Below are 72,089 nucleotides of genomic sequence, written 5' to 3' on the forward strand. Positions count from 1 at the left end.
CCCTTTAAGTCTCAGAGAGCTGGCGCGCGCGCGCCCTAGAGAGCGGAGCCGCGCGCGCCAGCACATGACAGCAGGGGACCGGGACGGGTAAGTGACCTGGGATGCGATTCGCGAGCGGGCGCGTCCCGCTGTGCGAATCGCATCCCCGACGGCCATGACAGTGCAGCGCTCCCGGTCAGTGGGACCGACCGGGGCGCTGCGGGGAGAGAGACGCCGTGAGCGCTCCGGGGAGGAGCGGGGACCCGGAGCGCTAGGCGTAACAGTACCCCCCCCCTTAGGTCTCCCCTTTTCTTTGTCCGGTAACTGCCTCCCCTGGGATGAGGACACCGGGAAAGAATGGAGGGTTTCCTCAACGGCAGGCAGCACAGCAGGAGTGGGAATGGGGAGGGAGGGCAGAGGGCGAAGCCTGGCACGGGGCAGTGTGACACCAGGACGGGGGCCATGAGGAGGCACTGAGGCTTGCCTGACAGGACTGGGAGGGGGGGAGAGGCACTTCCTATGGCAGGCAGAGTCCCAGTTCTTGATCTCCCCGGTGGTCCAATCAAGGGTGGGAGAATGAAGCCGGAGACATGGCAAACCGAGGAGGACCTCAGAGGTACAGTTGGGAAGGACGAATAACTCAATCCTTTCGTGGTGGGGTCCAATAGACATCAGGAGGGGTTCTGTGCAATCCAATCTGACTCCGTTGACCGCGGAAATGTAGAGCGGCATCACGAGACGGGTCACCGGGATGCTGAATTTATTCACAAACGACTCCAAAATAAAATTCCCAGAGGCACCAGAGTCCAAGCAGGCCACGGCTGAGAGGGAGGAGTTGGCTGAAGGAGAAATCCGCACGGGCACCGTGAGACGTGGAGAAGCAGACTTAGAACCAAGAGACGCCACACCCACGTGAGCTGGGTGCGTGCGTTTCCCAGACGTGGAGGACGGATAGGGCAATCCACCAAGAAATGCTCGGTACTGGCACAGTAAAGACAGAGATTTTCTTCCCTACGGCGATTCCTCTCTTCCTGGGTCAGGCGAGACCGATCCACTTGCATGGCCTCCTCGGCGGCTACGCCTGGTAGATTGCAACGGATACTGTGGGAGAGGTGCCCAGAGATCTAAGTCTTTTTCCTGGCGCAGCTCTTGGTGTCGCTCAGAAAAACGCATGTCAATGCGGGTAGCCAAATGGATGAGTTCTTGCAGGTTGGCAGGAATCTCTCGTGCGGCCAGCACATCCTTGATGCGACTGGATAGGCCTTTTTTAAAGGTCGCGCAGAGAGCCTCATTATTCCATGATAACTCGGAAGCAAGAGTACGAAATTGGATGGCGTACTCGCCCACTGAAGAATTACCCTGGACCAGGTTCAACAGGGCAGTCTCGGCAGAAGAAGCTCGGGCTGGCTCCTCGAAGACACTCCGGACTTCAGCGAAGAAGGACTGGACTGTGGCTGTGGCAGGATCATTGCGGTCCCAGAGCGGTGTGGCCCAAGACAAGGCCTTTCCTGAAAGAAGGCTTACTACGAACGCCACCTTAGACCGTTCTGTAGGAAACAAGTCCGACAACATCTCCATATGCAGGGAACACTGAGACAAAAATCCACGGCAGAGTTTAGAGTCCCCATCAAATTTGTCCGGCAGGGACAAGCGGAGGCTAGGAGCGGCCACTCGCTGCGGAGGAGGTGCAGGAGCTGGCGGAGGAGATGGTTGCTGCTGTAGCAGAGGCAGAAGTTGCTGTAACGTGGCGGTCAACTGCGACAGCTGCTGTCCTTGTTGGGCAATTTGCTGCGATTGCTGAGCGACCACCGTGGTAAGGTCAGCGAGACTTGGCAGCGGCACCTCAGCGGGATCCATGGCCGGATCTACTGTCACGATTCGGCTTCCAGGTAGTGGATCCTCTGTGTCAGCGAGGGATTGGCGTGGACCGTGCTAGTGGACCGGTTCTAAGAGGCTACTGGTGTTCACCAGAGCCCGCCGCAAAGCGGGATGGTCTTGCTGCGGCAGTAGCAACCAGGTCGTATCCACCTCGAAACACCTCTGGTGTACTGCTGATGCCTGCTCCGGACTGCTCCTGTGTCTTTCAGGAATTACTTGGCTTACTGATGCTTCTGGTCTTGGGCCTTAAATTTTTGGATGTTTAGTACGAGCTAAATACATGCTTAATAGAAATTTCAACATTGATCTTTCAATGTAAGGGGTTATGAAACCCTCTTGGGTACTGCTGATGCCTGCTCCTGACTATGTGTTTCAGGAACTACTTGGCTTATTGATGCTTCTGGGCTTAGGCCTTACATTTTTGGATGTTTTGCACTAGCTTACATACATGCTTAATTGAGATTTCAACATTGATCTTTCAATCTTAGGAGTTATGAAATCCTCTTGTGTACTGCTGATGCCTTTTCCTGACTGTGTCTTTCAGGAACTACTTGGATTACTGATGCTTCTGGGCTTGTGCCTTAAATTTTTGGATTTTTGGACTAGATACTGTGGCAGTGTGGCAAGGAAAGGGTGTATTTCCCTTGCTATCTCTGCAGAATGCTCCACCTGTGGCCTGATTAATGAGGTATCAGGAAGGGAAAGTGTGTTTAAAAGGAAAAGAAACAGAATAGTTGGGGCTCTCCCTGGGTAACAGCATGTCGCTGTAGGGGGAGACACACGGACCCTGTTGAGGAAACACACAGCGAACTGTGAGCGGTCCAAGAAGTGGTGTGAACTGTGAGTAACAGGTTGCAGGGGCACATGTTTTATGCTGGCTGAGGGTAGCTCACCAGATAGTAGTCAGGGCATGCTGACATGTGTAGTCAGTGACCAGATGGTCTAGGACTTTGGTTTGTTCCTGAGTTATGTTTTGTTTTACCTGCAACCTGTCTAAATAAAGCTGGCAAGGTGCCAGGCTTGCATGAATCACCGTTGTCTGCGGGTTTATTGAGTGGAAACGTGTCCCGTGGCAGTGTCCAGGACGATCCCGGAGCGAATCCCCAAGGAGGAATCCTTACAATACATACATGCTTATTTACCTTTGAAAATTTATAGTGTAATGTATGGGGTTATTAAACCCTCTTTGGTTCTGTTTTTTTTTTTCTTCAAATTTTCTGATAATTTTCTCAGAAGTAAACTTGAATTTTCCAGAGTACCAACCATAACACCATGGAACGCTTGTTGTGTGTGATTTTTTTTAATTAAAATGTTCCCAAAATAACACGGTGAGGGATGAACTCTGCTTCTTTATGTCAGAACACATTACTTTAGAGAAGAATGTCTTTTTGTGGTCCACCATCATGCATTACAGAGTCTTCTGGACTCTTGGATATGCACTTGTTCTAACACAAAGGTATTTTGTCAGACTACATACCTAAAACAACTTTAATATTTTCTTCTGACTGAGAGAACTATTGAATTCTTCTAGTACACATTTTAATAAACACTGAAGTTAGCCTTTTTTTATTCAGTCTATTCTTTATTGTGGGAATCTCAATTTTGTGCAAGCCTTTATTTGATAGAACTGGGCTACAGCTGACTGCTGTGTCATGTGACTCAACACTGTTATCCACTTTTAATGAGAGTGTCTAAAACAGGGGTCTCAAACTCCCGGCCCACGGGCCATTTGTGGCCCGCGGAACGAAAGTTTGTGGCCCGCGCCAGGTATGCAGTGAAGAAAACGGTGTCTTGAAGCAGTTCTGTGCCCTGAGCAGAGCAGAGACTGCACCCCCCCCATCAACCAATTACATTGTCTCAGCACTCAGCACAGTGACTCAGCACTTTCCTCAGCTATTCGGGACACAGAACGCTTCAAGACACAGTTTTCTTCACTACTCCAGAGAAAAGAAGTGCAGTGCAGTACAGGTAAGGTTGTCTGTGTGTGTCTGTCTATGTGTGTGTGCATGTGTGGGTGTCTGTCTGTCTGCGTGTGTGCATGTATGTGTGTCTGTCTGTCTGCTTGTGTGTGTGTGCATGTGTGGGTGTCTGTCTGTCTATTACTGATGAGTGGCATATGCCATATTCGAATTCACGATATTTTGCGAATATGAGGACGAATATTCATCCCATATTCGTGAAATTCGAATATTCGTTATATTCGTGACATTTTTTTGAATTGCGAAATTTCGCTATTGCGAATGCGAAATTAATAGCGAAATTTCGCTTGTCTGCGCATGGGCGCTATAACATCATGCGAGGGACGTTGCTAGGGACATTGCTAAGCCCTGACAACTGTGCTAGCAGAACTCTCATTGGCTCACAGGCATAAGCAGGGTGGAACATTGCGAATATTCGTATTGTGAATATTCGCAATGCGAATATTCGCATGCATAAACCTTTCGCCTCACAGTCTCATCCCTAGGTCTTTAATGAAATGATACAAGCATTGCATTTATCAGTCGAAGGAGATCCCTACAATGTGCTCAGTTTTTAAAACAGTTTGAAAAAAAGACTAATATTCGTAATAGCGAATTTTAATCGCAAAATTCGTAATATTTGCGAATTCGTGAATATGCGATATTCGCGACGAATATTTGAATTGCGAATATTCGTGAGCAACACTACTGTCTATGTGTGTGTGCATGTGTGTGTGTCTGTCTGTCTGCTTGTGTGGGTGTCTGTCTGTCTATGTGTGTGTGCATGCGTGAGTGTCTGTCTATGTGTGTGTGCATGTGTGGGTGTCTGTCTGTCTGTCTACGTGTGTGCATGTGTGTGTGTGTGTCTGTCTGTCTGTGTGTGTGTGCATGTGTGGGTGTCTGTCTGCGTGTGTGCATGTGTGTGTGTCTGTCTGTCTATGAGTGTGTGTCTGTCTATGTGTGTGTGTGCATGTGTGGGTGTCTGTGTGTGTGCATGTGTGGGTGTCTGTCTGTCTATTTGTGTGTGCATGTGTGTGTGTGTCTGTCTGCTTGTGTGTGTGTGTGTCTGTCTGTCTATGTGTGTGTGCATGTGTGGGTGTCTGTCTGTCTATGTGTGTGTGTGTGGGTGTCTGTCTGTCTATGTGTGTGTGTATGTGTGGGTGTCTGTCTGCTTGTGTGTGTGTGCATGTGTGGGTGTCTGTCTGTCTGCATGTGTGCATGTGTGTGTGTGTCTGTCTGTTTATGTGTGTGTGTGCATGTGTGGGTGTCTGTCTGTCTGTGTGTGTGTGTGTCTGTCTGTCTGTATGTGTGCATGTGTGGATGTCTGTATGCTTGTGTGTGTGCATGTTTGGGTGTCTGTCTGTCTGCTTGTGTGTGTGTGTGTGTGTGTGTGTGTGTGTGTGTGTGTGTCTGTCTGTCTATGTGCATGTGGGTGTCTGTCTGCTTGTGTGTGTGTGTCTGTCTGCTTGTGTGTATGTGTGTCTGTCTGCTTGTGTGGGTGTCTGTCTATGTGTGTGTGCATGTGTGGGTGTCTGTCTGTATGCTTGTGTGTGTCTGTCTATGTGTGTGTGCATGTGTGGGTGTCTATTTGTCTGTGTGTGTGTGTGTCTGTCTGTCTATGTGTTTCTGTCTGTCTATGTGTGTGTGCATGTGTGTGTGTCTTACTGTCCATGTGTGTCTGTCTGTCTATGTGTGTGTGCATATGTGTGTGTGTCTGTCTAAGTCTGTGTGCATGTGTGTGTGACTGTCTGTCTATGTGTGGGTGTCTGTGTGTGTGTCTCTCTGTGTGGGTGTCTGTGGGTGTCTGTGTATGAGTCGGAGGGGTAATCGACAATGCTACCTAATGTGGGGAACCTGCTACTACCTAATGTGGGTAACCTGCTTCTACCTAATGTGGGGAACCTGCTACTACCTAAGGTGGGGAACCTGCTTCTACCTAATGTGGGGAACCTGCTTCTACCTAATGTGGGGAACCTGCTACTACCTAATGTGGGGAACCTGCTTCTACCTAATGTGGGGAACCTGCTACTACCTAATGTAGGGAAACTGCTGCCTACCTAATGTGGGGAACCTGCTGCCTACCTAATGTGGGGAAACTGCTACTACCTAATGTGGGGAACCTGCTGCTACCTAATGTGGGGAACCTGCTGCTACCTAATGTGGGGAACCTTCTGCTACCTAATGTGGGGAACCTTCTGCTACCTAATGTGGGGAACCTTCTACTACCTAATGTGGGGAACCTTCTACTACCTAATGTGGGGAACCTGCGGCCTACCTAATGTGGGGAACCTGCTGCCTACCTAATGTGGGGGACCTGCTGCCTACCTAATGTGGGGAACCTGCTTCTACCTAATGTGGGGAACCTGCTGCCTACCTAATGTGGGGAACCTGCTACTACCTAATGTGGGGAACCTGCTGCCTACCTAATGTGGGGAACCCTCAGAAGTAGCACCCCCATCATCCGTCAGCTCATGCTATTACCACACGGGGTAGGGGGCATGGGGGGGTTGCTGGTGGATGATGGGGGTGCTACTGCTGGTGGAGTGTGTTGTGGTGGATGATGAGGGGCATATGATGAGGGCATTATATGTAATGGGCGCATGCGGCCCAGCCTCACCCAGCTGCTACCTCCAGTGGCCCCCGAATAATTTGAGTTTGAGACCCCTGGTCTAAAGGTTTTACTTTCTATTAAAATTGGAGTGTATGTCTGAATTTCTGAGATAGAATCTGCTATCTGGTGATTTTGAGTTAAATAATTAAAATCCTCGAAGGATTTACTTTTTGCTTCTTTGGATGGACCTATTTCCTATGTGTGTGAGCCATAGTGGTTTGCTTCAGCCACCTCAATGATATGGCATTCAGACACCGTATAGTCTAGAATCTGCTATCAGTTGATCTTGAGTTACATAATTAAAATCCTTTAATTAATTACTTGTTGCTTCTTTGGATGTACCTATTTCCTATGTGTGTGAGCCATAATGGCTTCCCATTGCTTCAGCCATCTCAATGATATGGCATTCAGACACCTTATAGTCTAGAATATGCTATCAGGTGATCTTGAGTTAAATAATTAAAATCCTCTAATTAATTACTTGTTGCTTCTTTGGATGTACCTATTTCCTATGTGTGTGAGCCATAATGGCTTCCCATTGCTTTAGCCACCTCAAGAATGTGGCATTCAGACACCGCATATTCTAGAATCTGCTATCAGGTGATCTTGAGTTAAAGAATTAAAATCCTCTAATTAATTACTTGTTCCTTCTTTGGATGTACCTATTTTCTATGTGTGTGAGCCGTAATGGCTTCCCATTGCTTCAGCCATCTCAAGGATGTGGCATTCAGACACCGTATATTCTAGAATCTGCTATCAGGTGATCTTGAGCTAAATAATTAAAATCCTCAAATTAATTGATATTTCAATCTTATTGCTTATTAAATCCCCCGGTGTACTTCAGATGTCTTTTCCTGACAGTTTTTTTCCGGAACTAATTTACTTAATGCTGCTTCTGGCCTTGGCCCTCAAATTTTGTGATATTTAACACTAGCTTAAGTGAAACTTCAACATTGATCTTGCAATGTAAAGGGGTTATGAAACCCTCGGGTGTACTGCTGATGTCTGCGCCTGTGTCTTTCAGGAAATAATTGGCTTATTGATGCTTCTGGGCTTGGGCCTTAAATTTTTGGATGGTAACACTACCTTACATGCATCTTCAATAGAGATTTCACCTTTTAATTTTAGGGGTTGTGAACCCCTCTTGTGTACTCATGCTGCTTCCTGCTCCACTCTGTCAGCCCGTTGGTCCTGTGACCATCTGCGACTCTGCCTCCACATCCTCCACTGTGTCCTAAGCCTCCACTGCCCGGACAAGTCTCAGTGGCCCTTCAGCACACCATGTGTGCAGGGCACGGCAGTGTCACGCTGTTCATCACATGTTTGCTTTGGCAAAAAGTCTTGGAAACAATGGCCGGTCAGGGCAATGGAGACGTGGTGCCTACATCTCATGGCCACATGAGCCCTGTGGGGGCTTGTTGGATTTGGTCCTTTGTACCCACATGCTGGGGTCCAGGACACTCAAACTTTGATTGAAATTTCAGATGTAAAAAATCAGGCATTTCACTGGTCTCCTCATGCATCAGCCAACTCCTGGCTGTGTCATTCAGGCAATATATAGTTTACTGATGCCGCTGCTGGGCCTGAGTCTAGGAAATTCAAATTTTATCATTGCTAGCACCCGCTATCCAAAATCTTCTTCAAGAATTTCAAAAATTGTTGCGTTTTTTAGGGGGGATTGTGAAGCCCTGGTGTGTACTCGTGCATCAGCCGACTCCAGGCTGTGTCATTCAGGCAATATATGGTTTACTGATGCCGCTGCTGGGCCTGGGTCTGGGAAATTAAAATTTTATCATAGCTAGCACCCGCTATCCAAAATCTTCTTCAAAAATTTCAAAAATTGTTGCCTTTTTGGGGGGGGATTGTGAAGCCCTGGTGTGTACTTGTGCATCAGCCAACTCCAGGCTGTGTCATTCAGGCAATATATGGTTTACTAATGCCGCTGCTGGGCCTGAGTCTGGGAAATTCAAATTTTATCATAGGTAGCACCCGATATCCAAAATCTTCTTCAAAAATTTCTAAAATTGTTGTGTTTTATTTTAGGGATTGTGAAGCCCTGGTGTGTACTCATGCATCAGCCAACTCCAGGCTGTGTCATTCAGGCAATATATGGTTTACTGATGCCGCTGCTGGGCCTGGCTGTGGGAAATTCAAATTTTATCATAGGTAGCACCCGCTATCCAAAATTTTCTTTAAAAATGTCAAAAATTGTTGTGTTTTTTCTTAGGGATTGTGAAGCCCTGGTATGTACTCATGCATCAGCCAACTCCAGGCTGTGTCATTTAGGCAATATATGGTTTATTGATGCCGCTGCTGTGCCTGGGTCTGGGAAATTCAAATTTTATCATAGGTAGCACCCGCTATCCAAAATCTTCGGTTTAAATTTCTAAATTCATCTTTTAATCTTAGGGATTGTGAAGGCCTAGTGCCTACTCATGCTGCCAACACCTCCACACTGTGTCATTCAGCCACTATATGGTCTCCTCATGCTGCCAACACCTCCACGCTGTGTCACTCAGCCACTATATGGTCTCCTCATGCTGCCAACAGCTCCACGCTGTGTCATTCAGCCACTATATGGTCTCCTCATGCTGCCAACACCTCCACGCTGTGCCATTCAGCCACTATATGGTCTCCTCATGCTGCCAACACCTCCACGCTGTGTCATTCAGCCACTATATGGTGTCCTCATACTGCCAACACCTCCACCCTTTGTCATTCAGCCACTATATGGTCTCCTCATTCTGCCAACGCCTCCACTCTGTGCCATTCAGCCACTATATGGTCTTCTCATGCTGCCAACACCTTCATGCTGTGTCATTCAGCCACTATATGGTGTCGTCATGCTGCCAACATCTCCATGCTTTGTCATTCAGCCACTATATGGTGTCCTCATGCTTCAGCCTCATTGAAGCTATGTCATTCAGCCACTATATGGTCTCCTCATGCTGCCAACACCTCCACGCTGTGCCATTCAGCCACTGTATGGTCTCCTCATGCTGCAAACACCTCCACGCTGTGTCATTCAGCCACTATATGGTCTCCTCACACTGATGCCACCACCAGGCTCTGTCATTGTGCCGCTCTGCGGCAGTGATTCAAAAAGTGATGCCGGTAATATGCATGTTATTCTGAATAACAGTATTATTTCACTACCCCAGCACACTCCATATGCGTTTTAGAACACAGCAAAGTGTTCTATACCCCTATTGAGGCTGTCTGTAGGCTAGAAATGGGCTTTTTAAATGTAGATTCACCACGAAAAAATTTGCTGCTGGGCCTGTTTCCCATTATTATATCGTGTGATATTGCTATATTATGTAATGTATTTTCTTGAGTACTGTACCCTTAACTGGTTGCACTCTTAGGACAAGCCGGCTCGTCCTGGGACGGCAACCAGTGTATAGCGCGGGCTCCCCACTCGAGCCCGTTCCATACCGGCTGGCTCCCAGCTGATTTCTGTAGCTGGTGGCTGCTGTTAATAGCCGACATGCGGCTGTGGCCGGTTATTAACCCGTTAGATTGTCTCTGTCAAGGGACCTTCAACCAGTCCCTGGTGGTCAAGCACAGGAAGAGAGGCTTACCTCTCTCCCTATGCTGGCTGCGGCTTCCGCATTAATAGAGCCTGGCTGGTCCAGGCTTTATCAATCGAGCGCAGAGCGCCAAGATCAATGTAGTTCTAGGAAACTACATTGATCTGTATGAGGAATCTAATGATTCAACCTAAAAGTCCCCTAAGGGACTAATAAAGTGTGAAATAAATTAAATTAAAAGTTTAAAAAAACACACACTAACACCTTGCTTGTTAAAAGTTTAAATCCCCCCCTAAATTCCATATAAAAAATATGTAAACAAAATAAAAATAAATATATGTGGTATCGCCGCATGTGCAAATGTCAGAACTATTAACATAGATTGTTAGTTAAACTGCACGTCAATGGCTTTTATGTAAAAAATACCAAAGTCCAAAGTTGAATATGTTTATCATTTTGTATACCATAAATTTTTTTAAAGAGCGACCAAAAACTCCCAACAAAACATAAGTAGTACCGATAAAAACTTCAGATCATGGCGCAAAAAAATAGCCATCATACATTCCTGTATGTGGAAAAATAAAACAGTTATAGGCGTCAGAAGATGACAATTTCAAACGTACTATATTTGGTACATGCAGTAATTTTTTTTAGGTAGTAAAATAAAATAAAACCTTTATAAATTCGGTATCCTTGTAACCAAATGGACCAACAGAATAAAGTAAAGGTGTAATTTTTACCGAGAATTGCACTGCGTAGAATTGAAAGCCCCCAAAATTTACAAAATGTCAGATTTTTTAAAATTTTGCCCCCAAAATTTATTTTTTTCTGGTTTCCCCATAGATTTTGTGATGAAATTATTGATTTCAATTACATAGTAAAATTGATGGTGCAAAAAACAAGCCCTCATTTGGGTCTGTAGGTGGAAAATTGAAAGCACTATGAGGGAGATTTATCATAGCTTTTAAAGCATTTTTTGTGTCTATGTTTAGGCGCATTTCAGGCGCAAGCAGCATATTTTGAGACTTTCATGCACCTTTTGATATAGACAGTTTTACTCTTTTTGCCTACCTGTAGAACATTTTCTTTTTGACCATGCAGTGGTCACGTATTTATAATTTGCGACTTTTGTCGAAAGTCACTATTTTGTGTGCAAAGGTACTTTTTTAGGTGCAAAGCTATACCAGCTACCAGTAAGCGTGAGAATAATTTCTACCTTCCACAATTCAACCTTAAACCCCTTAAGGACCCATGAAGTACCGGTACATCATGAGTCCGCTCCCGTTCTATAACGCGGGGCCACGGCCGGGACCCGTGGCTAATGGCGCGCAGCACTGATCGCGGTGCAGTGTGCTATTAACCCTTTAGACACAGCGTTCAAAGTTGAACGCCGTGTCTAAAGTGAAAGTAAACTAATGCCGGTTAGCTCAGGGAGCTGTTCGGGATCGCCACAATGAAATCGCTGCATCCCGAACAGCTTACAGGACAGCCGGTGGGTCCCTACCTGCCTCCTCACTGTCTGATCGCCGAATGATTGCTCAGTGCCTTAGATCCAGGCATGAGCAGTCAAGCGGCAGAATCATTGATCAATGGTTTCCTATCAGAAACCACTGATCAATGTAAAAGATCAGTGTGTGCAGTGTTATAGCCCCCTATGGGAGCTATAACACTGCAAAAAAAGTGAAAAAACTGTGTAAATAAAAATAAACATATGTGGTATTGCCGCATGCGGAAATGTCCGAATTATAAAAATATATTGTTAATTAAACAGCACGGACAATGGCTTACGCGCAAAAAAATTCCAAAGTCCAAAATAGTGCATTTTTGGTCACTTTTTATATAATGAAAAAATGAATAAAAAGAGATCAATAAGTCCTATCAATTCTAAAATGGTACCACTAAAAACTTCAGATCATGACGCAAAAAATGAGTTCTCATACCGCCCCATACGTGGAAAAATAAAAAAGTTATAGGGGTATGACAATTGTAAACGTATACATTTTCCAGCATGTATCATGATTTTTTCCGGAAGTACGACAAAATCAAACCTACATAATTAGGGTATCATTTTAATCATATGGACCTACAGAATAAAGAGAAGGTTTCATGTTTACCGAAATATGTACTGTGTAGAAATTGGAGCCCCCAAAATTTACAAAATTGTGTTTTATTTTCTATTTTGTCTCACAATGATTTTTTTTTTCCATTTCGCCGTAGATTTTTGGGTAAAATGACTGATGTCATTACAAAGTAGATTTGGTTGTGCAAAAAATAAGCCATCATATGGATTTTTAGGTGCAAAATTGAAAGAGGTATGATTTTTTTTAAAGGTAAGAAGGAAAATGCAAAAACAGAAAACCCCCGGGTCCTTAAGGGGTTAACCTCTTGTGAACGGCAGCATCCCACTCCCCTTCTATGACACGCGCTCAGGAGCTGAGCGCAGGTCATAGCTGGGTGGTCTTGGCAGCTATCTGCCACCAGGACCCATCTCTAATGCCAGACATCACCGATCACGTTGATGCCCGGCTTTAACCTCATAGACACCGCAATCAAATTTGATTGTAGCGTCTAAAATGCAAGTAAAAATGGCATGGCAGCTCTGTGAAAGTAGGTAAAAACCTAACCTGCCAAATTCAGGACCCAGGAAAGTTTCTACTTTCCTCTCTCAAAAGTGTCTAGAAAAAGTGTATGTGGTAGAGCTTTTCCCACCACAGCAGAGCTGCGCAAAATTCATCATCCTGCTGCATCTTCTTGATAAATAAGATGCACGCTAGTCAAACCAACCACCCAAATAAACTTGGGAAAATAGCTCTACCGTAGACATTCCTTGATAAATCTGGGCCTATGATTTTTAGAAGGTGAGGAGATAAAAACGAAAGGGCAAAAATGAAAAATGGCCCGGTCCTTAAAGGAAATCTGCAGCAAAAGACAACTTATTCCCCGGATAGCTTATCCATGGTCGGACCCCCCATGATCTCCTGCACGGGGCCACAACTCTGCCGCAGCTTTCCCGTGCAGGAGGCATGCTGGCTGCAGCGTGACGTTGCAGCCGACACGCCTTTTCCATGTAGTTCTATGGGAGAGGCAGTGTTCGTGTATTGTATGGGGAGGGGGCGTGGAGAGGCTGTACCATCGACCTCAGAGAGGTCGGCACTATGTACATTAGCCACTAACATAGAGCGGCAATGCGGAGAACCGTTTGGGAAATTGCGGGGGATCCCAGTGGTCGGACCCCCCCTCGTTCAGACACTTTTTATCCCTTATCCTGTGGATAGGGGATAAGTTGTCTTGTACTGCAGATGTCCTTGAAGAGATAAAGGCAGAGTGACCAGATGACCTTATTGACCAATGGGAGACCCCCAAACTTAGCCCTTAATGTAGTGTAGGCGGAGGAGGAGAGTTCAGTTGGAGTATAGAGTTGTGAGGAGAAGGAGAGAGTGAGAGGAGAGTGTGTTCCAGCTAGAAAGCTGAGGAGAGGCCTAAGGGAGAAGAAGTCTAATAAATTTCATAGTCACGCAAAATCTCAGTAAAAGACCCTGTTGTGCAGGTGAATTGTCAAAGCCTGGCAGTAAGCAAAAGCTCTACTTCAGTCAGTCAAAGGCCTGAAGTATATTTAAAGGAATGGGAAATAAAAAGGAACAACTTTTACTTCTCCTTCCTACTGGATCCACTTCTGACTTTGGCTCAAAAACTGTAGTTGCGGGGGGCGTGGCCTGGCTGCTGAGGCGGATGGTTGCGTGTTGAAGGAGCTCCGTGCTTCAGCCCGAACCAGCGACTAATTACCAGCATTGCACAGCCCAATTACCTGCCAGCCAGTATCGGAACCTCTCTGGACCATGCCGGTCACAAGGAGGAAGTCGAACCGCCGAGGTGCGCTGACTAAATTCAGCTTTATACCGCGCACGGCCTACCTTCAAGATGGCGCAGCCACAGCCTGCGCAGATACACCTGCAGAGCGGCGGTCCCCACCACAGACGGGACACGGAACGCCGCCGCTGAACTCGCGGCACCGAAGATCGTCATCTGATCCAGCGTTAAGCAGCTGTCACCCTCCGGACGAAGCAGCAGAAGATGCGGGGGAGTTGCGGCCATTATCCGGATCCCCAGCACAGCGCACATCAATACACAGCGCCAGCTCCTCACCGGGGAGAAGACACGGCATATCCGAGGGCTCTTCCTAATCTGGGTCTACCCCACCTACCCTCTCTCCATCAAATCCTGCTTCCACTAAGGAGGTGAGTTTGCAGAGCCCATTCTTTGGGGGAAAAGAAGCAAGACTCTGACCCACTAGCTGAGATGCCAGTAACTGACAAGGCTCTCACTGATTCAGCAATGAAGGACATGTTAATTCTACTGCGTACTACATTCAGACAAGAAATGCAGCAGACGGTGCGGCCTTTACAGAACACAGTAAATGAATTGGGTCAGAGAATTGACCACGTGGAAACTAAGTTTGGAGAATTTGCTTCCTCACACAATGAACTTATTGATAAACACTATGAAGCAGAAGAAGACATAGTGGCTCTCAAGGCAAAGGTGGCGGATTTGGAGGATCGCAGTCGACGCAATAATGTCAAGATAAGGGGGGTCCCAGAAACAGTAGCTCCAGCTGATATACAGGACTATGTTAAAGCACTAATTCAAGCAACCCTGCCGGAATGTACTGCACAAGAACTAATTGTGGAAAGAGCACACAGAATCCCCCGCCCAAAACACTTGGACGACTCTGTCCCTAGAGATATATTAGCGCGTATCCACTTCTTTCATATCAAAGAACGCCTGATGGAAGTAGCGCGCAAAAATAACGGACTACCAGCACCGTACCATAAAATATCTCTCTACATGGACTTATCTGCTGCAACTTTACAGGTGCGCCGGGACTTACATCCAATCACTTCAGCGCTGAGAGCAGAAAAAATCCTATATAGATGGGGATTCCCGATACGCCTTTTGATCAAGAGGGACAATAAAATCCACGTGATTAAAACCGTCTCGGATGGGGAAGATTTGCTACGCTCCTGGAAAGTCCCACTTCAAAACCCCAAAGAACGTGCTAAAATATCAAAGCCACCTACTATCGTTTCAGACTGGTCGACTGCCTGATGGGGCTGTGAATTATTTCTTGGACTGAACCGCGGGCTCTGGCACTACGGCAGGAATGCCCAGCTTCAGAGTGGACTCTGACCCCTACTTAATGTGGAGTGATACACGCCTATGTGTACTACTCCTTATCTGTCTGTTTGTTCGGTTTTGTTATGTGTTAGTTTGGGTCTGTTTTATGTTGGGCGATAACATAACAAATGTCTCTCAAGATGCTGACCATTATCCAAGGGCAGTCGCACGCTGGCTGGGAGGTGCGGGCTGCCAAACCTTTGTTTATAAATTGCTACCGACAATTATAAGGTATATTATTATATCACTATGGTAATTACAATTGGTAGCTTAAGTGCAAACGGGTTAAATGCACCTCAAAAAAGATCATATTTGTGGAAAGAAGCTCAAACAATGAAATGTGATGTGTTGTGTGTCCAAGAGACACATTTATTAGCTACTGATGCCTTCCGTTTAAAGCATTCTGCCTTCTCACAATTTTTTCATTCCCACCATAGCACAAAAGCCAGAGGAGTCCTCATCGCGATTAGGAACACGGTTGCATTCACCCTGAAAAATACAGTGCTGGATCCCAATGGGAGGTACGTGATTCTCCGTTGCACCATCAATGCCACTCCGTTGACTATAGTGTCCCTATATGCCCCGAATAAGGGTCAAGCCTGTTTCTTAAGGAAACTGCTGAAACTTCTACAAGATTCACAATGGGGATCTACGGTTTTATGTGGTGACTTTAATTCCCTCTCTGACCCATCTCTAGACTCCTCTGCTTCTACCCGCTTTCCTTCTTTTACTTTATCCTCTCTTCTTTGTGAGGCTGATTTGTATGATGTGTGGCGCATCCAACATGCGGACGAAAGAAGTTACACTTTTCTGTCAAGGGTACATAACACATACTCCCGGATAGATATGTTTTTGACTGATAGATCCCTTTTACAAGCGCTTAAGAGTTCTACTATAGAGACTATTAAGTGGTCTGATCACGCAGCAGTGACAATGCAGATAGAGGATGGAGCCTCCTCCCCTCCAACGTACACATGGCGTAGCAATCCTTTTTTGTGGTCCCTCCCGCAATATACGGAAAAGTTACGAGACATTACAGATTATTTTACATATAACTGCGGTACTGTTACTGATCCCATAACTTTATGGAACTGCCACAAAGCAGTTATCAGGGGATATTGCATTAAATATGGATCTCAATTGAAAAAACAGAGGGAGGAACGATTGGAAGCAGTGCTTACTAAGTTACGCACGGCTGAAAGAGCGAACCAAGCTAACCCTTCCCGGCTGCTAGCCGAGGAGGTGGCAACCTGCAGGAGAGATCTCCGTAGCCTCTTACTATATAAATATGAAAAATCCCACCATAAATTACAAGCTGCTTACTACGCGCAAAACAATAAAGCAGGCAAACTACTTGCTCATAGGTTGAAAGCAAGACACATAAAGGCACGCATACCTTTTCTACTACACCCAGTCACAAATTCTAAACTTTATACTCCCACTGATATCGCTAATGGTTTTCGGACCTTTTATGCCCAACTATATAATTTACGAGACTCTGTAGCCTCCCCTCAAGATCTATCCTCCCTCACTAATGCTTTCTTGTCAGGGCTTAAACTCCCCTCCCTCACAGCGACACAACTTTCAGGGTTGAATGAGAGGATCAGTCCGGAAGAAGTACAGAAAGTCATTAATATGTTACCACTTGACAAGGCCCCTGGTCCGGACGGACTTATAAACTCCTACTACAAAAAGTTCCAAAATGTACTAGCCCCACACCTAGCAGCTTTTTGTCAAGAGGCTATGGATTCGGACACTTTTCCTGTAGAAAACTTACAAGCTCGATCACTGCACTGCCGAAACCGGGCAAAACACCTGATCGTCCACAAAATTTTCGTCCGATTTCACTGTTAAATCAAGACGTCAAAATATATGCTAAGGTGATCGCCTCTCGTATATCTGTAGTTCTCCCTTCCCTAGTAAATTCGGATCAATCAGGCTTTGTGGCTGGCTGCCAAGCATCTGATAATACCCGGCGACTACTTAATATTTTGGCGCATTTAGAGCGCTCTAAAGAACAAGCACTGATACTAGCGTTGGATGCCGAGAAGGCGTTTGACCGCCTACGGTGGTCGTGCGCCTTCTCGGTACTAAAGCAGATGGGATTCGCTGGTCAGGTGTATTCAGCGCTCTCCTCTCTATATTGATGCCCATCCGCTAGGGTGTTGGCCAACGGGTCCTTATCGGACCCATTTTTAATCACAAATGGATCCCGTCAGGGATGCCCACTATCGCCGTTGATTTATGTATTGTCTATGGAACCGCTGGCCCAGATACTCAGACTTCATGAGGAGATAAAAGGGGTGTGGGTGGGAGGCAGATCGCATATCATCTCGCTTTATGCGGATGATGTTATCTTATCCTTAACACACCCGCCATTTTATGCTAGGGACGTTAGGGACCCACTCTGGATAGGTGGCCTTGACGTGGCGAGTGGGCTTGTACTTTTTGATCAAAAATGTATACTAACAACCTGTTAGTTTTTAATATTGTGCTGAGAAGCAATCAGATCATTATACAAGATTGTAGATGTGCACCATGTCTGTTTTTCTACCCGAATTCACACTGTGATTTCTATCCCCTCCTTTTTCTTTGTTTAAACATGTGCTGCACTCTTCCCCACCCCCTCAGCCCAACCCTATATAAGCAGTAGTTAGCTGCACATGGGCCATTTCTTTCCTAGCTGCCTCCCAGTCTGACTGGGAGAGTATGGTAAGTGAGCTATTACATCCCTGTTCACACTGGTGTGGTGCTGTGCAGTGTCCGTTACTGCCGTGGCGCCGTGTCTGCGGGGGGTGCGGCCCATAGACTGGTTTGAGTGGCATTGGGGCCGCTCTGCCGGTGGATCGTTCCCCCCTGTGGGCATTGGCGTCGCGGCGGTGGTGGTCGCCGCCCGGTGCTGCGCCATTTTATGCTAGGGACATTAGGGACCCACTCTGGATAGGTAGCCTTGACGTGGCGAGTGGGCTTGTATTTTTTGATCAAAAATGTATACTAACAACCTGTTAGTTTTTGATATTGTGCTGAGAAGCAATCAGATCATTATACAAGATTGTAGATGTGCAACATGTCTGTTTTTCTACCCGAATTCACACTGTGATTTCTATCCCCTCCTTTTTCTTTGTTTAAACATGTGCTGCACTCTTCCCCACCCCCTCAGCCCAACCCTATATAAGCAGTAGTTAGCTGCACATGGGCCATTTCTTTCCTAGCTGCCTCCCAGTCTGACTGGGAGAGTATGGTAAGTGAGCTATTACATCCCTGTTCACACTGGTGTGGTGCTGTGCGGTGTCCGTTGCTGCCGTGGCGCCGTGTCTGCGGGGGGGGGGTGCGGCCCATAGACTGGTTTGAGTGGCATTGGGGCCGCTCTGCCGTAGGATCGTTCCCCCCTGTGGGCATTGGCGTCGCGGCGGTGGTGGTCGCCGCCCGGTGCTGCGCCATTTTATGCTAGGGACGTTAGGGACCCACTCTGGATAGGTGGCCTTGACGTGGCGAGTGGGCTTGTAATTTTTGATCAAAAATGTATACTAACAACCTGTTAGTTTTTGATATTGTGCTGAGAAGCAATCAGATCATTATACAAGATTGTAGATGTGCACCATGTCTGTTTTTCTACCCGAATTCACACTGATACTAGCGTTGGATGCCGAGAAGGCGTTTGACCGCCTACGGTGGTCGTGCGCCTTCTCGGTACTAAAGCAGATGGGATTCGCTGGTCAGGTGTATTCTAGCGCTCTCCTCTCTATATTGATGCCCATCCGCTAGGGTGTTGGCCAACGGGTCCTTATCGGACCCATTTTTAATCACAAATGGATCCCGTCAGGGATGCCCACTATCGCCGTTGATTTATGTATTGTCTATGGAACCGCTGGCCCAGGTACTCAGACTTCATGAGGAGATAAAAGGGGTGCGGGTGGGAGGCAGATCGCATATCATCTCGCTTTATGCGGATGATGTTATCTTATCCTTAGCACACCTGGAGAAGTCCCTTCCAGCGTTCATGGACACTATAAAATCATATGGTACCCTTTCCTACTATCATCAATAAAGCAAGAAGCTGAGAGGATGACACACTTAGAAACGTCATGGGTGGGTAGAATCGCCTCTTTTAAAATGTTTCTTCTTCCCCGCTTTCTTTACCTCTTTAGAACCTGACCCATTTCTCTCCCCCCTCTTTTTTCACACAATCACAAAAAATATTGTCCGCCTATATATGGGCGGGCAAGCGTCCACGTCTTTCCCCAAAACTGCTTACTAAAACAAAAAATATGGGTGGCTTGGGTTCACCAGACATGAAGAGTTATTACATAGCTACTTTAGTTTCGATGTTGCGGCATTGGTGGTGTGGCGGAGAGAGTACTCCATGGGTGGATATCGAAAATGTGTCAGTAGCTCCTTTTGAGGTCTGTGATCTCCTTCACTTGCCTTACTGGAATGTCCCCATCCCGACCTTCCATAACCCGCTAGTTAAAGCATCCTTTCATGCTTGGATGACATACATTTCCAGCTCTCAACTTAATGTGCAGGTTACCAAAAGAGATCTCCCTCTTACATTAGTACAAGCATCAATACCAGGCTTGGACCTTAAGGGATGGCAGCAGCAGGGCATAACGCATGTATATCAATTATATGCACACGCGGAACTACTAACCTTCCAGCACCTTCAAATGTCTTATGACTTATCAAAAAATGATTTTTACAAATACTTGCAAGTTCGCCATTTTTTACAACAGCTACATCCTAGTCAGGCGATAACGGATGGAACAGCCCTCCGTTACTTATCTAAACCTCCAAAAGGGATAAAATTATATTATAATTATTTTTCTACAGCCACAACATTTGTTAAATCTTACCCTCTGCGACTTTGGGAAAAAGATCTGGGATGCTCATTTTCTCCTGGAGAATGGCAGAATGCATTTAAACATACTCATAAAGCGCTCCAATGCTCTTCACATGTAGAGTCGGTTTTTAAAACTGTACTAAGGTGGTATTTCACCCCAGACCGCTTAGCTAGGATATACCCAGGGGTAACACATCTTTGTTGGAGAGGCTGCGGAGCTAAAGGCACGCTTATTCACATATTATGGTCATGTCCGAGGATACAATCTTACTGGGAAATGTGTAAAGCGCTTCTGAGAAACTTATTGGGGAGGAGTGTTCCTTGGAGCCCCCAAGCGGTTTTATTGTTTATAAATATAAATGAGATACCAAGTGATAGAAGAGATTTATACTGCATAATATGTATACTGGCTAAAATACTCTTAGTGAGTAATTGGAAGACGGATACAGTTCCAAACAGGGAGGCGTTAGTTAATAAGATAAACCTGACTCATTCCTATGAAAAAATAATAGCCACGGGATCAGGGAGATTTTTAAGATACACTAGAAGATGGAGTAACTGGACTGCATCTCAATACTGTACCGAATACTAAATTTCACAGAGAAGCCTAGGACCTTAACCGTATAAGCATGGGTAACATAATAAGGATGCCTAGAAAGTTCCCGTTTGTCCTGTTTGCCTATATGTTTAACATAAGACACTCACAACTAATTTCACTTAATAGAAGAAATGGTCAGCACAGAGGCATACAAGCGGTAAGGGTAAGCCAACAGGAGACTAGCATAGAACACAAGACAAAATATTTCTTAACATGCTTGTCGCCATGGTTTGTTACAGTTTGGATGTTAGGGTACTTCTGAAAAAGTATTATGTAACAAGAAAAAGCTGTGATATCTTTTATTGAAGGTACCCAGGTGTTTTTCTTTTGTGGTTTTATTGTAATTTGGAAAAAACTTTGAATAAAAACTATTTAAAAAAAACAAAAAAAAAACTGTAGTTGCAGTTTTCCCAAAAAAATGGCAAAAAATAAATCTGTGTGGAAACCTAGCCTGACAAAGCACCAAAGCCTTTCCTTCTATGGTAAGCGGGCTAAAGCTCCACAGTCTGATCTTTTGGATGATTATGGCTAAGCCATCTTGGGAGTAAAGGCCCACTCTCCAAAGATGACGGCCTTTTACTTTCCTCACGTTTCTTTACCACTCGAAGCATGGCAGAATTTCTGTCACTTTTGGATGTGGGCCATCACTGAAAACTGGTCTATGCAGAAGATGGGCATGTTATCCACTTGCAACAAGCACTTGACCACTTACTGACATTTTCTTGAACATTCCAGAAAGAACCTAGAGCAGGCACAGATCAGCAGTGTGGTCATATGTAGTTTTCCCAAGCAAATATGTGAGCAGGGCTTATAAAATATCCAGCAGAAAGGTAAGACTAAACACTACATGGGATAAGGAAAAGAAACAAGGCATTGACCCTACAGAAGACATAAGACCATATATAGACCCAAGAGAAGACCGTAGGTCATAGATAAACATTAGGCCAACATAGTAAAACAATAGTGAAGTTTCCTTCCATATACATTCTATCCATGGTAACTGTTCTTGGATCTGTTTCTGCCAAGGTTATTAACGCTGAATGGAAAATAACTGTCCTGACAAGATCATTTCCTTGTGATGTCCCACCACAGTGTTTGAGGTTGTGTCTTAGATGTTTTTGCCACTCTAAATGTGAAACCTGTATTTTACTATGTTTGCTCCCTTTAGTTGTGTTATAGCAAGATAAGGCATGAAGGAGTTACACCTAAATTCACATCCACACATGTAATAGTGGACAGTTAAATAAACTTAAGGAACACTGCCATCTTGTGGTTAAAGTTTAGAGCAGTGCACTAGAGCCATGTTAACCCCTTAAGGACACAGCCCATTTGGCCTTAAGGACACAGACCATTTCATTTTTGCATTTTCGTTTTTTCATCCCCATGTTCTAAGAGGCATTACTTCTTTTTTTTCTGTCTACAGACCCATATGAAGGCTTGCTATTTGCTACACTAATCATACTTTGTAATAACACCTTTCATTTTACCATAAATGTATGGCGCAACCAAAAAATATGATTTGTGTGGGGAAATTAAAAAAAAGACCCCAATTTTTAGGTGCACTTTACGGTAAAACAGCCATGTTTTCTTTATTCTGTGTGTTAATACAGTTAAAATGATACCTATGTTTATATGCTTTAGTATTGTTGTTCTGCTTTTTTTTAAAAACTCAATCCTACAAAATAAGTAGGTTTAAGATTGCCCTCTTCTGACTTTCTATAACGTACTCATTTTTCCACATACATTTTTCTCATTTTTGTGCATGATCTATAGTCTTTATCGGTTCCATTTTTGGTTTCATGGAACTCTTTGATTGTAAGATTACAGGACCAAGACTAGTTATCAAGCCTGGGGTTATTTAGTCTGCAGAAAAGACATCTCAGGCTGTGTTCACATTGCAGAATCCGCACATCTACATGAATTCTGCATCCACATTGGTTCAGTGCAGTATTCTGCAGACGTTCAACAGATATGGAATTAATGTAGAATTTGTGCGGAATCCATGTGGAAAAGTTCACACGAATTCCGCCTGATTCTGCATCTTTACTCTGCAGCCACCTGGGACTCCTGCACTTCTGCTATGCTACTACTACTCCCATAATGGAACAGACTCGTTTTCAACCTTACAAATTATGTTATGTGACCAAAAATCAGCAATTCTGGTTTAATTTTTTTGTTGTTGCAATTATGTGTTTTACATGCAGTATATTAAACATTACATTTTAATAGATCAGACATTTATGCATGTGGCATGTTTTTTTTTTTTATTGGAAAAGGGGAATATTTATATTTTGTTAATTTTTAAAAACATTTTTATTTTATATTTTTTACACTTTTTAAGCCCCCCATAGAGGAATATTAGTAGCAATCATAATATTGCTGTGTACTGTTCAGTACTATGTTATATCATAGTGCTGATCAGTACTATCGGCAATCTTCTTGTATAGCCTGGATCTCCAGGCTGCACAAGATGCTCGGCGATCCAGCACGCCAAAGGGAGGTAGGAGATCTTCGGCGGCCTTTTGAGCTTATCTCACCCCAGCAATTGCACAGCAGTGGTGCAATAAGCCTACCAGAATCTCCGGTTTTGCCACAGGTGCCATGATGGACATTGCATAGACAAATAATCCCCAGAAGGCACTAGGGTAAATAGTGATATAACAATAACTTTAGGGGGGAAAAAAAACAAAGGGGTACCCTAAACTATGAAACCTCCCAATAAAAATATAACATTTATTAATCAATAAAAATAATGCTGAAAAAAAATCTAAAGAAAAGAAAAATTGGAGTGTAATATTATGATGCACCACTAGATGTGGTCCTGACACCTAGTGGTGCATTATAATATTGCACTCCAATTTTTCTTTTGATTTTTTTTTTTTAGCACTTTTTAATTGATTAATAAAAGTTACATTTTAATTGGGAGGTTTCATAGTTTAGGGTACCCCTGTTCGGGTTTTCCCCTAAAGGTTATGGGCATTGATCACAGCATCTATAGGGTCAATGGCAGACTTCAGTGGGATTGCCCCAGCTGCTTATACCAACCAGAACTTCCCCTCTATGTAGTGAGCACTGCTCATGCGCTTGCTACTGTGGTGTCGGTGAGGGTAATGTGTAATTAACCGTTTTGTGATGCCAGGGTGTGGCTGACCTATACACCACCCGAGGTACACCAGCTTCAGCTGTGCCAGGTACAGGTCAAATAATCACTCCGACGCAAGGTTACGGTTAACTGGCTTGCTTTACTGAGGTTGGAAAGATGGTACAATCTGTTACAACTCAGATTAGGATGAGGGAAATGCAGAAAGAACTTTGGGAAGCTTATCAGCTTGCTGGGACTTATAGTTGATTGTGCTGTATGTGACTGACTTGACTTATATCCAGCCCATGCGAGACTTCATCTGGGTACTGGGATTAACTTGTAGTAGATGCATGGTTGCTGGACTAGGCCTCAGACCTCCTTCGGATCACCTCACAGACAGACTTCACACTTCACCAAACTGTACCTCAGAACTGACTGAACTGAACTCTGACCTCACTATATATTAGAGGAATTTGGAGAGATCCCATAGGCTGGATAAGTCATTTGGTTCACCTTCGCATACTCCCCTAACAACAAGGTTCATGACAACAGATTTCTTAACCTCTCAAGTACACAGGGTATACCCCGTAGGGCCTGAAGAAGCGCTAACGCGTGACACGGTCCGTTGTCCGAAGTCTCACCTACCGTCCACTCTCCCCCTCCATATGGATTGCCGTATGAGGCGAATAAAGATTCCTGCAGCTACAGACTGGTCAGTGCTCCGTAATATGGAATTTTAGGTGCAAAATTTAAAGCGTTATGATTTTTAGAAGGTGATAAAGAAAAAATGAGAATGCAAAAATGGAAAAACCCTGCGTCCTTAAGGGGTTAAAATAACAAGTGCATAGAAAATACCAATTACATTAACCATTATATAACATTGCATTATACTATGCATGATAGAGAGTTCTGGGGAGAGTGGGCCCAAGACGGACATTGAATCTGCCACACAGGATGGGCAGGAGTGTCACGATTCGGCTGGCAGGTGGTGGATCCTCTGTGCCAGAGAGGGATTGGCGTGGACCGTGCTGGTGGACCGGTTCTAAGTTGCTACTGGTATTCGCCAGAGCCCGCCGCAAAGCGGGATGGTCTTGCAGCGGCGGTAGCAACCAGGTCGTATCCACCAGCAACGGCTCAACCTCTCTGACTGCTGAAGATAGGTGCGGTACAAGGGAGTAGACAAGAGCAAGGTCGGACGTAGCAGAAGGTCGGGGCAGGCAGCAAGGATCGTAGTCAGGGGCAACGGCAGGAGGTCTGGAACACAGGCTAGGAACACACAAGGAAACGCTTTCACTGGCACAATGGCAACAAGATCCGGCGAGGGAGTGCAGGGGAAGTGAGGTATACATAGGGAGTGCACAGGTGAACACACTAATTAAACTAACTGCGCCAATCAGTGGCGCAGTGGCCCTTTAAATTGCAGAGACCCGGCGCGCGCGCGCCCTAGGGAGCGGGGCCGCGCGCGCCGGGACAAGACCGACGGAGAGCGAGTCAGGTACGGGAGCCGGGAAGCGCATCGCGAGCGGGCGCCTGCCGCATCGCGAATCGCATCCCGGCTGGGAGAGGTATCGCAGCGCACCCGGTCAGCAGGTCTGACCGGGGCGCTGCAATTGTGAGGATGTTGCGAGCGCTCCGGGGAGGAGCGGGGACCCGGAGCGCTTGGCGTAACAGTACCCCCCCCTTGGGTCTCCCCCTCTTCTTGGAGCCTGAGAACCTGAGGACCAGACTTTTGTCTAGGATGTTGTCCTCAGGTTCCCAGGATCTCTCTTCTGGACCACAGCCTTCCCAATCCACCAAGAAGAATTTTTTTCCTCTGACCGTCTTGGAGGCCAGAATCTCCTTCACGGAGAAGATGTCAGAAGAGCCGGAAACAGGAGTGGGAGAAACAAGTTTTGGAGAGAAGCGGTTAATGATGAGTGGTTTAAGGAGAGAGACATGGAAGGCATTGGGAATACGGAGAGAAGGAGGAAGAAGGAGTTTATAAGAGACAGGATTAATCTGGCACAAGACTTTGAAAGGACCAAGATAGCGTGGTCCCAGTTTGTAACTGGGGACACGAAAGCGGACATATTTAGCGGAGAGCCATACCTTGTCTCCGGGTGCAAAAATGGGGGGAGTTCTTCTTTTCTTATCGGCAAACCTTTTCATGCGGGATGAAGCCTGTAAAAGAGAATTTTGGGTCTCTTTCCATATGGTGGAAAGATCACGAGTCACTTCATCCACAGCGGGCAAACCAGAGGGCAAGGGAGTAGGGAGGGGGGGAAGAGGGTGACGGCCGTACACCACGAAAAATGGGGACTTAGCAGAAGATTCTGAGACTCTGAAGTTGTATGAGAATTCGGCCCATGGTAGAAGATCTGCCCAGTCATCCTGGCGGGAGGAAACAAAATGCCGTAAATAGTCACCCAGGACCTGGTTAATTCTTTCTACTTGCCCATTGGATTGGGGATGATAAGAAGAAGAGAAGTTTAATTTAATCTTGAGCTGTTTACAGAGGGCCCTCCAGAATTTAGACATGAATTGGACGCCTCTATCCGAGACGATCTGTGTGGGCAAACCGTGAAGACGAAAAATGTGTACAAAAAATTGCTTTGCCAACTGAGGCGCTGAAGGAAGACCAGGAAGAGGAATAAAATGTGCCATCTTGGAAAATCGATTAACGACCACCCAAACAACAGTGTTGCCACGGGATGGGGGTAAGTCTGTAATAAAGTCCATACCAATCAGTGACCAAGGCTGTTCGGGGACAGGCAGGGGATGAAGGAGACCAGCAGGTTTCTGGCGAGGAGTCTTATCCCGGGCACAGACAGTACAGGTCCGCACAAAATCAACAACATCCGTCTCCAGAGTCGGCCACCAATAGAAACGAGAGATGAGTTGCAAGGATTTTTTGATGCCCGCATGGCCTGCGAGGTGGGAGGAGTGTCCCCATTTGAGAATCCCGAGACGTTGGCGTGGAGAAACGAAGGTCTTCCCTGGAGGAGTTTGCCTGATGGAGGCTGGAGAAGTGGAGATCAGACAGTCAGGAGGAATGATGTGTTGCGGAGAGACCTCTACTTCCGAGGCATCCGAGGAACGAGAGAGGGCATCGGCCCTAATGTTCTTGTCGGCAGGACGAAAGTGAATTTCAAAGTTAAAACGGGCAAAGAACAACGACCACCTGGCCTGGCGAGGGTTCAGCCGTTGGGCAGACTGGAGATAGGAGAGATTCTTGTGATCGGTGTATATGATAACAGGAAATTTTGATCCCTCCAGCAGAGGCCTCCATTCCTCAAGCGCCAATTTAATGGCCAGTAACTCTCGATCCCCGATGGAGTAGTTCCTCTCCGCCGGAGAGAAGGTCCTAGAAAAAAAACCACAAGTAACAGCATGCCCGGAAGAATTTTTTTGTAGAAGGACAGCTCCAGCTCCCACTGAGGAGGCATCTACCTCCAATAGGAAGGGTTTAGATGGGTCAGGTCTGGAGAGCACGGGAGCAGAAGAAAAGGCAGACTTGAGACGTTTAAATGCGTCTTCCGCTTGGGGAGACCAGGACTTGGGATTGGCATTTTTCTTGGTTAAAGCCACGATAGGAGCCACAATAGAGGAAAAGTGTGGAATAAATTGTCTGTAATAATTGGCGAACCCCAAAAAACGTTGGATAGCACGGAGTCCGGAGGGGCGTGGCCAATCTAAGATGGCAGAGAGTTTGTCTGGGTCCATTTGTAATCCCTGGCCAGAGACCAAGTATCCTAGGAAAGGAAGAGATTGGCATTCAAACAGACATTTCTCCATTTTGGCATAAAGTTGATTGTCTCGAAGTCTCTGAAGAACCATGCGGACATGTTGGCGGTGTTCTTCTAAGTTGGCAGAAAAAATCAGAATATCGTCCAGATAAACCACAACACAGGAATATAAGAGATCACGAAAAATTTCATTTACAAAGTCTTGGAAGACAGCAGGGGCGTTGCACAGGCCAAAGGGCATGAACAGATACTCAAAGTGTCCATCTCTGGTGTTAAATGCAGTCTTCCATTCGTCCCCCTCCCTGATGCGGATGAGATTATAAGCACCTCTTAAGTCCAGTTTGGTAAAGATGTGGGCACCTTGAAGGCGATCAAAGAGTTCTGAGATAAGAGGTAGGGGGTAGCGGTTCTTTACCGTGATTTTATTAAGTCCGCGGTAATCAATGCAAGGACGTAGGGAGCCATCTTTTTTGGACACAAAGAAAAATCCAGCTCCGGCAGGAGAGGAGGATTTGCGGATAAACCCCTTTTTTAAATTTTCCTGGATGTATTCAGACATAGCAAGAGTCTCTGGAGCAGACAAAGGATAAATTCTGCCCCGGGGTGGAGTAGTACCCTGGAGGAGGTCAATAGGACAGTCATAAGGCCTGTGAGGAGGTAAAGTCTCAGCTTGCTTTTTGCAAAACACGTCAGCATAGTCCATATAAGCCTTAGGAAGACCGGTTACAGGGGGAACCACAGGGTCACGGCAGGGAGTACAGGGAACCGGTTTAAGACAGTCCTTGAAACAAGAGGTACCCCAGCTCTTGATCTCTCCTGTGGACCAATCAAGGGTTGGGGAATGGCGTTGAAGCCACGGTAATCCAAGAAGAATTTCGGAAGTGCAGTTGGAGAGGACCAAAAACTCAATTTTTTCGTGATGAGGTCCGATGCACATTAGGAGAGGTTCCGTGCGGTAACGCACGGTACAGTCCAATCTTTCATTGTTAACACAATTGATGTAGAGGGGTCTGGCGAGACTGGTCACTGGGATGTTGAACCTGTTGATGAGAGAGGCCAAAATAAAATTTCCTGCAGATCCGGAATCCAAGAAGGCCATAGCAGAGAAGGAGAAGGTAGAGGAAGATATTCGCACAGGCACAGTAAGGCGTGGAGAAGCAGAGTTGACATCAAGAACTGCCTCAGCTTTGTGCGGAGTCAGCGTACGTCTTTCCAGGCGGGGAGGACGGATAGGACAATCCTTCAGGAAGTGTTCGGTACCGGCACAGTACAGGCACAGATTCTCCATGCGGCGTCGTGTCCTCTCTTGAGGTGTCAAGCGAGACCGGTCAACTTGCATAGCACAGGAACGGATTGCAGAGGACCAGAGGAGAGAGGAGCCGGGGAGAAAAAACGCCTTGAGCGAACAAAGTCCATATCCTGGCGGAGCTCCTGACGCCTTTCGGAAAAACGCATGTCAATGCGGGTGGCCAGATGAATAAGTTCATGCAGGTTAGCAGGAATTTCTCGTGCGGCCAGAACATCTTTAATGTTGCTGGATAGGCCTTTTTTAAAGGTCGCGCAGAGGGCCTCATTATTCCAGGATAATTCGGAGGCTAGAGTACGGAATTGGATGGCGTACTCGCCAACAGAAGAATTACCCTGGACCAGGTTCAGCAGGGCAGTCTCAGCAGAAGAGGCTCGGGCAGGTTCCTCAAAGACACTTCGAATCTCCGTGAAGAAGGAGTGTACAGAGGCAGTGACGGGGTCATTGCGGTCCCAGAGCGGTGTGGCCCATGACAGAGCTTTCCCAGACAGAAGGCTGACTACGAAAGCCACCTTAGACCTTTCAGTAGGAAACTGGTCCGACATCATCTCCAAGTGCAGGGAACATTGCGAAAGAAAGCCACGGCAAAACTTAGAGTCCCCATCAAATTTATCCGGCAAGGATAATCGTAGGCTGGAAGCGGCCACTCGCTGCGGAGGAGGTGCAGGAGCTGGCGGAGGAGATGATTGCTGAAGCTGTGGTAGCAGCTGCTGTAACATCACGGTCAGTTGAGACAGCTGGTGGCCTTGTTGCGCTATCTGTTGCGACTGCTGGGCGACCACCGTGGTGAGGTCGGCGACAACTGGCAGTGGGACTTCAGCGGAATCCATGGCCGGATCTACTGTCACGATTCGGCTGGCAGGTGGTGGATCCTCTGTGCCAGAGAGGGATTGGCGTGGACCGTGCTGGTGGACCGATTCGAAGTTGCTACTGGTATTCGCCAGAGCCCGCCGCAAAGCGGGATGGTCTTGCAGCGGCGGTAGCAACCAGGTCGTATCCACCAGCAACGGCTCAACCTCTCTGACTGCTGAAGATAGGCGCGGTACAAGGGAGTAGACAAGAGCAAGGTCGGACGTAGCAGAAGGTCGGGGCAGGCAGCAAGGATCGTAGTCAGGGGCAACGGCAGGAGGTCTGGAACACAGGCTAGGAACACACAAGGAAACGCTTTCACTGGCACAATGGCAACAAGATCCGGCGAGGGAGTGCAGGGGAAGTGAGGTATAAATAGGGAGTGCACAGGTGAACACACTAATTAAACTAACTGCGCCAATCAGTGGCGCAGTGGCCCTTTAAATTGCAGAGACCCGGCGCGCGCGCGCCCTAGGGAGCGGGGCCGTGCGCGCCGGGACAAGACCGACGGAGAGCGAGTCAGGTACGGGAGCCGGGAAGCGCATCGCGAGCGGGCGCCTGCCGCATCGCGAATCGCATCCCGGCTGGGAGAGGTATCGCAGCACACCCGGTCAGCAGGTCTGACCGGGGCGCTGCAATTGCGAGGATGTTGCGAGCGCTCCGGGGAGGAGCGGGGACCCGGAGCGCTCGGCGTAACAAGGAGTACAGAAGAATACGTAATTCTGTACTGGGTCACCACACTACATAGCTGTGCCTTAAATGTAAAGTTACTCACTTCAGCACTGTACAATGAGTGTCTTTAAGAGGTAAAGGAAGGATTGAACCTTCCAGAACGCACTATAAGTTTCCAACACATGTCAAACCATGTGAGCCTGAGTTTACAAAAACCAAGAGCTCAGCTAAGTAGAGTCTGAGTTAGGACAGAGCAAAGACACAGAGAAGATTCCAAGCTACAAACTTTTCCTAAGCAGGCCTTGCTGATAGGATAGGAGCAAGGGTAGCTCTTCATGGACTTCATTGCACGAAGATTGGATGCCTGACCCATGGTCTTGGTTTAGTCCCCCCTCTGTGGGAGGGGACACCTCTATTAGACTTGTGGCGGCCACTGGGTGTAAGTAAGCATGATGCCAGGACACCTTTTTTCCCAAACCACGGTCCGAAGGTTGTAGACAGCTTCTCCTCTGCCAGACACGATGAGCGAATAAACACACTGACGTCAGGTTATGGATAACTGTCTTTACTGAGCTTGTGCAGATGTTATTACACAAACTGCTGGCCTTGGTGTGAGAGTGCAGCGTACCCCTTGTTGCCATTCTGAGACTTGTGGTGCTTTCACTGGACAGAATTGTACACTGTAGATTTCTGATTGCTAGGGCCCTTCCTTCCAAGGCACTGTAAACTATTCTGCAGGGGCATGTATCCTTCCTGCGAGTGACACTTGTAGGATGACCAGTAGTAAACTTGAAGCTGAAGTAGGTCTCTGGTTAGGATACACAACACACAGCATACCTGAGCTTAACTGTTGCTCAGGAGTCTCACTAGGTTGCAAACTAACTGTGGACTGACTAACTCCTCCTCTGCACCTCACTATACAGAGGGAGACTTTTGGGGTCTCATTGGCTCACATAGTCACATGGGCTCTAGTGGGCCCAACACCTAGTGCTGCCAGGCTGCCCAAGACAGTCCAAAACCATGGGACAGTCAATTGAGCTGGGACACCACAGACTTATCAAGACAATTACCAAGCTTCAGTAGAGGTTCAGCGTGTTGGCACTGCTATCCCTTGGTGTATCTCCCTCAGATACTCCATGTACACATTAAAACTAGCAGTTTGTGCTGTGCATCTGGTGGTGCTCTTGTACTATGAAATTCAAGTATTTGCAAATCCAACATAGACGAAAGAAGTACAGACAACTCACCACATTGATGTCTTAAACTTTGTGCTTTATTTCTTGGACTTGCAGGCAAAGCGGCTTCCACGCCGCACCGGGATGCCGATCGCTAGTGCGTAATACAATTACAGCTGTTTCCTTCCGTTTCAGGAACTTCAAACGATCTGTTGAAGTTCCTGAAACGGAAGGAAACAGCTGTCAGCGTATTACGCACTAGCGATCGGCATCCTGGTGCGGCGTGGAAGCCGCTTTGCCTGCATGTCCCAGAAATAAAGCACGAAGTTTAAGACATCAATGTGGTGAGTTGCCTGTACTTCTTTCGTCTATGTTGGACTTATCAAGACAATGTTTCACAGCTGGACAAAGTTGTGTGGGGACCCAACGCAGTTCACCCTGGCACACTCCCAGGAAGATCCTTGGACAGTTAGCTGAATTAGTTGAGACAGTTTACAGAACCAAAATAGAGTACACAAACAAGTTGGGTTATGCCTCAAAGTAACTTAAGAGTAGAAGGATAGACCTAATTGTCGGGTCTAAGCACCAGAAACAAAAGGAAAATATCACAAGTGTTAAAACAGAGTTACACTGTAGTAATAAATTGCTGATGACAACGGTACTTACCTTGTCCCCTTACATGCTGGGGTTCTCCGGCTATCCTCTTCGGTATCTTCAGCTCCCAACTTGGAGCATGGGCGGAGCTTAGTGAGAAAAGGGGGAGAAGTTCAAGAGATACCAAGAGAAAGGTTGAGACAAGCGAAAAAGGAAAATAAAAAAATGGAAGATATTACTTTCTTGTCCACTTATGATTATCATGCCCAATTGATTAGAAAAACTGTTAATACAGTGGGGATCAAAAGTTTGGGCACCCCAGGTAAAAATCTGTATTAATGTGCATAAAGAAGCCAAGGAAAGATGGAAAAATCTCCAAAAGGCATCAAATTACAGATTAGACATTCTTATAATATGTCAACAAAAGTTAGATTTTATTTCCATCATTTACACTTTCAAAATAACAGAAAACTAAAAAATGGCGACTGCAAAAGTTTGGGCACCCTGCAGAACTTATAGCATGCACCCTTTGCAAAGCTGAGACCTGCCAATGTCATGAATTGTTCTCAATCATCATCTGGGAGAACCAGGTGATGTAAATCTCAAAGGTTTTAAATGCCCAGACTCATCTGACCTTGCCCCAACAATCAGCACCATGGGTTCTTCTAAGCAGTTGTCTAGAAATCTGAAACTGAAAATAGTTGACGCTCACAAAGCTGGAGAAGGCTATAAGAAGATAGCAAAACATTTTCAGATGTCATTATCCTCTGTTCGGAATGTAATTAAGAAATGGCAGTCATCAGGAATAGTGGAAGTTAAAGCAAGATTTGGAAGACCAAGAAAAATATCAGACAGAACAGCTCGCTGGATTGTGAGAAAAACTATTCAAAACCCACGCTTGACTGCACAATCCCTCCAGAAAGATCTGGCAGACACTGGAGTTGTGGTGCACTATTCCACTATTCCAACCATCAAGATTGTGCCTGACCCTTGGGTCAAGAGACTCCTAGCCCCTTAGGAGATTCGTAAGTGTGTGCCCGGCTAAATGTGGCAGCCGTGTTATCTGGAAACCTAGTGCAGGTGGACTGATGATCCTTGCACGTCTATTTAACTGTACATAATATAACAGTAATATATTATTTCCTGGCCAAATTGCACTTATCAGCTGAACCCTGTTGTACTTCTAATAAATGTTATTTTCAGGTTGAACCAAATGCAAATGGTTCTTGTACACAAAAAATTTCACTCTGTACATGTGTACATACAATTACGGGTGTTGTAGTAGTTGTAAGTAGGTTGCTCTCTCAGCTCCACTGAGAGTAACGTTCCTGTCACCCCTCACTAACACCTTCTCAAAGGTCTACTCAGGGTAACCTACCCTTAAGATACCAAGACTGATTCTTCACATAATTCATGTAAACATAGTACATCAAATAATCACTCTAGTGTAACTACCTCACTATAACTTAATACACTAAACAGAGCAAAAATATATCTCACATTCTAAGTAACCAAAGAACAAAAACTTTAAGGGATTGTAGCCTATGTCATTATTCAATTCCTGCCACTGTTGTGTACACTAACTTTGTTCTCTTTACGTGTTCAGGATGCTCTTCCTGGCCAGAAGTTGTCATTTATTGCTTTTTTAATAGTGTTGGAAAGGGGGCTAAAATCAAACACAAAGGAAAATCTGTCAGGAGTAGATTCTGCCCTCTGGAACTCTAACTCTTTTTCCTGGTGAAAATCCTGACCTTCACATTTTTTTGTTATTTTTTCGTCTTCTTTTTAATAGGACATCACGATCCTGTGATGCCGCTCTTATAAAGGCGGCATCTATCACTTCCTGAGGATAACCTCTAAGGGTTAATCTTTGAGCAAGATCTTTAGCCTGTACCATAAAGCTATAATCCAAACTGTTAATCCATCTCAGGCACAAAAATTGGCCATATAGTAATGCGGTCTTAACATGAGTCTGATGATAGCTCTGAAAATGAAGAAGGGGATTCCCTGCAGTGGGTTTCCTGTAACCCCTTGTGTGAAGCTGTCCATTTTCTGGTTTTTCTAACACATGAATTCCAGTTCTACAGTGCTGGTCTTATATGTAAACTTCAAATTCATATTATTGCTGTGAATATGGTTGACCCCGCCAGACGATAAAAATATCGCCCACAATCTGTGGTAACTGTCAATGCACTTACGGTATGGGTTAGTTGCGGAAAAAAACATGGGAGTACCCATGGCCACTCTGCCAATCTGCTTATACCATACCTGGTCGAATTGAAACAAATTACTGGTGAGGATTAGAGTGAGGGTGTCACAGAAGTCAACACATAACACAGTGGTCTCCAAACTATGGACCTCTTGCTGTTGCAGACTACAACAACCAGCATGCCTGGAAGGCCTTTGGCTCTCCAGGCATGCTAGGAGTTGCAGTTTTGCAACAGCGCAGGAGATCCTGTTTGGAGACCACTGGTGTATAAGAATGTGTTAAAAAGTCAAAGTTTTTACAAAATGTGAATAAGCCCTCTTCCCCAATAAAAAAAAAAATGAAAATCCCCCTTTTCCCATTTCCTAAAAAGGTGTAAAAATAAAAACAAAATAAACATATCAAACATATCCAAACCTTTAAAATATAATGTTAATTATCCTGTACAGGGAACGGAATAAAAAAGTCCAAAATTGCTGTTTTTGGTCACATCACATTCCAGGAAAATTAAATAATAGGTGATCAAAAAGTCCCATATACGCAAAAGTGGTACCAATAAATTCTACAGATAATCACGCAAAAAATGAGGGGTCAGAATAGAACGATTTAAAACATACTAATTTTGTTTAAAAAGTTAGAATTTTTTTAAAAAGCCGCACAAAAAACATGGGAAATCATATTAATTGTATTGACCTGCAGAATAAAGAGAACATGGCAGTTTTACTGTAAACTGTACAGTGTGAAAACGAAACCCACCAGAAGTTACAAAATATTTTTTTTGGTTGCACCGTACATTTTAGGGTAAAATGTCATTACACAGAACAATTAGTTGCACAAAAAAACTTGTGAAAAAGCAAAAATGAAATTGTCTATGTTCTTCACCCTTTGAGGACCAAGGGATGTATTTTTCCCATGTTTTTAACCCCTTAAGGATCAAGGACATACTGGTACGTCCTGAGTCCTTTCCCTTTCTATAACGCGGGGCCACGACGTGGCCCCGTGTCATAGCGGGTCGGGCCCGGGCTCTAACAACGGCCGAGACCCGTGGCTAATAGCGCACGGCAGTGATCGCGGTGCCGCGCACTATTAACCCTTTAGACGTGGCGTTCAAAGTTGAACACTGCGTCTAAAGTGAAACCATGCCGGTTAGCTCAGGGAGCTGTTTGGGACTGCCGCGGCATCCCAAACAGCTGTTAGACACGAGGTGGGTCTCCTACCTTGCCTCCTGGTGTCCTATCACCGAATGACTGAGATCCAGGCATGAGCAGTCAAGCGGCAGAATCATCGATCACTGGTTTCCTATGAGAAACCAGTGATCAATGTAAAAGATCAGTGTGTGCAGTGTTATAGGTCCCTATGGGAGCTATAACACTGCAAAAAAAAGTGAAAAAAAAATGAATAAAGGTCATTTAACACCTCCCCTAATAAAAGTTTGAATCACCCCCCTTTTCCCATTTAAAAAAAAAACTGTGTAAATAAAAATAAACATATGAGGTATCGTCGGGTGCGGAAATGTCTGAATTATAAAAATATATTGTTAATTAAACCGCACGGTCAATGGCGTACGCGCAAAAAAATTCTAAAGTCCAAAATAGTGTATTTTTGGTCACTTTTTATATCAATAAAAAGTGATCAACAAGTCCGATCAATACAAAAAGGGTACCGCTAAAACCTTCAGATCACGGCGGAAAAAGATGAGCCCTCATACCGACCCATACACGGTAAAATAAAAAAGTTATAGGGGTCAGAAGATGACAATTTTAAACATACAAATTTTCCTGCATGTAGTTATGATTTTTTTCAGAAGTACGACAAAATCAAACCAATATAAGTTGGGTATCATTTTAATCGTATGGACCTACAGAATAAAGAGAATGTGTGTCATTTTTACTGAAAAATTTACTGCGTAGAAACAGAAGCCCCCAAAAGTTACAAAATGGCGTGTTTTTTTAATTTTGTCTCACAATGATTTTTTTTCCCATTTCGCCGTAGATTTTTGGGTAAAATGACTGATGTCACTGCAAAGTAGAATTGGTGGAGCAAAAAATAAGCCATAATATGGATTTTTAGGTGCAAAATTGAAAGGGTTATGATTATTTAAAGGTAAGGAGGAAAAAATGAAAGTGCAAAAACGGAAAACCCCCTGGTCCTTAACCCCTTAAGGACCAGGCCATTTTACACCTTAGGACCAGAGCATTTTTTGCACATCTGACCACTGTCATTTTAAACATTAATAACTCTGGAATGCTTTTAGTTATCAATCTGATTCCGAGAATGTTTTTTCGTGACATATTCTACTTTAACATAGTGGTAAAATGTTGTGGTAACTTGCATCCTTTCTTGGTGAAAAATCCCCAAATTTGATGAAAAATTAGAAAATTTTGCATTTTTCTAACTTTGAAGCTTTCTGCTTGTAAGGAAAATGGATATTCAAAATATTTTTTTTTATTCACATTTCCAATATGTCTACTTTATGTTTGCATCATAAAATTGACGTGTTTTTACTTTTGGAAGACACCAGAGGGCTTCAAAGTTCAGCAGCACTTTTCCAATTTTTCACAAAATTTTGAACCTCGCTTTTTTTCAGGGACCAGTTCAGGTTTGAAGTGGATTTGAAGGGTCTTCACATTAGAAATACCCCATAAATGACCCCATTATAAAAACTACACCCCCCAAAGTATTCAAAATGACAATCAGTAAGTGTTTTAACCCTTTAGGTGTTTCACAGGAATAGCAGCAAAGTGAAGGAAAAAATTCACAATCTTTATTTTTTACACTCGCATGTTCTTGTAAACCCAATTTTTGAATTTTTACAAGGGGTAAAAGGAGAAAATGTGTACTTATATTTGTAGCCCAATTTCTCTCGAGTAAGCACATACCTCATATGTCTATTTTAAGTGTTCGACGGGCGCAGTAGAGGGCTCAGAAGCGAAGGAGCGACAAGGGGATTTTGGAGAGTATGTTTTTCAGAAATGGTTTCTGGGGGGCATGTTGCATTTAGGAAGCCCCTATGGTGCCAGAACAGCAAAAATAACCCACATGGCATACCATTTTGGAAACTAGACCCTTTGGGGAACGTAACAAGGAATAAAGTGAGCCTTAATACCCCATAGGTGTTTCACGACTTTTGCATATGTAAAAAAAAAAAAAATTTTTCACTAAAATGTGTGTTTCCCCCCAAATTTCACATTTTTGCAAGGGTTAATAGCAGAAAATACCCCGCAAAATTTGTAACCCCATCTCTTCTGAGTATGGAGGCACCCCATAAGTTGGCCTGAAGTGCATTACGGGCGAACTACAATGCTCAGAAGAGAAGGAGTGATATTTGACTTTTTGAGAGCAAATTTTGCTCGGGGGGCATGTCGCATTTAGGAAGCCCCTATGGTGCCAGAACAGCAAAAAAAAAAAAACACATGGCATACCATTTTGGAAACTAGACCCCTTGAGGAACGTTACAAGGAATAAAGTGAGCCTTAATACCCCACAGGTGTTTCACGACTTTTGCATATGTAAAAAAAAAAAAAATAATTTCACTAAAATGTGTGTTTCCCCCCCAAATTTCACATTTTTACAAGGGTTAATAGCAGAAAATACCCCCCAAAATTTGTACCCCCATCTCTTCTGAGTATGGAGGTACCCCATAAGTGGACCTGAAGTGCACTATGGGCGAACTACAATGCTCAGAAGAGGAGGAGCACCATTGAGCTTTTGGAAAGAGAATTCGTTTGGAATGGTAGTCAGGGGCCATGTGCATTTACAAAGCCCCCCGTGGTGCCAGAACAATCGACCCCCCCACATGTGACCCTATTTTGGAAACTACACCCCTCACAGAATTTAATAAGTGGTGCAGTGAGCATTTACACCCCACTGGCGTTTGACAGATCTTTGAAACAGTGGGCTGTGCAAATGGAAAATTTAATTTTTCATTTTCACGGATCACTGTTCCAATAATCTGTCAGACACCTGTGGGGCGTAAATGCTCACTGTACCCCTTATTACATTACATGAGGGGTGTAGTTTCCAAAATGGGGTCGCATATTGGGGGGTCCATTGTTCTGGTACCATGGGGGCTTTGTAAACACAAGTGGCCTTCAATTCCGGACAAATTTTCTCTTCAAAATCCCAATGGCGCTCCTTCTCTTCTGAGCATTGTAGTGCACCCATAGAGCACTTTACATCCACAAATGGGGTATGCTCTTACTCAGAAGAAATTGGGTTACAAATTTTTTATTTTTTTTATTTTCCCTTGTGAAAATGAAAAATTTAGGGTGACACCAGCATTTTAGTGAAAACATTTTTTTTTTTTCATTTTCCCATCCAACTTTAATGAAAATTTGTCAAACACCTGTGGGGTGTTCAGGCTCACTATACCCCTTGTTACGTTCCGTGAGGGGTGTCGTTTCCAAAATGGGGTAACATGTGGGTATTTATTTTTTGGGGTTTATGTCAGAACCACTGTAAAATCAGCCACTCCTGTGCAAATCACTTTAGGCCTCAAATGTACATGGTGCGCTCTCACTCCTGAGCCTTGGTATGCGTCCGCAGAGCATTTTACGCCCACATATGGCGTATTTCCGTACTCAGGAGAAATTGCATTACAAATTTAGGGGGTCTTTTTTTCCTTTTACCTCCCGTGAAAATAAAAAGTAAAGGACAACACCAGCATGTTAGTGTAAAAAAAATTTTTTTTTTACACTGACGGGCTGGTGTAGACCCCAACTTTTCTTTTTCATAAGGGGTAAAAGGAAAAAAAGCCCCCAAAATGAATAGCGAATTTTCTCCCGAGTACGGCGATACCCCATATGTCGCACTAAACTTTTTCCTTGAAATACGACAGGGCTCTGAAGTGAGAGAGCGCCACGCGCATTTGAGGACTAAATTAGGGATTGCACAGGGGGGGTCGACATAGGGGTATTCTACGCCAGTGATTCCCAAACAGGGTGCCTCCAGCTGTTGCTAAACTCCCAGCATGCCTGGACAGTTAGTGGCTGTCCGGAAATGCTGTGAGTTGTTGTTTTGCAACAGCTGGAGGCTCTGTTTTGGAAACACTGCCGTATAATAAGTTTTTTATTTTTATTAGGGGGACAGTGTAAGGGGGTGTAAATGTAGTGTTTTACCCTTTATTATGTGTTAGTGTAGTGTAGTGTAGTGTTTTTAGGGTACGTTCACACTGGTGGGTTTACAGTGAATTTACCGCTAGGAGTTTGCGCTGCGGTGAAAAATTTGCCGCAGCTCATACTTGAAGCAGAAAACTTACTGTAAACCCGCCAGTGTGAATATACCCTGTACGTTCACATGGGGGGGCAAACCTCCAGCTGTTTCATAACTACAACTCCCAGCATGTACTGACAGACCGTGCATGCTGGGAGTTGTACTTTTGCAACAGCTGGAGGCACACTGGTTGGAAAACCTTAAGTTAGGTTCTGTTACCTAACTCAGTATTTTCCAACCAGTGTGCCTCCAGCTGTTGCAAAACTTCAACTCCCAGCATGTACTGATCACAGAAGGGCATGCTGGGAGATGTAGTTATGCAACAGCTGGAGGGATCGCAACTACAACTCCCAGCATGCAGAGACAGCTGTTTGCTGTTTAGGCATGCTGGGAGTTGCAGTTTTGCAACATCTGGAGAGCTGTAGTTTAGAGACCACTGCACAGTGGTCTCCAAACTGTGGATCTCCAGATGTTGCAAAACTACAACTCCCAGCATGCCCAGACAGCAAACTGCTGTCTGGGCATGCTGGGAGTTGTAGTTTTGCAAGATCTGGAGGTGCACAGTATAGAGATCACTTTGTAGTGGTCTCAAACTGTAGACCTCCAGCTGTTGCAAAACTGCAACTCCCAGCAAGCCTAAACAGCTCTCTGGGCATGCTGGGAGTTGTAGTTTTGCAACATCTGGAGGGTTACAGTTTAGAGACCACTATAGTGGTCTCAGACTGTAGCCCTCCAGATGTTGCTAAGTAACTCACCGGATCCAGGGAGCTGGGTCGCGGTCCTCTTCTTCCGCCGATCGTCGCCCGCTGCCGCCGCTGATCGTCGCCCGCTGCCGTCGCTGATGGGTAAGTGGATCTTCGGCGCCGGTCCCTGTCGGTTTCCCCGTCCTGCCCCGCCTATTGTGGGTGGGCAGAACGGGGAAACCGAAAGTAAACCCCTCCGCCCCCGATCTGCTATTGGTGGTCGCGTCTAGACCACCAATAGCAGAGATAGGAGGGGTGGCAACCCTGCCACCTCACTCCTATCACTACAGGGGGATGGTGGGTGTCTAGGACACCCGCAATCCCCCTTCTATTCCGGGTCACCGGGTCACCATAGACCCGTAATGACCCGGAATCGGCGCAAATCGCAAGTGTGAATTCACTTGCGATTTGCGCCGATCGCCGACATGGGGGGGGGTCTAATGACCCCCCTGGGCATTTGCGCGGGGTGCCTGCTGATAGATATCAGCAGTCACCCCGGCCCGGTCCCCGCCCGGCGGGGACCGAAATTCCCACGGGCGTACAGGTACGCCCCTGATCCTTAAGTACCAGGGAGCAAAGGAGTACCTGTACGCCCTTGGTCCTTAAGGGGTTAAAGGGTTAATTGCCTAATACAGGCAATTAAAAACATAGGACAAATACGTCCCTTGGTCCTTAAAGGATTAAGACCAAAATCTGCTGTGTCCTTAAGGAGTTAATGGGGTTCTAATGGGGAGGAGGGGGGGGTCTGACACCATTTTTTTTACCGCACCAGATGACATCAAATGCTATTATAAGCATTTGAAGGGGTACTCTGGTGAAAAACATCTTATCACCTATCCGAAGGATAGGGGATAAGATGTCTGACCGCAGGGGTCACACCGCTGGGGACCCCCGTGATCTCCAGCATGGTACCCGGCCATCCGTGCACGGAGCAAACTCCGCTCCGTCCCAGATGACTGGCAACTACAGCCACCACGCCCCCTCCATTCATGTCTATGGGAGGAGGCGTGATGGCTACAAGCTAGCCGTCATGACCCCTCCCATACACATGAATGGAGGGGGTGTGCCACGACGTCACGAACACGGAAGCTTCAAGCTTCTGTATCCCGGACGCTGATGCCGCTGCCGGCCCGAAGATCGTGTGGGTCCCCAGCGGCTGGACCCCCACGATCAGACTTCGTATTCCCTATCCAAAGGTTGTTAAGATGTTTTTTGCCGGAGTACCCCTTTGAGGTAAGAAACATATGTGGAATTTTACCTTCTCCCTACCCATTTTACATTACCAACAATGGTGAAGACTTTGTAAAGAAAACCCCAACGGACATACTATATTTATTTAAAGTGCGATTTATTAAAGATATTTACAAAAATAAATGCAATATATAATACAATAAATAGATAAGATCAAGGCACAGTCTACAAATATTGAGCATAGCTAAGCAATTTGAGAATGTTTTGGGGGTGTCTTTTAGTAGCAATAGCAGCATCAGAAATTATTTTAGTGATTATAAATGCACATAATGTAGATATAACAATATGCAGGAATAACGTCTTATACAATTGCTCTGCTGGGATGATATTTAAACTTCTATTATATTGAGGTTTTTACAGGAAATTGCTGCACAAAATGGTTGTGTTCAATTATATCAATTTCATCAAGACCAAAGAGAAGAGAATTGTGCTCAATGTCCAGGTCACAGAAAAGGCTGCAATAGAAGACAATGAAGTTAGAGATCGGCATCATAACTAGGGGTATATCATGGTATTACATGTAAAGCCTGCTGAAACAGAAATGACTGCAACAATTTTTTTTTTACCTATAGGGCCATATGCAGGCTTGTTTATTGTGGGATCAATTTTATTTCGTTATGACATAATTCATTTTACCACTAAATCTTTATTTAGTATAATTTTTAGAATTATTTAGAATAATTTTTTGTGGGGCAAAATTTAAATAAAAAAAGCTACTTTTAGGGAGTTTTGTTTTTACACAGTGCACTTTATGGTTAAAATTACATGTTATCTTAATTCTGTAGGTCAATCTGATTACAGTGATATCTAATTTATAAAGGTTTTATTTTATTTACGGAAAAAAATTATAATGATGTGTAATTAAATGAGTATGCCTAAAATTGTCCATTTCTGACCCCTATAATACTATTATTGTTCGGTATACGGGGCTGTATGAGGGCAAAATTTTTGTGCTGGCTAACGTTTTTATCGTTACTATTTTTGTCTTGATGGGACTTGTTGATCACTTGTTTTTTTTTTTTACCTATAGGGCCATATGCAGGCTTGTTTATTGTGGGATCAATTTTATTTTGTTATGACATAATTCATTTTACCACTAAATGTTTAGCAAGGCCCAAAAAATTTTTTTGTGGGACAAAATTTAAATGAAAAAAGCTACTTTTATGGGATTTTGTTTTTACACAGTGCACTTTATGGTTAAAATGACATGTTATCTTAATTCTGCAGGTCAATCTGATTACAGTGATATCTAATTTATAAAGATTTTATTTTATTTACGTTAAAAAATTATAATGAAGTGTAATTAAATGAGTATGCCAAAAATTGTCCATTTCTGACCCCTATAACACTATTATTGTTCGATATACGGGGCTGCATGAGGGCAAAATGAGGGTACTATATTTGTCTTGATGGGACTTTTTGATCACTTGTTAATACATTTTTTTCTGCTACATGAAGTGACAAAAAATCAGTCAATTTTGGATTTTTTAAAATTTAGGTTTGCACCGTTCACCGAGCAAAGACGGTTAAGCTGAAATAATGTAAATATACGTTATTTGACAATAATGTAGTCCCATCTATGACGTAACTATACGTCATAGGGCGGAAAAAGATTAGGTAAAAAGTAAACAGTACTCACCTGCCCAAATCCTCCACCACTGCCATTCCGGTCTCTTCTGGTCCCCAGTGCTGTCTGCTTCTTTTTGCTCACAATGATGCCAACTCTACAGGAGGTACCTGCTCAGCCAATCACTGACTGCAAAGGTGACCTGCCTCAGCCAGTGACTGGCTAAGCGGGCATTCCCTGTAAAGCCAGCACATCACCAGAAGAAGTGGACAGAATTGGGGACTGGACTACATCAGAATGGTAGCCAGGGGGGATTTGGGCAAGTGAGAGTATTTCATTTTTTATTTTTTTTCATTTCCCTGGACAATCTGTTTAACATCTTAAATTCACTTTTTTATTATTTTTCTAAAAATACCTTACTACAAATACTTAATGTGGTAAAGAGAAGCAGTCATTGTCCTTGGTTTATTATTGATACTCATGTAACTGAACACAAAGAATAGTTAAATCTAAGTAAATTTAATGTGGATACAGTAACTGATAACATCTATTTATCTGTGCTAAATAAAGATGTTTGTTTAATAAAAATGTTCAAGTTTATTTATGTTTTATTTATGCACAATCTGCGGAGAAAACTCTGCCTGTGGCTTCCATATCAAATATAGAAAATTAGGGACATGTAGAGTCACAGTAGAGCCCAATGAAAGCTATGGGGACCATGTTACTGGCCTGTACAACCTGAAAGTTGTGTAAAGACATAATCCGCTTTGTGTGTGATGTATAAACTATCATCTATATAAGTCATTGTGATAATTTGATACTTACTATTGGCTGAGTTAATGTCAAAACGCTCATCTGTGAAACAGAAAGAAATATCCTTATAGTACAAACTTGATTCATAACTTTTTTTTTACCCATATGGTTATTAAATGCATCACAGGGACAAAAAGTTGACAACTGTATAAAATAGAACCTTCTTATGCAAATAAATAAATGTAATATATTCGCCATATTGTAGAAAGCAATGTAGTACATAATACTGTAAGATACATTTTGCTACATCTTCATAGACTTACCTGCAGTTAAAGATAAACTAACTGAAGCAATGTTGTCATTATTGGATGCCAATTTGCTTATTGAGCTGCAGTCCTGTAAGAAAAAAATATCAGTTACTGAGCCTAGTGTGAACCCATGTAACAAAAAAAGGCTGTGATTGCATTCACACACACCAAATCCGCAAATGGATTATACGAGGCATTTGTTATATATTTTGGACTGACATATGAAGAAAGTGATTGCCTTGACACTGCAGATCCACAACTTCAAATCTGCAGCGGATCCGCTGTGTGTGAATGCACCCTGAGCGGAGAAAATGAATCAAGTCAACATCTGCAACCTAATATGAATACAAAGAAAGTATAGGAAAATTGTAAATATACATTTTATGCAATGTTAAGTTGAGAGATCCTTAGGGGTATACATATGGGGGGCATTTATCAAAGTATTTAGAGCCAATTTTTTTTTAGCATACAAAGTCGCAAATGCGTCTAAGCACTTTTTTGTACGACTTTTGTGAGTAAGCAAAAATGAACAAACAGCCTTACCTAAGCAAATTTCTGTTTTCACTTTGCAGTGGTCAGGTATTTATGATGTGCAAAAGTCGCACGTAGGCAAAAAAAGTCGCAAACCCCTTACAAAAAGTCACAAGTCTACTCCAGGTCTTACCTAAAGTACAAAACTCCCATAAGTGAGCACATTTAAAATGTTGCAGAAAAAGTCTCACAAAAGTCTCAGCTGCGACTTTTTGTTTTGCTTATGTGCTCCAAATTTATCAACCCCCTGTGATAGTATGATAAATATGTAGCACATAAGCAAAACTATAGTAAAAAAAAAAATGACTTCAGAACTTGCTTACCAATGTCCCCCATAGGGGCTACAGAGATGGCAGCCACATTAAAGGGGTATTCACAACATTACAAATTATCTACTATTCACAGGATAACAAGCTTAACAGTGAGGGTCTGATTATTGAAACCCCCACCTAATCTAAGAATAGAGGTCAATTGTTCCCCTTCATTCTCTATAGAGCTTCTGAAAATTGCCAATTGGATAGGGGATAACGTTTGATGTTGAGAGTACTCTTTTTAAGGACCTGGAACAGAGGGGGCTTAAAAGCCTTTGTGCTACATGACGAGACACCATTATTATAAATAAAACATTATTTTAAATTATGACCCAGTAACCTCAGTTGACACTTATGAGGATCCTTTTGCTAATCAAATGTACACCTGTTCAAGTTTTATTATTTTTGGGCCGCGTATCCCTGTGTACAATCATAATGGGTTCCTCTTAAAGGAGTACTCTGGGATATAAAAATTATGTCCCAGACTCCCTCTTCCTGGTTGCCGGTGGTCGGTGAGTCATACTGCCAATCACCGGCTGCAGTGAAGTCCCGCCTCGGCCGGCGATAGGCTGAGCGGCAGTGCAATGTTTTTCAGCTCTCAGACTTCACTGCAGCCAATGATTGGCTGAGTGCAGTATGAATCACCGAACAGGAAGAGGATCACGGCGGAGGCTGAAACAGGTTACCGGAGGTATCGGGGGAGCGGCGGTAGGTATGTATCCCTTTATTTATTTTACTTCCGGCAGTCTGGGACATAATTTTTGCATCCTGGAGTACTCCTTTAATGCTGTCAATTATATTCTTTCAGACTCCAAAGCTATTAAACCATTGAAATTCTGATTTATTTATATTTATAACAAACAATAATGTCATAGCAATCGGCAGGATCAACTTTAAAGGGGTACTCCAGTGGAAAAAACATTTTTTAATCAACTGGCGCCAGAAAGTTCTACAGATTTTTTTATTACTTTTATTTAAAAATCTTAACCCTTCCAGTACTTTCAGCTGCTACTAGCTCCACAGGAAGTTCTTCTTGAATTTATTTTCTATCTGACCACAGTGCTCTCTGCTGACACCTCTGTCCATGTCAGGAACTGTCCAGAACTAGAGAGGTTTGCTATAGGGAATTGCTCCTACTCTAGACAGTTCCTGACAAGGACAGAGGTGTCAGCAGAGAGCACTGTGGTCAGACAGAAAAGAATTTCAAAAAGAAAAAAACTTCCTGTGGAGCATATAGCAGCTGCTAAGTACTGGAAGGGTTAAGATTTTTAAATAGAAGTAATTTACAGATCTGTTTAACTTTCTGGCACCAGTTGATTTAAAAATAATTGTTTTCCACCAGAGTACTCCTTTAACATTGTTTAGAACATTCACATATATATTAGGACTTACTGTTTGGCAATTTTGTGTGCAAATTTGAACTACAGCAGTAATGTTAACAGTGCTGGAACCAGAAATCTGAAAAACTTTCATAGCAAAACGTGATTCAGAGGTGTTTCCATTGTTCAGTACACTCAAAAGATCTGCAGTTATTCCACTTGCTGGGCACCTAGGCAAAAAAAAAAAGGGTATATAAAACAGCTGCTCAGTATTTGCTGGTAAATGATTTAATGGGGACTCCTAAATGATCAACCAAGCAATGATTATAATTCTAGATATATATTTTGGTTTTAAACATTAAAGGGGTATTCCGGATTTAAAAAAAAATTTGTTTTAAATCAACTGATGTCTGGAAGTTATACAGATATGTAAATTACTGCTATATAAAAATCTTAACCCTTCCAGTGCTTATTAGCTGCTGTATACTACAGAGAAAGTTCTACTTCCACTCTGGACAGTTCCTGACATGGACAGAGGTGTCTTTGGTCAGAGAGCAGAGAGCTCTTTGGTCAGACTGGTAAAAACTTCCCAACTTCCTCTGTAATATACAGCAGGTGATAAGTACTGGAAGGCTTGAGATTTTTTTAATAGAAGTACTGTAATTTACAAATCCGTATAAATTTCGGGAGCCAGTTGGTTAGATTTTTTTTTACCCTTGAATCCATTGTTGATTTTTGGTAATCCCTTTCCAGATTGCTGTGATTTTAAGAGAAGGTTTTGGGATGTATAGTTCGATGTAGGCTTCTGTAAAGGGTTACACAAAACATCTTCCCAGGATGTTTTTGAAGGATTTCTGTGGTAGCCCTCCTGGATTACTGCAGCTCATCTCCCATTGAAGTATATGAGAACTGAGCTGCTGTAACTTGTCATGGCCACTACACAATGTACCCTGCTGTCTGCTTCCATATTTTTTGTACTGTATATGCAAGCACCAGTGGTCTGACTAACAGCTAATTGGTGATATGCCTGGTGTCAGAACTCCACTGTTAAGATATTTCTGGCCTATCTTGTGGATAGGATTACAATAAAAATGTTGTGGAAAACTCCTTGAATAAAACTTTTAATAAAATCAGCAGAAATCATTACCCACACCCACAATGGCACTTACCCATCTGTAAGTAGGTCATATGTTGGGCCAGATTCGGCAGGGGAAGCATAGATTCTTTTTACTTTAAGCTTAAAAGTGTCAACATTCAGGTCCGGGATGTACATTGAAAGATAGATAGTGGTGTCCACATACAAAGTGTCGTCTACAGAAAGAATGGTGGTAAATGAAGCATCTTTATAAGCAACCATGTTCACTGGGATGCTAGTCTCTGTATTAGGGACATTAATAACTGTAGACCTAAAAAATAGAGATAAAATAGAATTCCATGACTATGTATGTACCTTAAATTTACATTATTCATTGATGACTATGAGCCATGACAAAAGTAAGACATATGTGCAATTCCAACTTCTGTTTGAAGAGTTCCGAGGTCTTATATTTTCATATGGGAACTACATGCTGTCAACTATTCTACAGTTTTGTATTAAGGTGTCATGTAAATCCTGATTTTGGGCCTGCATAGGCCCCCATGTTTTATTGTTTTGATTATGAACCCCATGTTTATAAGGTTTGACTATGAATCCTATATTGTATTGTGTTTAGGTCCAGAATGAAGTGTGTTTGATACAGTTAAAAAGTGTCCCATATGTCACCCTGTTTGACTTGCATGAACATTGTGCAACCATTTGCTTTCTTCTTATCTTCCTGCATTTCAAGTCCTGTGTATAAAAGCACAGGACAAACTCACACCTCAAGTAGCCTTACTGTCTAAAAAGCCACATGGGGCACCTCTGCCCACAAAGGGGGCATATTATTCCATAGATACTTCATTTGAAGAAAGTGAAATAGTATTTAGTATTTAGGTTATGCCATATCTTGATGCCTATTGCAGGAAGGGATCTCCCGCTGCGAGTTTGAAAAGAGGCGGGGCCTCCATGCACTACCGGCAGCAGGTTTTGTCAGCAGAATCTCCACTGTTGAAAATCCGCCGCAGACCTTATTGACTTCAATGGGGTTTGCGGCGGATTTTCAACAGCGGAGATCCATCTTGCAAAAATCTGCTGCGGGTAATTCGCAGCGGGAGATTTCAAATTCGCAGCGGGAGATCCACAGCAAGTTTGAAAACAAAACCGCTTGTGTGAATGAGCCCTAAGATTCAAATTTATCATAGAAGCAAATTTATACAAAGAATTCAATGTTTTACTTTTATATGTGATACAGCGCAAAAGCAGCTCCATTCATCTGTGTTCATTCTATAATATCAATATATAGACAGTGTTTGTCTGAACTATCTTATGCCTGTTATTCAGAATATTTCAGCTTGTTTTCGAACATGCTTTAGTATTCTCCCCCATACAAATGAATTATTTTAAGACTGTTTTATTCTGAGCACCTTCCAATATTTTGCCTATTTAATGGTCAATTTTTTATTTCTAAAACATAAAGATTAAAGGACATCTGCAGCGTTACAAACACTTATCCCCTATCCTCAAGATAGGGGATAAGTGTTTGATCGCGGGGGGTCCGAACACTGGGGCCCCGGCGATCTCCTGTACGGGGCCGCGGCTGTCCCGTGCAGGAGGCATGCCAGCTGCAGCATGACATTGCGGCCGGCACGCCTCCTCCATACTTCTCTATGGGAGAGGCGGGAAGGCAGCATTCGTGCCTCCCCGCATCCCCCATAGAACTGTATGGGGACGGGGAGGAAACGGGGCGTCACCGTCGACCTCTAGGTCAATGCTACATGCCTTAGCGCTCACCATGAGCGCTTATGGCGGCACCCCGTTAGGGAGATCGGGGAGGGGGTCCCAGCGGTTGGACCCCTCGCTATCAAACACTTATCCCCCCTGTGGATAGGGGATAAGTGTAATGCCACTGCAGTTGTCCTTTAAAAAGGTTTTTCCGGGTTTAAATAAAGCATAAGCTTTTCCCTCCAGAAGTATTCCCTCTTGTTAATGGCTGTATCTAGTATTAGAGATCAGCCCAACAATTTTTCTACCAAAGAACAAACCAATAAAATATTCCTTAGTTGGAAATTATTCTTAATGGAAGGTGAAAAATATGAATACTATTGAATACTATAGTAGTATATGATAATAATTACCCAATTATCGGACGCAGGGTGACGTTCAGATTAACATTTATATTGAGAGGAAAAGCACAGGAAATGTTCATGATGACATCCGTCCGAGTTTGGATTGGGGTGGTCTTTGCATATATATATAATTTGTTGGCATATATGACATGGGTGGTGTTTGTCTGAAAAGGAGAACAAAATCACAGTTCATTCGGGCAGACTTTGGTTTTCGCAGCCATGTTATGTGATCATCATAAGATATATTCATTCATAGCGGATCTGTTAGAAAAATTTCTGAGACTGAAAATAAGTTCCATACAATTGGAGTTGTTTGGGCAGCAAACACGTGTTTTTCTACCAGCCCTATTTAGATAAATGGGACAATCACAGAAAACTCAGGCAAAAAAAATCTGCCATTTGAGAATATACCTTTATAATGTGTTCCAAAACAATCCTCATAACTGTTTGCTGTATTCTCATGATAGTTACACTAAATGACTATATTTACACAGAAAAGTCTATTTCTATAGCTGGCCATACACTACAAATAGTTTTTCTGACATACCGTATTTTTCGCCGTATAAGACGCACTTTTTCTTCCCCAAAACTGGGGGGGGGGGGGGGGGGGGGGGAAAGTTGGTGCGTCTTATACGACAAATAGTCATAGTTAGTACGGTCGAAAAAAGACATATGTCCATAAAGTTCAACCAGGGAATAAATACACATTAAAACTCTGTCATATGGCGGCGGTCCCTGCGGCCATCAACAGCTGGGACCCACGGCTAATACAGGACATCACCGATGGCGGTGATGCCCTGTATTAACCCTTCAGACACGTCGATTAAAGCTGACCACCGCGTCTGAAGCGAAAGTGAAACTAACCTGGCTGCTCAGTCGGGCTGTTCGGGACCGCCATGGTGAAATCGCGGTGTCCCAAACAGCTTACAGGACACCGGGAGGGACCTAACTTGCCTCCACGGTGTCTGATCGGCGAATGACTGCTCCGTGCCGGGATCCTCTGCATGGCCGGCACTCTCCTTCGTCATCATCACGTCGTCGCGCACGCCGTCCCATCATCCAATAGGAGCGGCGACACAGAGCGAGGATCCCGGGCAGCAGAGACGTTCCGGTACGACGGGGACCCCCAGGGGACGCGGCGACATCGATGGAGTGACGGGTCCGGAGCGGCGGGGACACGTGAGTATTACCTCCTTTTCCAGTGGTCTTCAACCAGCGGACCTCCAGATGTTGCAAAACTACAACTCCTGGCATGCCCGGACAGCCATCGGCATCGGAGGTCAGCAGGTTGGAGACCACTGTCCTATACTTTAGATTGTATTTGGTTCAGAATCTTTTTTTTGTAGATTTTCCTCCTTTAAATTTGGGTGTGTCTTATATGGCGAAAAATACGGTACATGCACTTGCATGTTAGGCTCAGTCAAGAATGCATATGTTGTAAATCAAGAAAAGGGGTAAAAATGCCAGATATGTTGTGTCCCCTGAAAACAAATAGGATTGAGCATGTTAAAAACCAACTGCATGATCCTCCGCTCGCATGACATCTGCCATTAGATGGCGGGCTGGTCTTCTGATGTAACTCCCATCCATGTAGCTGTCCTTAGGTTACTCAACTTTTACATAAAATTTTCTGTTATCTACCGTATATTATGTTCAATCTCAGATAGTAATAATGCTGCATGGTATTGACTTACATAAGCATTGGTACCACAGTCGTTGGTAGACAGTGGTCTGTGAATAGTCATAAGAGCAGTGTCATTCACAATCTCTCTTGTGGCCAAACACGTCTCATTGTCCAGCCTAGTATTTGTGGATTGGTATCCATTTTTCTCCAACCAACACTTGGAAATGAATACATTAATTTTTCCACCATTACAGTCAATTGTCGGTGATGGGTAACTGCCTAGTAAAAAACAAAACAAAAAAAAAAAACATACAAAGTAATTCATTACGTTCTATAATAAATGTCTCAAATCTATATATCGCACATTCAGGTTATATACCAATAATATAGCAATGGTATGTAACAATACGTATGCTATACTGTATATTAGTGTAGTTGTATGGCTTCATTAAATGATGTCATTCTGAAATGCTGCAGCATTTCAGAGAAATCATAGTTATAAAGCTGGCTCTGAGTCATGGGGCGGTCCCTGGTGGCTTCTCCCCATCCTGTTGTCCTTGATTGATAGATTTCTCCCTGTACCCAAATAGGGTATATGAATGAATGGTCATGTGAAACCTATAAGATTGTAAACTGGTAAAGATTGTAAACTGGTAAAGATAAAAACTGGATAAAAAAAACTGGATAAAAAAAACTGGATTTGGGAAAGGCTCTGCATTTTGTGTATTTAGATTTTTCTAAAATATATTATTGTTCCAAAAATGTTGGAACATCAAACAAGATTTTTTTGACTGTTGACAATGACTGTCGTAAGGATAACTTTAGCAACCACCACCAGGCATCTATTGCTAAACTAAGTAAAGCCATAGAGCAGGTAAAAATGTGACCAAAATAGTTGAAATAGAGTAATAAAATAATAAAACTGGCATTTTGCCACCTTTGTAACAGCAGATAAAGTTGCCAAATTATAACATAAGCTCTTATCCAATAAACAAATATTTCTATAGCACATTACCTGTATTTGTGTAGACAGTAGAATTACAGACACAACTACTGGTGCTGCAATATTCATCTGAAGCACAGACATCACAGGCGGCATGGGCTAGTGCAAAAAAATGGAAAATGTGTTAAATTATAATGGACCACTAAGTCCCATGTTCCTATCTTATTTCTTTAGTGCTGGGAAAGGCATTTATAAACACAAGCTTTGTGGTAGGAAACTGATTTGCACTAAACATTTTGTCTGTATTTACTTGCCCAATTTGATATAGGTTTGGGTAAGGACAGTTTTTAAAATGGGACAGATTTCTAGTTCAGATGTAAAGAAAAGTGTAATCTCCACATACCTGAGAGAATTATACCCAGCATAATAGTCACTGCTAAAAAGGTCTTCATGGTTAGATTCCAATCTAGGCACAAAAATAATGTTTATTATTAAAATAAAAGAGTTATTCTTTTTGCTCATTCATAGAAAAGTAAATTGCCCACAAGAGTATACACTACCAGTCTTTCCTGAATGGCTCCTTCATTTGAAGGCTGTTATTTTAAATTTCATAACAAAAGCGTGAAATCATATTTCCGTAAAAACAATAGTTTTTCTAAAAACTAGATAATAGGTGCCTAAATGTTCATGTTTGTGAAGGTGTCACAATTAAGTTAAATGATGCTTAGCGGCCAAACACATATACTGAAAATATTTCCAGAATTCATAATTGAATACAATATTTTGAAATGGATAAATAACCTAATTTGGCATCCCTGGGTCAATCTGGCCGTGTCATTTTTAAATTTTTTTTTATGATAACCCTGTTTTTAAACATGATAGCTAGGATCTTCCCATATAATCGGTACCAGCCACAAAAAATAAAACTACTCCTCAATGAGTTCTTATTAATTATACAAATTTATATCGGTCAAAACTAATTTACTAAGGCTAGGTTCACACTGTTATTCTTCATTATGTTAAAAGACACTGTTTATTTATTGATTTTTGGGGGTGGGGGGAGTCAAAGTAACCCTTACAATAGGAAGCAAAGAATACAAAATTGATACAGGTCCCTTTTTCTGTCCTGCTTTATTACCGGCTTATTTTTTACAACACAGGAGTCAGTGATAACAGGATGATGCCATGGATAGGAGTCCTACCACATCCTGTTTTAAAGGTATGCTAAAAAACAAAACAGGATGTTTCAACAGAGTGCAAAAAATGTGTAAGTGGAGTATAAGGATGAGACTGGGTTATGCAATGTCCATAGACATATGCTTATGGCATAAATAATACACAGGGTCTTATAGTATAAGGACGTATACAGTAGGGTATACCTTTTTTTTTTTTTTATTACTGGATTCAGCTTAGTGGAATAGAGCAGAGGTCCTCGCTATTCCACTATTCCAGCCAGCAGACGCCGCCGCATAAGTCCCACACAAAGGTCATAATCACGATGGATGCCCTTGTGCTTGTGATAAGCAGAGGTTGCTGTATACGGCTTAATGCAGTTTGAAACTGGCCAAAATGAGTTACTATCTTTTCCAGAGGTATAAACCAAGCAGTTAAACAGTTTATCAGATGAAAATGTTGTTGCTAGACATTACAGATATGCAAAGTGTTGTATATGCCTGAACATGAATATAAGTTTAAGAAATAAGTATAAATTGTATACTAACCTTTCCTCGTAGTCAAAAGACTAAAATGGTTAGACAGCACAGAGATTAGTCCAATAAGACTCAACAGTGGGTTTATATACTATAGCAACCAAAGGAATGCAGTGGGACAAATTTACTAAAACAGGACATGGGTGTCACAGTTGACTATAGTATAAGCATATATTTAACAAGAAATGTGCCCATCCCAATAGCCTCAAGCTGCCATAAAGAAAAACATAGCTGTAGCTGATCTCATTGTATATTATTTGTAGAATTTATGAAAATGTCAGAATGTTGTGCGATAACACAAAAATATGTTACATATTTTTTTTAAATGATCTAGTACCAAACAGGATGATAGTCTGTCTTTTAAATGTTATCTTTGAAGACTTGACAAGGTTACAGATGAATTACAACTTTTTATTAACCCCTAGACAACATGGTGCGTAGATGCAAATCTACATAACTGCTGGTTAGCTCAGAGTCCTCATTGTACCCCCACATTGTGGACAGAGGGGTTCAATGAGCTAAACCAAAGGTTTAAGGTCCCTTGGCCTTTGGCTGCCAGATCAACAAGGATGCAACCTGCAGCCCAGTCGATCACAATAGCCATAACATTATACAATTAATACAATCTACTAATTGCATATAAAGTTTCCCTATGGTGAATTAAAAGGTGTAAAAAAAATTAAATATTTAAAAAAAATGTAAATATAAAAGAAGATTCTTCCCTCATAAAAATAAAAGATTTCTTATTTTCTCATTTTACAAAAATTGCATAAAAAATGTATTAAAAATAATAATAAACATATGTGTTAACACTGCATGTGGAATTGTCTTAACTATTAAAATATAATATAAAAAGGATTGTGCTCGTTCTCAAGGACTATAGAAATGGAATATATGGAAGTCAGTGGTAGTGCAGATAGTAGTGGAGAGTGATTGTGTATAGAGAATTGGGGGTGTGGAAGGAGGGGGGGGGGGGGGGGTTCAAAAATAATGCCTAAACACCCAAAAGCACACTAATGCAGATTTCTAAAATACATTTATTAGCAAATTTTTTACATTTAAAAATGCCCAAAGTGGATGCCGGCTATCCACTCAGGTAGCGTGCAAAATAATGTAAAACAAGGTGGTAGTATAGACAGAAAGTTATGTAAATACACTCATAACACCTTCAGTTGCAAGAACTTGTATTCCATAAACCCCTGTAGCCAGGAATGGGGAGGGATCCTCTGCAGCTCCAAAGATTGCAGCGCCTGGCCCTGTACGGCGAAGTCTGCCTATCGACAGACAAGTCACACTGACAAGGGTGTTTGCTGCACAGGATACTGTGGGTCCTGCGTGCTCTCCAATGATGCAATGATGATGCTACGCACTGTGATCGGTGGAAGCTGGCGTGCTTCAGTGTAGTTGTTTATTGAGAAAGACTGCAAAAAAGAGTAACTTATCGATCAAAGTATTCTTCTATATTCTGTTATGGAGAAAAACTGCAAAAAAAGAGGACCAAACAATGAAATAATTTTCCATTTAATAACCAGTAGTGTTGAGAGGCATAGGCCATATTCAAATTTGCGATATTTCACGAATATATGGATGAATATTCATCATATATTCTCAAAATTCGCCTATTCAGAATAATCGCGGCCTTTTTTTTTACTATGCACCATATGGGATCAATATGCGCGAAAATTCGCAAGTAGCACCAATCTCAAAACAACCAATAATGGAAAAAGAGGTCAAACAGAAAACAATGCTATCCTTAAAGGGGTTCTACAAATGTGGGAAGAGTAGCAACTGTAAAAGAACAAACTTCCCCAAGAAGACCATCATGGTTACCTCAAATAGCAATTCCTACCAACATAAGATTACAGAGTTTATGTCATGTAACAGCACTTCTGTTATCTATATGATAACATGCCCTTACAAAAAACAATGGCTGACATTTATCAATGAGTTTACACCTTTTTTTCTCCATAAAAAAGGCGCTATTTTGCGCCTTTTGGTGGTAGAATATTTATATTTTAGTCATTCCATATGTTTTGGAGTAGCAGTACATGCTTTTCCATTCAGCGTATGCCGTGGAATGAAATTTATGAACTGCGCCTTTTTGTAAAAAGCCACAAAAAAGGCGCAAAGCCACTGAAAAGTGTCTAAAACTACACCATCCCAGACCTGGCATAGCTTTTTGGTGTATGTGAAGAGAGAAATTTCTGAAAATGTGACCTGCACAAAATTTATCAAATCCTCTGTGAACATTTAATACATTTGGTGCTCCTACACATTACCAGCACACAAAAAAAGGTGTAAAAAAAATGCTTCACTTACACCTACAACCATAAATGTGGGCCTATATATTGGTAGGACAAAGAGAAGTTTGAAGACTAGAGGGAGTGAACATATGTACAACATAAGAACAGGATTCGAGAAACACTCTCTATCTATGCACTTTAAAGAATGCCATGGTTGTGTCCCATCTGGATGATCTTTTACAGCCCTAAAATCAGTAAATAGAGGATGGAGAGGAGAACACATTGCTATCACATTCTTGTCAAGGGAAGAAAGTAAATTAATCTATGAATTTAACACTCCGGCACCTTCTGGGCTTAATGCCGATCTGGAAATAGTTGGATTTTTGATGTAATCCTCATCATGGTTTAAGAATATATTTTTTACCTTTTATAGCACCCTTGTACCTTCCAACGCAATTTCCTGTAATACCCTTTTTAATGTTTCTAATATTTTTACAACATTTTATAACCTTTATAAAGTTTATCAAATTGGGATTTTTACCCTTTTATATAATTGTTCTTTTATTAAATTTTTATATAATAGTTTTTCTTCCATATATTTATGATGCATATTTATAATATCAACATAAACATATTGGGAATTATTTTTATTGTAATTTTTTTTATATATACCATTCATTCTATACTTTCATATACCATCATTATGTACATAACTGATTGCACTTTAAATTGTTGCTATGCCAAATTCCCCATTTTTCTATTCCATTGAAAATCCATTTCTACATTTAACTGCATAGCCACCAAAAGTGTGACTATGCAGAAGTTTATGATCCTGCTTGGTGTAAACATAAAAGAATACTAAACGTCAAATATGCAGATTTTTGCTCATATATATCGGGAAAAAAATAAAAAGTGATTAAAATGTTTCATTGAAACAAATATGGTACCAATAAAACCAAAAGATTGTGGCACAAAAATAAGCCCTCATACAGCCCCTTATACAAAACATTTTAAAGTAATTGTATTCAGAAGAGGACAATTTTAAGCATACTGATTTTGTTAAAACAAAATAGTACAATAATAGAAAAACAACATTAATTGGGTATTGTTTTAATTTCATTGACCTATAGAATAAAAAGAACACAACATTTTTACAATAAAGTGCACTGCGTAAAAAGCTAAATCCCCCAAATACTTGACCCTCTGAACCTGGCCCTGTGTAAAATAATGTAAATCATCCTTGACCTGATAATGCACTTTCTTGTTGTCACACATGGCAACCCAGGTAAGGTGCCATCTTGCTACTTATGTCTTTACTTCACTGAGATCTGAGCCCAAGGTTTTGCAGTGTTCAGTGGAGGTATACATCAGGGAAAGCTTTATTATTATTATTAATAATAATAATAATAATATTAAAAAGTATTATTATTTCTCTATGTATACAATGCCAACACATTTCACAGTGCTGTACAGAGCTTTTCTTCACTCAAATAGGTCTCTGTCCCCTTTTAAGCCCACACAAACAAAGGAATAACATACAATTTCCTTGAAGATGTTTCAACCTTGGACCCAGAAAACATATTCGCCTAAAGCAAAATGATCTTAGTTACCAATGGTAAATAATTGTAGAACTTATCTTTCATTAGTGTTTCAAAATTGTGAAAAATCTGGAAAAATAAAGTCTTTTAAAATCTACCCTCTTATGCCTTTATGGTAATTACTAATGGAACAATTTATGACAGATGTGATAGATGTTCAAGACAAAGAGTTTTCTCTTTAGACAACCTAATACCTTTGCAACAACAGTCATGGACAACGTACGTCTCTCCAACTGTGCTTTATGTTCATTAATCTCACCTACTACTGGTCAGAGGCCAGTAGGGGGCACGCTTCACCTCATTATGCAGTTGCAGTATACAAATTTGTTCAGTATTTCTACTTTATGGGTGAAACCAACTTTAGCTCCGTTTTATACGGGATGCAAATCTATCTACTGGTTATGATGATGGTTCGTATAGAGTCCTTTATCCAATATTGATATGCTACTGAAAACAATCATAACTGTGTGCAATCTGCACAAAATCTGTGAGAACATTCCACTCACTGTATGTCTCACGCTTTACCCCTTCCTGGTTAGTGGGAGAAGGGAGAAGTTAAGTGTTCCCTAAAGAAGTGTCTCTGTGTTACCAGTAGTCACTATTACTGAAGAAGTATATATGTATCATGAATCTGAATGCAGCAACTGTCTGCACCCAAATACTTTAGTATCATGACTAGAGATGAAAATTTCGATACGGGCTATAAAAAATGGCTATTTCTGGCCTACAGAGAGGCTCAATAGGGGTGTAGAACATTTTGCATTGTCATAACACGCATAGGGAGTGTGCTGTGTTAGTGAAATAATACTGTCATTCAGTATGACATGCAGATTACAGGCATCACTATTAGAATCACTGCCTCAGAGCGTCTGGATCTGGCAGATTTTTTATGTTATTTTTATTTCATTTAACCCCTTCAGGACCAAGCCCATTTTGGCCTTAAGGACCAGAGCGTTTTTTGCACATCTGACCACTGTCACTTTAAACATTAATAATTCTGGAATGCTTTTAGTTATCATTCTGATTCTGAGATTGTTTTTTCGTGACATATTCTACTCTAACATGGTGGTAAATTTTTGTGGTAACTTGCATACTTTCCTTGTGAAAAATCCTAAAATTTGATGAAAAATTTGAAAATTTTGCATTTTTCTAACTTTGAAGCTCTCTGCTTGTAAGGAAAATGTATATTACAAATAAAATTTTTTTTTATTCACATATACAATATGTCTACTTTATGTCGGCATCATAAAAGTGACGAGTTTTTACTTTTGGAAGACACCAGAGGGCTTCAAAGTTCAGCAGCAATTTTCCAATTTTTCACAAAATTTTCAAACTGACTATTTTTCAGGGACCAGTTCAGGTTTGAAGTAGATTTGAAGGGTCTTCTTATTAGAAATACCCCACAAAAGACCCCATTATAAAAACTGCACCCCCCAAAGTATTCAAAATGACATTCTGTCATCATTTTAACCCTTTAGGTGTTTCACAGGAATAGAAGCAAAGTGAAGGAGAAAATTCACAATCTTCATTTTTTACACTCGCATGTTCTTGTAGACCCAATTTTTTTATTTTTACAAGGGGTAAAAGGAGAAAATGTATACTTATATTTGTATCCCAATTTCTCTCGAGTAAGCACATACCTCATATGTCTATGTAAAGTGTTCGGCGGGCGCAGTAGAGGGCTCAGAAGGGAAAGAGCGATAAGGGGATTTTGGAGAGTACGTTTTTCTGAAATGGTTTTTGGGGGCATGTTGCATTTAGGAAGCCCTTATGGTGCCAGAACAGCAAAAAACCCTCACATGGCATACCATTTTGGAAACTAGACCCCTTGAGGAATGTAACAAGGAATAAAGTGAGCCTTAATACCCCACAGGTGTTTCACGACTTTTGCATATGTAAAAAAAAAAAAATTTTTTTCACTAAAATGTGTGTTTCCCCCCAAATTTCACATTTTTCCAAGGGTCAATAGCAGGAAATACCCCCCAATATTTGTAACCCCTTCTCTTCTGAGTATGGAGGTACCCCATAAGTTGACCTGAAGTGCACTATGGGTGAACTACAATGCTCAGAAGAGAAGGAGTCATATTTGGCTTTTTGAGAGCAAATTTTGCTCGGGGGGCATGTCGCATTTAGGAAGCCCCTATGGTGCCAGAACAGCAAAAAATACCCACATGCCATACCATTTTGGAAACTAGACCCCTTGAGGAATGTAATAAGGAATAAAGTGAGCCTTATTACCCCACAGGTGTTTCATGACTTTTGCATATGTAAAAAAAATAAATAAAATTTCCACTAAAATGTGTGTTTCCCCCCTAATTTCACTTTTTGCAAGGGTTAATAGCAGAAAATACCCCCCAAAATATGTAACCACATCTCTTCTGAGTATGGAGGTACCCCATAAGTTGACCTGAAGTGCACTATGGGCGAACTACAATGCTCAGAAGAGAAGGAGTCATATTTCGCTTTTTGAGAGCAAATTTTGCTCGGGGGGCATGTCGCATTTAGGAAGCCCCTATGGTGCCAGAACAGCAAAAAATACCCACATGGCATACCATTTTGGAAACTAGACCCCTTGAGGAATGTAATAAGGAATAAAGTGAGCCTTATTACCCCACAGGTGTTTCATGACTTTTGCATATGTAAAATAAATAAATAAAATTTCCACTAAAATGTGTGTTTCCCCCCTAATTTCACCTTTTTGCAAGGGTTAATAGCAGAAAATACCCCCCAAAATTTGTAACCCCATCTCTTCTGAGTATGGAGGTACCCCATAAGTTGACCTGAAGTTCACTATGGGCGAACTACAATGCTCAGAAGAGAAGGAGTCATATCTGGCTTTTTGAGAGCAAATTTTGCTCGGGGGGCATGTCGCATTTAGGAAGCCCCTAAGGTGCCAGAACAGCAAAAAAAAAAACACACATGGCATACCATTTTGGAAACTAGACCCCTTGAGGAACGTAACAAGGGGTACAGTGAGCATTTGCCCCCCACTGGTGTCTGACAGATCTTTGGAACAGTGGGCTGTACAAGTTTTCATTTTCATGGACCACTGTTCCAAAGATCCGTCAGACACCTGTGGGGGGTAAATTCTCACTGCACCCCTCATTACATTCCGTGAGGGGTGTCGTTTCCGAAATGGGGTCACATGTGGGGTTTTGTTTTTTTTGCGTTTGTCAAAACCGCTGTAACAATCAGCCACCCCTGTGCAAATCACCTCAAATGTACATGGTGCGCTCTCCCTTCTGGGCCTTGTTGTGCGCCCCCAGAGCACTTTGCGCTCACATATGGGGTATCTCTGTAGTCGGGAGAAATTGCATTACAAATTTTGGGGGGCTTTTTTCCCTTTTACCTCTTGTGAAAATGTAAAGTATAGGGCAACATCAGCATGTTAGTGTAAAAAATAAAAATATTTTACACTAACATTCTGGTGTAGACCCCAACATTTCCTTTTCATGAAGGGTTAAAGAAGAAAAAGCCCCCCAAACCTTGTAACGCAATTTCTCCCGAGTACAGCGATACCCCATATGTTGCCCTAAACTGTTGCCCTGAAATACGACAGGGCTCCAAAGTGAGAGCGCCATGTGCATTTGAGGCCTAAATTAGGGATTTGCATAGGGGTGGACATAGGGGTATTCTACGCCAGTGATTCCCAAACAGGGTGTCTCCAGCTGTTGCAAAACTCCCAGCATGCCTGGACAGTCAACGGCTGTCCGACAATACTGGGAGTTGTTGTTTTTCAACAGCTGGAGGCTCTGCTTTGGAAACAGTGGTGTACCGGACGTTCTTATTGGGGGAGGGGGGCTGTGTAAGGGTATGTGTATATGTAGTGTTTTTAACTTTTTATTTTATTTTGTGTTCGTGTAGTGTAGTGTTTTTAGGGTACAGTCACATGGGCGGGGGATTACAGCGAGTCTCCCAGCGCAAAATTTGCTGCATCTCAAGATGCGAGAAACCCACTGTAAATGCCTCGCCCATGTGAATGTACCCTGTACATTCACGGGGGTGGCGTGGCGGGGGGGGGGGGGGGAGGGGGGGGCTTGCATCAGCTGTTGCAAAACCACAACTCCCAGCATGCATGGTCTGTTAGTGCATGCTGGGAGTCATAGTTTTGCAACAGCTGGAGGCACACAGGTTAGGGAACACTGAGTTAGAAACAGACAATGTTTCCCAACCAGTGTGTCTCCAGTTGTTGCAAAACTACAACTCCCAGCATGCCCAGACAGCTGAAGGGCATGCTGGGAGTTGTAGTTCGGCAACATCTGAAGGGCCAGATGTTGCTGAACTAAAACTCCCAGCATGCCTGGACAGTCAGTGCATACTGGGAATTGTAGTTTTGCAACAGCTGGAAGAGCACAGATTGGAGACCATTATACAATGGTCTCCAAACTGGGGCCCTCCAGATGTTGCAAAACTACAACTCCCAGCATGCATGGTCTTTTAGTGCATGCTGGGAGTTATAGTTTTGCAACAGCTGGAGGCACACAGGTTAGGAAACACTGAGTTAGAAACAATGTTTCCCAACCAGTGTGTCTCCAGCTGTTGCAAAACTACAACTCCCAGCATGCCCAGACAGCTGAAGGGCATGCTGAGAGTTGTAGTTCGGCAACATCTGAAGGGCCAGATGTTGCTGAACTAAAACTCCCAGCATGCCTGGACAGTCAGTGCATGCTGGGAGTTGTAGTTTTGCAACAGCTGGAAGAGCACAGATTGGAGACCATTATACAATGGTCTCCAAACTGGGGCCCTCCAGATGTTGCAAAACTACAACTCCCAGCATGCCCAGACAGCCAAAGGCTGTCTAGGCATGCTGGGAGTTGTAGTTTTCAGACTCCTAGAAGCAGCAGTGAAGATCTTCACTGCTGCCTCTGAGGACCACATACTTACCCGTCGCTGCTCGTCCACGTGGCCGGTCCCGCGCTGCTCCTCGGTCCCGCCGCTGAATCAGGTAAGTCCGCCGGTCCCCACGTGTTCCCCCCGAATGCCGCAGGTCCCCGCGAGCCCCTGCAGCCTTCGTCCCCCGTTCTGCCCGACTTCCAGGGGCGGGCAGTGCGGGGGATCTGAACTTTCACCCCAGATCACTGTGATTGGTCCACAGGGACCAATCACAGTGATCGCTGACCAGGACCATCAATTGATGGTCCTGGGGGTGAAGCAGAAGTTGTCCCCTGCTGGAAACAGCGGGACTTCTGCCAGTTAACCCGTGCGATGCTGCGCATCGCCGGGTTAACTGCATGTCATTTATAAACGCCGGGATGCGCGAACGCACTGCACAACCCGGCGTTTATATATGACATTCTGCGGGAAGGGGTTAATTAGAATTTATTTACATTTTTTGATTACCCATTCTGGTGAGCATCGAGCTGGCGGTCCTCCGCCAAGCGTGACACCACCTGTTCCAACCCCTGCCTCTCAGTGCCCCCCTGACTGTGAAAGTGCAAATGTTTAATTTAATCAGTTCTGGTTCATTGTTATTTCTCCAAGCTGTTTAATTGGATTCTTGTGATAATTCCACAGGTAATATGATGTCGACGACCATAGGGCCTCAGTCTTGAAAAGATTACATTGATTTTTTTAAATTTAAAATTGATATTAGATTCCCAAGTTTAATGTCCCGGCATTTACTTTGAACTGATACTGTACTCTGAGAGGCCATCGCATGTTGAAATGATCATATGTCAGGGCCATCGTAGGTCAGGGGGTCACTGTATATGTTAGGGTCCTTTAACCTTTCCTGGTAAGTTTTATCCTGCAATCCATGTACTAGTTTAGTAGCTCTTCTCTGATCTCTCTCTAGAGTATCTATATCCTTTTGGAGATACGGCCTCCAGTACTGCACACAATACTCCAAGTGAGGTCTCACCAGTGTTCTGTACAGCGGCAGGAGCACTTCTCTCTTTCTACTGCTTATACCTCTCCCTATACATCCAAGCATTTCCTGCTGCTATATTACATTGTCTTCCTACTTTTAATTCCTCTGAAATAATTACTCAGATACTGAGGACAGGACTGTGTCAAATATTCTATATTCCACCCGAGGGTTTTTATGCCCCAGGTGCATTATCTTGCACTTATCCACATTACATTTCAGTTGCCGGAGTTCTGACCATTCTTCTAGTTTTCCTAAAGCTTGGTCCCAGTACAGATCCCTGAGGTACCCCACTGATGACAAGACCTTGCTTTGAATATTCTCCATTGACTGCAACCCTCTATTGTCTGTCACTCAGCCACTGCCTAATAAAATCAACAATATGAGAGACCAAGCTTAATGACTGCAATATACTGATATGTCTTCTATGTGGGACAGTGTCAAAAGCCTTACTAAAATCTAGATATGCGATGTCTGCTGCCCCTCCGCCATCTATTATTTTAGTCAGACAGTCAAAAAAATCAATAAGATGATCTCCCTGAAATAAACCCAGGAAGTATTACTTTACTGAGAGAGTAGTGGTTGCATGGAATAGCCTTCCTGCAGAAGTAGTTGCTGCAAATAAAGTGAAGGAGTTTAAACATGCACGAGATAAGCATAAGGCTATCCTTCATATAAGATAGGGCCAGGGACTATTGATAGGATTAAGATTATTGGGCAGACTAGATGGGCCAAGGTTCTTATCTGCTGAAAGATTTTGTGTTTCTATGAGGTGAAAATAGGGCTTCACAATCCCTAAGATTAAAAGATAACTTTTCAAATTTAAATTGAAGATTTATGGTAGCTAGTGCTACCATAAATTTTTTTTAGGTAATGTCCTAGCAGCATAAAGAGACCATATAGTAGCAGAATGACACAGCCTGGAGGTGGCAGAAGCATGAGGAGACCATATAGTGGCTGAATGGCACAGCCTGGAGTTGGTGGCAGCATGAGGAGAATATATAGTGGCTTAAAGAAACAGTGTGGAGGTGGCGGCAGCATGAGGAGACCATATAGTGGCTGAATGGCACAGCCTGGAGTTGACGGCAGCATTAGGAGAACATATAGTGGCTGAATGACACAGCGTGGTGGTGTCGGCAGCATGAGGAGATGATATAGTGGCTAAATGACACAGCCTGGAGTTTGCGGCAGCAAGAGGAGAAAACAACAACCTACAAGTGTGGAGAACCACACGACAAAATAGTGAATATACCCCAATTAGAAATAACTTGTAACAAGTTTAATCATGTATAAAAATAATTTTATTATAATATATATGTTTATAAAAAATACATCCATATATATATACATATATATATGTAGAAACCACAGAATCAATTCATAAAAAGGTAATATCAGAATAAAAATACATATATATATATAAAAGAATAAAATGTAAGGTGGATACTGAGGTGAGAAAGCCTGTATGCCAATAGAAAAAATGAAAGATAAAAATAAATATAAAAAATGCTTAAAGAGTCACAGTGCTGATAGTAAGCTGCAATTCATACATATAAATAAGTTAATATACACGGGGTTTGCATGCACAAGGCAAAGGAAGAGGGAAGGGGAGGGGCATCGTGCAGGGTATACACAAGGAAAGTGTGCAATACGTGTGGAGATCTAAATATCGCACAGTGGCCAGTGAAAACAGAAAATATGTGATAAAAAATAAATATATATATATCTAAAACTTGATAACCAAAGCGAAAACAAATAAAGCACAGCACTCAAGTGAGTTAAAAAATGCAAAAAATATATATCGTGCAAGTGAATGGGCAAGGACATAAACATGCAACCCACAGGGAAAGAGGATATTTATATATGTGTGCTGCCTGGGTCACGCAATATGGTGCTAATAATAGACAGTGACAAACAACAGGCAGATAGCAGCAATGGTATAGACAGCAAGAATTGAATAGCAGCAAAGATAAGTAGTAACTAGCAGCAGAAAATAATATACACAAAAGGAACGTTTAGGCTGGCACAGGACTCACCCCAGTCCACCTCCACAACTCTGACGCGTTTCGCCGGAAGCGGCTTTGTCGAGGAGTGAGGTGGACTGGGATAGCCTCGCTATAAATAGTATTTGTGTGCCAATGGGGAGTGAGGAACACACCTGGTGCGGGGGGCTGGGTGATGTGGACCGGAAGCTGCGTCAAGTCACGTGAGCGGGTCAGCTCACGTAAATATAGCCGGGATCTCGCGAGAGGAGGGCTATATAAGCCGTCCTCGCCTGATGTGCGCAACCGGCATGTATGTCGGTTCAGCTCCCATACAGGGAGCCGGGGTCGCGCGAGAATGGCGCTATTAACACAGGCCACACAAACATGGCCGTGTGTGATAGTATTGCGCATGTGCGCCGGTCCCGGTTACTAGAGGAAAAAATGACTGTGGCCTCACTAAAATGGCTGAATGCCGACAATAGAAAAAAGTGATATTATGGGGATAAAGTGAAAATGATGAAAGTAGATGGTGAGGTCTAAACTAAATCGAACATGGGGAATAAATGTAATAAGGAAAAAGTGAGAAGGTGTGTGTGTATAGGGATGATGAGCGGATAATGAAGGGACGGGCAGAGGAGAGGGGAAGGAGAAAATAGGGAGGGGGGGAGAGAAAAGTGTGGATGGAAAATATAATAAACCTAGTATGCGAATGGAAAAGAGAGTTTGATGCAGGAGAGGTGAGTAATTGAGAGTGAAGAAATGAATAGTTGAAGTCTGAAATTATAACAATATAGGGGACAAATAACACATTGGTGTTAATATTAACAAGTGAGAAGATGTGAGAATAAATAAAAACAAAGAAGGTGTGATTGGTGAAGTCATAAATCTTAGTGTTGGGAGTGATAGAACAGTGTTCAGATATTGATAATTATAAATGACATATAAGTTATAAAAGATTAATTACACATTCATAATAAGGTGGGGGGCCCCCCATATAACTTTAAACATAGTTTAAAAAAATTCCAATAACAGCAAATCACTGATGTATGAACATATATATATTAACCATCCACAAATGTACAATTAGACAGCCGATACATTAAGAATATATTAAGTAGTACAAAGGAATAGGGAACATAAAAGAGAAAAGGAAAGGGGGAAAGAAAGAGATTCTTCCGCCGTTTTGATGAGATGCGGGGCAAAATGTATTGTAGACCCTACGTAAATGATAAACAAATTGGATAAAAAAGAAGATATTAACAAACAATATAAAACTAAAAGAAAGCGAAGCACAGTTAGAACCAGCGAGGACAAGACATAGATAAAAAGAAAAACATAAAGTACACTAAACATAAACGAAAACCACATATGAAATGGATAAAAAAGTAATAATGATAATGGATAAGCAAGTGCAAAAAATGTGGTGTGTGTGAGAGAGGACCATGGGGAGGAAAGAAGGGGGGAAAAAAGGGGGGGATGGGGGTGTGGTGATGGTGGATGGTGGGTGGAATTGGTGAAGTGTGTAGAAAGTGTAGGGGGGGAGGGGGAAGAAAAGGGGGGGAGGGGGGGGAAAGAAAAGAGGGGAAGGGAATGGGGAAGGGAGAGGGGAGGGGAAAGAGGGAGGGAAGGGGGAAGGGGAAAGAAAGGGGGGGAGGCGGGAGAGGAGGGAAAGGGGTGAGGGAAGAAAGAAAGTGGTGGAGTAAAGACAATAATGTAGAACCACAAGTGTGGGAGAGTTAGAGATTTGACACAAGTTGGGAATAGTAATAGTGGATAGATAATAGATGGATGACTAGATAAGGTAGGTAACCGAGATAATAATGTTAATAATGAGGATAATAATGATAGTGTAATGGTGATAATGGCAACAATAATGATACAACTGAAAATAATAAAAATAGAGAAGACAAATTATACTCACAAATAGGAGGCAAAGCTGTTGATCTCGTTCAATCCAGCAGGAGTTTTTGTTCCCAAAATTTCGATCCATTTACATTCCTTTTGAGCAAGAAGAGTTTTCCAATTACCGCCACGTGGGCCAGCATAGACCCGGTCGATACCCCGAACCTGTAAAAGAGATGAATCACTACCGTGGTACTTCTTAAAGTGTCTTGCCAAAGACTTCTGATAAAATGGATCTGGTCCATCCTTCCCTGCTTTTATGTCTAAAACATGTTCCCTCACGCGTCTGCGGAGTTCACGTGTTGTCATTCCGACATATATTTTGTTGCATGGGCACTTAGCATAGTACACTACACCCTTGGTTGCACAGTTAATATGATGGGTAATTTTATAAGATTTCGTACCACTGGCATTTTCAAAGAAGGTAGTATTCTTTTCTATGTTTGCGCATGCAGCAAGAGGAGACCATATAGTGGCTGAAGGACACAGCCTGGAGGTGGCGGAAGCATGAGGAGACCATATAGGGGCTGAATGGCACAGCCTGGAGCATGTGGCAGCATGAGGAGAACATATAGTGGCTGAATGACACAGCGTGGAGGTGGAGGCAGCATGAGGAGACCATATAGTGGCTGAATGGCACAGCCTGGAGTTGATGGCAGCATGAGGAGACCATATAGTGGCTGAATGACACAGCGTGGCGGCAGCACGAGGAGACCATATTGTGGCTGAATGGCACAGCCTGGAGGTGGCTGTAGCATGAGGAGAACATATGGTGGCAGAATGAGAGAGCCTGAAGGTGGCAGCAGCACCATCAGGGGTCCTGAAAGTGACCCGTGACAGAGTGGTGCAGTGGGTGGCAATACCAGCACCCGGTGATGAAGGTGGGTGAAAAAAGGTTTGATGTGGAGGAATGTTTGTAACAGGGGAACAGTGCCTTAAATCTGTTTGGCACTATACATATTTGTGAAGTGTTGGTGTGGCACCATGGTCAATATACTCAGATGCATCAGGCATTGGTGAGTGGAAATCTTGGCTGATCCAGGCCAGATTCATCTTCACAAAGGTAAGTCTCTCCACATTTTTCGTGCACAGACGAGTTCTCCTTGGGGTGACTATGGCCCCCGCTGCACTAAACACCTGCTCTGATGGCACACTACTGGCTTGGCAGGACAGCTTTTCCAGGGAAAACTGTGCTAGTTGCAGCCACAAACCAAGTTTGGCTGCCCTGAAGTCCAACAGATCTTCAAGGTAAGTTGGCACGGGCATATCAATGTATGCCACCACCTGCTGGTTCAGGTCCTGCTCCAGGTCTACCTGCTGCTGATGAGTTGCTTCACTATGCAGTTGAAGAAAGGTACTCATCAGTGACTGTAGACTCAGGCTGCTGCTGATGGAGCTGGTACTGCTCCTGCCACCCCACCCCTCCCAAAAAGCCATGGCATGGGAAGGTGAGCGCAGAGGGTCCCCCGAGTCAGACCTGCGAGAGGATGGATGATAGGCATCGGCCAACTAACTACGTAGGATGTCTCTATAGTTGGTCAGTTTGTCCTCCCTCTTAGTGGGTGTAAGAAAGGCCCCCATTTTGTGCCGGAAGCGAGGGTCCAATAAGGTGGAGAGCCAGAAATCATCCTGCTGCCGAATGGTGACAATTCAGCGGTCGCTACGCAAGCAACTAAACATGCCTCATGCCATTTGTCTAGGTGACTCGGAGGGACTCCCTGCCTCCATCTCCACTGCATACTGCCACGGTGTGTCTGGGTCCTCTGTCTTGTCTTCCTCATAACCCTCCAGCTCCTCTGGCTGCTCCTGCTCCTCCTCTCCTTTCAGATGACTAGAAAAACCGCCCATTTTGCAAAACCTAAACTGTGCTCCACTGTGCACTTCCCGCTCCTCCTCCTCCTCCAGTTCAAACCCCACAGGGCTCATGTGGCCGTGAGATGTAGGTGCCTCGTCTCCAGTGCCCTGACCAGTCATCGTTTTCAACGCGTGTTGTAGGAAATTAAGCAGTGGAATGATGTAGTTCATCCCATAATCCTGGCGACTGACTAATAATGTGGCTTCCTCAAAGGACCTGAGCAAACGGCAGGTGACATGTATGAGCTGCCACTGGTTGACATTGAAGTTACAGAGGGGAGTTCCCCTATCCACTTGGATCATCAAGAAATCGGTGATGTGTTCGGTGATCTTTTCGTATAATCGGTCCCACATATAGAGGGTGGAATTCCAATGTGTGGCAATGTCGCAAATCAGACTATATTGGGGGATACCGTTGTGCCGCTGCTGCTTAAGGAAGGTGTGCTTTGCGGTGTACAAGTGGCTGAAGTGCATACAATGTTTCCTTCCCATTGTTAGGATGTCTTGCAAATGCGGGAACACTTCAGGAACCACTTGACAACCACATTGAACATGTGTGCCATGCAGAGCGCATGTCTCAAGCTTCCTTGTCGCAGCTCAGACAACATTTTCTTCCTGTTGTCATGCCTGATGAAGCTGCCCATGTGCGGTGAAACGCGTTGCATTTTAATAAACCTTTTATGCTCACCTGATGTGCCTGTTCCAAGTCGGCGCCGCAAAAGACCCACCGCACCTTTGAAGTCAAAGTTGGTGATGTGGCTGTGCAGGAACCACATTCACCCAGTGGGCTGTAAAGGACATGTATTGTCCCTGACCATAGTTACAGCTGCAGACGTCGGCGCTGCCATGCACTTTGGTACACACTGACAGGCTCAAGGACTGGCCCACCTTCTCTTCCACAAAATTTTGTATTGCTGGTACTGCCTTCTTCGCAAAGAAATGACAGCTTGGGACTCTCCACCTCGGCTCGGCACAAGCTATCAGTTCTCTTAAAGGTGAAAGAGTCCACCACTTAAAAAGGGAGGGGCAGGTGCACCCTCAGCTTCTACGCCATTGGATGAGTGGGTGCACACTGTTATCTCTTGGACATGGCTTCGCCTATGGATTGCTAGCGGAATGACTGACTCAAAGGAGGAGGAGCTGGAGCATCTGGAGCGACAGAAGTATGGTATTACACAGAGCTCCCTTCGGCTTAGGTGGCGGAGCCTTGGCTGGCTGAAAGAGGTAACAGCGTGCTATTGGGTAATGCAGCAGGCTGGACCACCACATCGGAGCCATGGTTCTGCCAGGCTGCTTTATGGTTGCGCAGCATATGTTGACGCAAGGCCGTGGTGCCAACATTGGGACCCTGGCCACGCTTCACCTTCTGCCGACACATTTTGCATGTAGCTATGTTAACCTTCCCTGGATGCTTGATGAAAAACTTCCACACCACCGAGTAGCTGATTTTCCTACCGCACTAATTAATTGCTACTGCCATCTTCTCCAGGAACCCCTGTTCCCCGGGAAGGTAGGTTGCCGCGAAGCAGGTGGTCTCCCCCGGGCACGTTTGGGTCCAGAATTTCCACTTCTTCTACCATGCTGACTGCCAACCATGCTACCACTTGGCTGGCTCAGCTGCTGTCTCACGGGCAACCTGCAACCCTCTTCTCCTGATTATGAAGCCCCTTCTGCACCCGGCTCCAAATTGCAATCGGCTTCATCATTATCACCAAGTGTCTGCAAGTCATTGATGTTTTCCTCAGGTTCCTGAACAGTGTCTGTTTCAGGACCCTGAACGCTGGCAACACCGCCTCCTATGTCACTCTCCTTATCACTACTTACCCGCCTAGCAGCGGATGTCTCCTACACTTCTTGGCTGGGCAGTAGCTGCTGACTGTCCTCTATTAGATCGTCCTCACTGAATAGTGGAGCTAAACCCAAAGCATAAGATACTGTAGGGGAGGGAACAGCATAGGACAGAGGCAATGGGAGGACATGGACTGCTCCCGGGTCATGCCCCCTGAGGGTTGTGTCTGAGGAACCCAACAACTGTTGACTGGGGGTATCAGATGTCACTTGTGATGAAGTGGATGACCGTGGTTAACCAATCGATGATGGCAGATATGTTGATGGTCGAGAAACGACAGCTAGCTGATACCTGGAGATCAGGCCTCTCGCTGCGACTCCTGATGCCACTTGCCCCTAGTCTGCTGTGACCTCTACCTGCAACTGATGAATTTAGGCCTCTGCCACTCCTCTGTGCACGTCCTGACACTTCTCTGTCTGACATACTTAGTGCGTATATGAGGGGGGTACACTTCTCTACTCTTAAAACAGTATTTGTCTAGAATAGCAGCAAGTGTATACTTTTGGCTGGTCTTTTACAGTAATTAGGCCCTTAAAACTTTATCAGGAACAAAATGATACACCACTTAGATATATGTATGTGGTATGCACTTATGAGGGTAGAAAAATGCGCTAAAGTACGATTAACAACACCAGCCGGTGAGTACTTTTGCCTGACCTTTCACAGTATCTAGGCCCTCGAGAGTTTAACAGGTCAAAACTACTACACCACTTAGATGTACATATGTGGTATGCTCTTATGAGGGCAGAAGGATGCGTTACAGTATGCTTAAAAAGTATTTGAGTACAACACCAGCCTTTCACAGTATCTAGGCCCTTGAGTGTTTAACAGGTACAAAATAGTACACCACTTAGATGTACGTGTGTGGTATGCACTTATGAGTGCAGAAAAATGCACTACAGTACGCTTAAAAAGTATTTGAGTGAGTACAAACACCAGCCGGTGAGTACTTTGCCTGGCCTTTTTTTTTTTTATACTGTAATTTTTATTAAAGTTTTTCACAAAAGAAAACAAGAGCATATAAAAACTAAACAAAAGCATAATCCGCCAGGAGCTAAAGACAGGCCAATATAGAGACCAGGGTATGAAGAAATATCATTAAATTACAGTAAGCAGCCCCAGCCTCAAGATAACAAACAA

This window comes from Hyla sarda, chromosome 2 (assembly GCF_029499605.1).
Source record: "Hyla sarda isolate aHylSar1 chromosome 2, aHylSar1.hap1, whole genome shotgun sequence".
Lineage (NCBI taxonomy): Eukaryota > Metazoa > Chordata > Amphibia > Anura > Hylidae > Hyla > Hyla sarda.